The 71733-nt window shown below is 39.4% G+C and overlaps 3 protein-coding genes across 4 annotated transcripts; 1 reads left to right on the top strand and 2 right to left on the bottom strand.

Moving 5' to 3' along the window:
- The first annotated feature begins 6289 nt into the window (after positions 1-6289).
- Positions 6290-18973, top strand: LOC129902231 (WD40 repeat-containing protein HOS15). Of its 2 annotated transcripts, XM_055977347.1 has the most exons (14): positions 6290-6452; positions 9364-9509; positions 9604-9985; positions 10142-10236; positions 10351-10397; positions 11766-11916; positions 12003-12066; positions 14127-14285; positions 14384-14505; positions 15182-15256; positions 16103-16156; positions 16253-16326; positions 17246-17320; positions 18396-18973. In XM_055977347.1, exons 1-14 carry the CDS (start codon positions 6392-6394, stop codon positions 18613-18615), a joined length of 1725 nt encoding a protein of 574 aa, XP_055833322.1. In that variant the 5' UTR covers positions 6290-6391; the 3' UTR covers positions 18616-18973. The 2 variants fall into 2 exon arrangements, with proteins under 2 accessions (XP_055833322.1, XP_055833323.1); XM_055977348.1 differs by lacking the exon at positions 6290-6452 and having other exon boundaries at positions 9390-9509; positions 9596-9985.
- A 1961-nt stretch (positions 18974-20934) lies between these two features.
- On the bottom strand, positions 20935-23420 carry LOC129902858 (G2/mitotic-specific cyclin C13-1-like). Its single transcript, XM_055978290.1, has 4 exons — positions 22751-23420; positions 22022-22254; positions 21452-21923; positions 20935-21358 (listed from the first exon to the last, which is right to left on the bottom strand). Exons 1-4 carry the CDS (start codon positions 23096-23098, stop codon positions 21284-21286), a joined length of 1128 nt encoding a protein of 375 aa, XP_055834265.1. The 5' UTR covers positions 23099-23420; the 3' UTR covers positions 20935-21283.
- Positions 23421-33051: 9631 nt separating this feature from the next.
- LOC129902458 (suppressor protein SRP40-like) lies at positions 33052-33924 on the bottom strand. The gene has a single exon (XM_055977698.1). The coding sequence runs from the start codon at positions 33922-33924 to the stop codon at positions 33052-33054; it is 873 nt and encodes a 290-aa protein (XP_055833673.1).
- Positions 33925-71733: the final 37809 nt, after the last annotated feature.

A 71733-nucleotide genomic window follows, 5' to 3' on the forward strand; every position in this document is an offset into this window, starting at 1 on the left:
AAGAAAAATAAATAAATTAGTATTTGAAAATTTATTTATTTCTAAAAAAATCAGATATTTAAAATTGAGAATTAATTATTTAATTTTTCAGCTTTTCAAGTGTTCTTTCGTTAAAATTAAGGGCGAATTTGTACCAAAATATAATGAGAGGGGTATATTTGAACCGAAAGTATAACAGGAGGAGTATATTTAGCCCAAAAGTATAACGAGGAGTATATTTAAAGAAAAAGGCATAAATTCATCATTGAAATTGTATCGAAAAGTCAGTTATACATTTAAACTATCATGACGATCCATTACACACCTAAATTACCTAAAAGTGAAAATATTACACACCTGAACGCATAACACAACTCTCATAGTATGTGGTGTATTAGACTCGATATCATGTGGCGCCACGTCAGTGTCACGTCATCACCACGTCAGAAATTATAATTTTTTATATTTTTGTTTCTTTTCTTTTCTTTTTTAATTAGTTTTTTTTATTAACTATATTTTATACTAATTAACTCCTAATTAATTATTAACTATCCATCCATTTTTATTTTTTATTTTATTTTTTTCTTTATTAATTAAGTTTTTTTTTATTAACTATATTTTATACTAATTAAATCCTAATTAATTATTAACTATCCATTCGATTTTTTATATTTTTTTTTTCTTTTCTTTATTAATTAAATTTTTTTTATTAACTATATTTTATACTAATTAAATTTTAATTAATTATTAACCACTCATCCGACCCCTTCCTTTCCAAACCCCAATCGTCTTGTCCACCAAAATGGAAAGAAGAATTCTTCTTCTTCTTAATGGGTTTTGAAAGAAAAAAAATCAAGATTCAAAATGAAGAGTAAATAAAGGTGGGTGTAAAGAAAAAGATGATAGGTGGATGTGAAGAAGAAAAGACGTGGGTGGTGATTTTGTTTTTTTAATTTTCTTTTACTTTAATGGATTTTGAAAGAAAAAAAATCAAGATTCAAAATTTGAGTAAATGGAGGTGGGTGTGAAGAAGAAGAGGGTGGGTGTAAAGAAAAATAGGGTAGGTGGGTGTGAAGAAGAAAGGATGTCGGGTGGGGTCATTTTGTTTTTTTAATTTTTGTTTTACTTTACAGAATCTGACGCGCTACTTCTTTTTCTTTTGCCATGTCAGTTGTAGGGAGGTAATAGTTTCACTTTTAGGTAGTTTAGGTATGTAATAGGTCATCGTGATAATTTAATTGTGTAACTGACTTTTCGGTACAATTTTATAAGGGAATTTATGTCTTTTCCCTATATTAAAACTATTTTTAATAGTACAGGGGTATATTTGACCCTTCTCCGAATGTTAAATGTGTTGTATATAATATACTACCACCATTTGTGTTTTTAAAAAATTATATTTTCGGTATGTTGATTCCACTTTATATTATATATGTAGCTTTTTGATATGTTAATTTTATTTTTTTAAAATGAAAACCATATATAATAATCACATAAAGATAGAATTAGATAGTGTAATTCTCATACTCAAAAGCGTCTCGCATAAAATGGAATGGAGAGAGTAGCATAAGTTAAGGGCTCACTTGGTTGGAAAATAAAGTTATTCTGAGATGATTTATCTCACCCTTATTATGGGATAAAACTAATACTATAATCTCGAGATAAGTTATCTTGTAATTTTATTTCATGAATAAATTTATCCTAAAATTAACTGTTATCACTCGTACAGAAGAATAACCCTGCACAAGGGAGACAACACACGATGGGAAGGCTTTCCTTGTGTTTTCTTTACTTTATGGGTAAAGGCCAAATGGGTAATACAATATTCTCTGTGTTTCACGAGAACTTTTTTACTAAAGAAATTTTTTGCTTCTCTCGCTTTCAGTCCCTTAAAATAAGGCCAAAATTGCGTATGATAACAAAGCATATGGCTTCTAGTGCTTTATTTTTGTCTGCTTTTGAAAGTAGTCTACTTATACTTTTTATAGCTACTTCTGCCATGCCCAGATGTTGTACTAATGGTAAACTCTTCAAAGCATGACAAAAGTTCCTGAATCTTTGATGATGAGAACGCTGAATTCTGAAATTTAGGGGAAAAAGGATTTAATTGGCTGAATAATCTGAAGATATATGTAATGCTGTATTCGAGTAGTCAATTCACTGCCAGGAGGAACAGCAATGTGCCAATTAAACTCGAGAGTACAACTAATTTTAACTTGAAATTGTTTGTGTTAAAAGAAATGAACCTCGAGCCTGATACGGGAAGGATTGTTAAAAAACATATAAAGAGATCAAATTTTCCAATCCCTTATCCCATGCCTAGGAGTTAGGATTGGATATTTGGAGCACTATAAGACGGTGGCCCAATATCAAAAACACTCAATTTGATTGGGCCCAGCTCTAATACTATATTAAGAAATAGATATTAGACTTAACTTATTCATCAAAGTTAACTCATGAGGTAATGATTATTCAAGATTATATAAGGAGATCAAACTTTTTAATGCCCTCCGATGTGACACTCAACAATCCTTGCACGCTCAGGATTGAACATATTGAGTGAGGACGGGGGGAGGGGGAGGGAGCAAAATTGAAAATAATGGATCTGACTCTAATATCATGTTCAAGTGATGGATTTTGAATCTAACTTAAGCACAAAAATTCCCCTAATGTCTACAGTTGTGAGACTAAACTATTTGTGAGGAAAAGAAAATCTCTTAAAGTGAACGGACAAAATTATAATTTCCCAATCTCTGAGAGTGAATTCACATACTATATATTCTTCGATTTTGTTATTATCTACAATTTTCTTTATTTCGATTATCATATCATATGTTGTTGCTATTTATTGAGTGTGAATACTTGAATACTGTATTTTTATTTTCTTACTTAATTTTATAGTTATATTTTAATTGAGAGTCTATCATAATAGTCTTTTTACGCTGAATAATATTGCGTATACACTATTTTTCTCATAACCACTTATAATTGCACTTGAGATGTTGTTGTTGTTGTAAGTTGAGGTGCAGATTCTTTTGGGTAAGCATATTAATAGGTCTAGTGGGACCAAGTATGTAGAGCTATATATATCCACACTATATTAAAAGAATGAATATCATTAAAATATTAATTAAATTTTTTATCCTTCATTAAAGGATTTTACTTTAAATAAAATTATTTTTTCACCATTTTTCTTTAATTATTATATCATTATTTTAATGATATTAAATATTCACTATTATATAAATCCTAAAATAATTGACCTATACAAATCCTAAAATAATTGGCCAACTCCTAAATATTTAATAAATCCGTAAGGTAAAATATTTTGTTTATTAAGGTATTTAGCTATTATATCTTTATTTATTTGTAATAGGTAACAGCTCCATATATTTAGTACTTAAAAATGACTAAAATTTTGCTTATTAAATCTTTTTCTATTTAAACTATATTAAAAGTTCAAAGTAAAGTATACGAAATATTGGCATAAAAAGTAGGAAATTTTATTTGCTGTTAGGATTTTTTTAAAACTTATAAGTGCTATTAGTATTAGTATTCTTGATGTAAAATTTCTTACTTTTTATGCCAATATTTCGTGTACTATTTTTTCCTTTCTTTGAATTCTTATGAGCAATATAATTTATTGCAGAAGTTCATAGTTTTAACAAATGAAAAATCTCACTATTCTTTGATACATTAACTTGTATATTTTATAGCTAAAGAAAAATGAATTACCGACGACAAGTTAACAGAAAATTAAAATTTATCGCTTATTCTATTTAGTGATGAATTAGTATCGAATTATTAGGAAAAAAAATTAAGTACGAGTAATTTGGCAATTGATTAATAAGGGGGTTTGTATTTAAGTCTATTTTTTTCCTGTAATATTTATTGCCAAATAAGGTACACATGCTTTGATCACGCACAAAGCGCGTACACTAAACTAGTATAAGTAGAAATACAGAAAGTTCTTTTTCTTCCAGAAAAAGTCGTGTGCCTAAATATGTCGTCCTTCGGCTGGTATTGGGCTGATGAAGAAATATTAGACAAGGTTTTCTTTTGATTTATGGTTAATTACGCGAATTGATAAATATTATTAGTATATTATTTAATATAGCTATAGTTTTAAAAAAATCCACAAATTGACTATAGTTTAATGAAATTTGTTATTAGCCAAAGTTGGGAGCTCATATACAAATCTGGAAGCGAATATACAAATCTCTAAAGCAAATTTATATTTTCTTTGGTAATTGTATATTTCGGAGCTCATATACAAATTTGTGGAGGCATAGATACTAATTTCTAAATGTTTGCATTTGTATACAAAGGGAATTTAGGGGTTCATATACAAATTTCTAAAGCAAATTTGTATTTGTATATACAATCTCTCTGAAAATCTAATTTGTATAATGCAGCAAGATATACAAACGGGAAAGTCCAGTTTGTATAATACAACGAGATATACAAACAAAGATTGACATAACAACTGAAACTATAGCTATGGAATGTAATTTGACAAACTGTAACCGAAGAATCTAATTATTTTTTAAATCTTTGCTATTTTTGAAAGTTACTCTAATTTACTATTGCCAAGTATACTAGTCCAAGTAAATTCATTGTTCAAGAAAATAAAAGTCACATAGCAATTTCAAAATACTGGTTTGTGTTTGTTATCCTTCAAGAAAATAAAAGTCTCATATGTATGATCAAAAGTTTAAATCTCTAATTTGTTGTATTAAATCTCCCCTTTCATTTATTTAAATGGTGGTTATAAAAGTTTGATTTGATGGACTTAATGCTTTTTCTCTTTCTAAAGGGTAAGTGCATGCATACTCAATTTTGGTTAAGTTATGATTTAAACGTGTTCTTTATACCTTATAACTTTAGATATTGCATATCTAAAGTTAATCTTGACAAAATTCAATTTAAATAAAATTCAGTTATTTTTATTTGAACTCTAAACATGTTATTTTATATGAACTTTGTGCACGTATGACTGACAATTTTTGTTTGAACTTCAGTTATATGAAATGTTGTATTTGACAAATTCTAACTTCAAAAAATACAAGTTAAATAATAATGTGTAAAGCCATAAAACCTCTTTTAATTTGTTTCTCTCCTTATTGTTCAAAGAAGAATTAATTTTGTTAAGTGTATACGCACTTTGTATGAGAAAGAAATAATATAAATATTATGATTGTATAATGAGATATTATTAAGAATATGGAAGGGGAGCCTTGGAGTAACTGGTAAAGTTGCTGCCATGTGACCAGGAGGTCACGGATTCAAGCCTTGGAAACAGCCTCTGGCAGAAATGCAAGGTAAGGCTGCGTACAATAGACCCTTGTGGTCGGGTCCTTCCCCGGACCCTGCGCATAGCGGGAGCTTTAGTGCACCGGGCTACCCTTTTCAATGTGAGATTTCACTGGGTTATTGTTCATATTATTAAGAATATGCCATATTTTTACCTTTGAGAGTTTTTCCATTTAATCGCATAATTTTCCCTTCAAATGAGCTGATATTTAATTATTTTTTTCCTTCAAATGAATTAATCTTTACTTTTTGCTCTTAGAAAATTGAGCTTATGCTTAGCGGTATATTTAGCTCTTTAATGAAGTGGGGCATAACTTGTCGGACATCTTAATGCAAAAAATATAAATTTATAACCATGAAAAAGTTATCTGCATTGAAGTACAAAAATTAGAAAGGAAAAATTATTTGATTGAGTGCTTTTTAAAAATTAATTATTGATTTTAGCGATATTTTTTATTTATTACCATTTATAGCAATATATAACAATACTATGATAAATCTATATTTGTATTAAAAGTGAATTATGCATACAATATAAATGTATTATAAGTGTTTTAAAATATATATTATGTTTGTGTAGTAAAAAACTAATATAATGTATTATAAGTCTATTAAAATATGTGATAAATGTATTATCCATCTATAAAACTTGTATTATATATGTTTTATAAATAATTCTCTGCAATATGTATTAAAACTGTATTATAAGTGTTCAGTGAAATTATTTTTTTATTGCTATAAATAGTAAATATTTTCTTAATATTGTATATTTATGTAAGTTTCCAATTAGAAACCAACACAGAAACAGGGCCGAAGTGCAAATGACCCATGTTTTCAGCTTGAATTCAGATTTAGCAGGCCCAACATTTTGTTCAAAAATTGTAAATGGGCTGGACAGCCCAAATTCTAATAGCACACGAAAGGCCCAAATCCAAAATTGCAAATCACCCAGCACATCGATGAAGATGACGTTTGCTACGGAAAAACACATCTATTTGTAACGTCTCCTTCATAGATATCTCTGTCCGTTTCTCCCTCTCTAAAATCTCGGAGAGAGAAAGCACATGGTGTTTGTTTTCTCCAGCGTCAATTCGGGAAGATGATCTCTCTTACTTCGTCGGAGCTCAACTACCTGGTTTTCCGGTACCTTCAAGAATCAGGTTTTCTTCTTCTCTCTCTGTTCGGCTGTTAACATGTGTTTTCCTAGGGTTCAATTAGTAATTGCTTCTCACAATTTATATCGCTTGTTTTGTATCCGTGTGTTTCTCTGAGAAATTGATATTTTGTTTCGATTTTGATTTCCCCGTTTGACTTAGGGTTATAGCTTTGGTTATGATATACTCCGTTTGCTTTGTTTTATTTTATTCTCGAACGCTTATGTAACACTCCCTTCCGTAACAGCTCGTTTGGTGTTTTTCACTTACTGAAAGTTAATTTGAACAATTTTTAAAAATCTGACTGGAGCAATTTATGTTTTGAGTGTTAAAGTTTGGATATTTTGGAGATATAGGAGGAGTACTGTTAGTTGCAACAATACTTTGTAACACTCCCTCTTGTACCATCTCTTTTGGCGTTTTTTGCTCATTCAAAGTTAATTTGAACAATTTTTCAGGTAAATCCAACCAGAGCACTTTATGTTGTTTTTGTGTTAAATTTTGGATATTTTGAAGATATAGGAGGAGTACTGTTAGCTGCAATTGTTCATGCTTGGCAAACAAATACATCTTAAAAATGTTTTAGTTAAACTTTACTTAGTTTGAATCTCAAGAAGAAAAAAAGTGTGGAACGTTTTAAGACGGAGGGAGTAATTTCTGCTTTTGAAACAATGCCATGAAAGATAGACTAACTTCGAGCAATCTGTAGTTTTCAAGTTGTAATACCTGAAAACTGCTAAAAGTTGTATTTTCATGCTTGTGACTGGCTATGGAATTTTCCTATTGTCTTCCATTTATGTTTGGTCTTTTGTTATCATCTTGTTTCTAAGATTGTAAGTTTGTGGTTATTTGTCCACAATAATGGAGAGTTTTGTATTCAGGTAGAGATTAGAACACCAATTGTTGCTAAGCATTAGGTCAACAAAGAAAATACTTTGGAAAGGAGGTGGATGTTATTCTTTATAAATAATAATCTTTCGGGTCTTATGGTCATCCCCAAGAGAGGAAGCTTCAAGTATCTTGGGTGATGATGATGTCACACATCGCATTAGAGTAGAGTAAAAGAAATGGAGGCCCACGTTCAGTGTCCTATTTGATAAGAATGTGCCACAGAGACTTAAAGGTAAGTTTTATAGAGTGATTGTTAGACCAACTATGCTGTGTGGTGCAAAGTGTTGTTCGGTTAAGAATTCACACGCTCAAAAAATGAATGTAGCATAGATGAGGATACCCATATAGATATAGATGTGTGAGTATACTAGGAAAGATAAGATCACGAACGAAAATATACGGGGCAAAGTGGGAGTAACCTTAGTGGTGGACAAGATGTGGAAAGGGAGTCCGAGATGGTTTGGGCATGTAAAGATGAGGAGTACAGATGCCCCAATGAGGAGGTGCAAAAGGTTAGTAGTGATAGGTCTAAGGAGAGATAGAGGTAGACCAATGAAGAATTGGAGAGAGAGGTGATTAGACATGACATAACACATCTTCAACTCACCGAGGACTTGACCCTAGATAGTGAAAGCATGGAGGTTGAAGATTAGGGTAGAGGGTTAGTAGGTAGTTGAGCGATTTAACTCTTTCCTATGGGTAGGAGAGCATGGCTCTAGCTTAGAGCACCATGCTCCCTTGTCTATTCATCAGTACCATATTATTATTCTATTATTATCTTATTCTTCAAAGTCGAGGATCTTTCGGAAACAATCTTTCTACCACCACGAGGTAGGATTAAGGTCCACGTACACTCTACCCTCCCAAGGCCCCACCTATGGGATTTCAGTGGGTCATGTTGTTGTTGGTTTATTATCTTATTCTTCAATTGTATTACTACTGATGTTGTTGTTATTTGGGTTATTTTTTGGTTGTCAGTGCTTTCCTTTTCTACCATGTTTTCACCATAACTTTTATTCTTGTATTTGTCTAACCCGTTTTTGAAAATACTTTTCTTGAGTCGAAGGTCTATCAGAAACAATCTTTCTACCTCACACAAGGTTCACACAAGGTAGGGGTAAAGTTTGCGTACACGCACCCTTCCCAGACCCCACTTATGGGATCACGCTAGGTGTGTTGTTGTTGTTGTTGTAGGGTCTTATGTTCTTCCAATACTGAGGACTGAGGACCCACATTCACACTTGTTTTTGGAGTGTTCTCACTCCAAACGTATCTGGATTACATTACTCTAATGGATGGCTGTTGGACAGATTGGCGATGTCTAACACAAAAATCTATTCAACTGCTCTACTACTGTCCTCCATTTGCACTGCCTCTGTCGCACAATATGCACATGCAAGACAATCTCTCTGAGTCTGTTCCCCACTCCTTATATTAATGAATTCTTCTTCTGGGGTGTAGTAGTCTGGAATTTTCACTGGAAAATGTGTTTAGAAAGGACATGTCTGTCCTACCGCAAAGTTTCTGCTTTATCCAATTTGGATTACTGTGGAACCCCAAAATGTCGGTTAGTTAGGGATGGTTATCTTAACTGCTTAAAGACACACCTTTCTCAGTTGATCTCGTGATGTTCCTTTCAGCACAAAGGTGTTCTGTCTAAATTTGTCAGGCCATCAGAGTACGCTTAAATGTGCAGGTTGTGATTTTCATTTAGAAGAAAGTAGTTGTCTTGGGCCTCTTCTCTTGTTTCTCCTCCATGACTTTCTTTGTTCTTCAATTTTTTTCTGATTTGATTAAATTAATTTGACACATCCATTTCTTGCAACTTTGTTGCTACAATGGATATATTAGGTAAAATGAACCCTTAAAATGCTTGGTCTCTTAGGTTATCATTCTTATATCTTCTGTTTATGTATTCATTTGAATTGAAGTTCTCTTAATATTTCTGGTTTCATAGTCTTAGTAACCACTCTTTGTTGTTTAGGGTTGTCATCTTGATACTCCTGGTTTTCTGACTTCTTTGCAGGGTTCACACATTCAGCATTTGCGTTAGGATATGAGGCAGGGATCAATAAGAGCACAATAGATGGAAATTTAGTTCCTCCTGGTGGTCTTGTTACCTTTGTACAAAAGGGAATTCAATATCTTGAATTGGAAGCAAATTTGAGCACTGTAAGTGTGGATTTTATCATACTTTGATGTTTGAGTCCTGAGTTTAAGGTATTTTGAGAACTTCCAACTGACTGATAATAAATAAGTCATGCAGGATGACACAGATATGGACGAAGACTTCCAATTTTTACAACCCATTGATCTTATCACCAAGGATGTATATGAGCTACATAAAATAATAAAAGAAAAAAAGGAAAAGCTTCGGAAAGATAAACCTAGGGGAAAGGATAAGGATATCAATGACCGTGAGCCGGAGCATGAACGGGAACCTGCTAGAGAAAGAGAGAAGGAAAAACAACAGAAGGAAAAAGAGAAAGAGCGAGAGCGAGAGCGAGAGAGAGAAAGAGAAAGAATTGAGAAGGATAAGGAGAGAGAGAAAAATAAGGACAAAGAAAAACCACGTGAGGATCTCATGGACGCGAAACCCAATGGAGATAAAGAGATTGTTAGACATGAGGAGAATGGAAAGGCTGGAGGTATTATATATCTTTATCTTCTTACTTGCAAATTTTTACAAACTTTACTGCAAAACATCTGGAACATACGTGCATCTGATACATTTGGTCTCAACTTATTAATTGTGTTAAAGCATAAAGTTCCTACTCACCTGACTTTTTGGAGTTTCAAAATAGATCCAGAGCCCATGGAGATTTGCACAAGCTCAACCTCCTTGCCATGTGAAATACTGAGTTCTGATCTACTGATTTTGGAGGGCCATACATCTGAGGTGCGATTAGACAATATCTACAGCTCCTCAAATCAGTATCACTCTCATTTAATGATTTGATAAATTTTGTTGATATCATCATGACTATTTTTTGTTGTTCTTAAACTTATGCAGGTTTTCGCATGTGCCTGGAGTCCAGATGGTTCACTTCTTGCATCTGGGTTAGCACATTAGTATTTCTTTGATGCTGCTCTTAAATAGGAACCAAGTTATATTCTATTTTTATTCTCCTCTCTCCATTTTGTGGATTTTAGCACTTTGGAGATGATCATTGTTCTTTTCCAACGCCTAGTTGTTAGTATCTAATTCATTTCGTAAATCCATTTTAAACCTCTTACCCTCTGGACTACTTTAGACTTTATCGAGTATTCACATTTGTGCGCTAGATGCATTTACCTGGTTCATACATCAAACATTTACTAGTGGGGAATATGATTTAGTCTTGTTAGAGCACTTCTAATATTATTATTAGTATTATTTTATTATTTTGTATATATTTAACTTAGTCTTCACTTTTAGCTTTATTTGTTATGATGACATCAATTGAGCTTAAATGGAGAAGTGAGGATTCATATAGACAACTCCAACTTGTTTGGTATTGAGGCATAGACACATAGTAGTTGTTGTATACATCAAATATATACTATAGAGGAGGATGCCTTATGGGGAAGTGAGTAAACCATCTATGTTTATATAGTATAATCATCCCTTTTGTGAATGAAATATCCTTCATCAAAAAATATATAGTATAACTAGTAAACACCACACCTTGGTAAAAAGGCATACAGTAGAGTCAATCCAAAAGGATTTTGTCCAAAAGTAGAAATTTAAGTCTCAGAAGTAATCAGGTCTATATACGAGACAGGGAAAGGAAATGTTGGTCTTAGAAAATCAGCAAGTCTTACTATTTAAAAGGGGGAAACAAATAATAAATTGCCATCCCCTATATACCGATAGAGTAATGTGTCGTACCTAGATCGTTGTAGATATTTCTGAGGACATCCATTTGTCTTCTCAAAGCATGCCTGCTTATTAGCATGTGACTTTTCAACATCTTAAGGCTTTGTTTTACGTTGTACCCTGAATTAGTTCATTGAAGGAAATGTCCTTGCATTGAGAATTTTGTTTATGATGTCTCTTCGTGAGATTATAACCCTCCTTCATATTTCTTGACCACAATAGATCTCTTCTTTTGGTTCAAGTTCTCTGCTTTGTCACTGTAATGCTACCATTGACTTGTATGTCAGCAGTCAATAGTATCGACATCTAAACAAATGATTCATTTTGAAATGAGACTATACTGCACCAAAGTCTTGAACCATATTGACTTACAAATAACCAAAGTTTTGAATGTCATTACTATGTGGTATGTTTCTCGTCGTACATTTCTTGAGTTCAGTGTTCTAAATTGCAAAATCTTTTGAACAGGGTATGCTCACATCTAAAGCTCAAGACCAGCCTTAGATTTTTATTAGGATTTTTACCTGTTCTCACAAGTTACAGCTAATTATATGAAATCCTGAATTCAGGTCTGGAGATTCTACTGCTAGAATTTGGACAATTGGAGATGGTCCTTGTAATTCCCATATGCAAAATGGGCCTGTAAATGTCATGGTATTAAAGCATTTTAAAGGTCGAACATATGAGAAAAGCAAGGATGTCACTACACTTGAGTGGAATGTAAGTTTTTTTTAAGAGATTGTTACTGGCTGTCCTTTTTATTTGTCTTTCCTAGTTTCTGTATCTATGGCTTCTTTCTTGTGTAGGGCGAGGGAAACCTACTTGCAACAGGTTCTTATGATGGCCAAGCAAGAATTTGGAACCGAGATGGTAAGCAATCTTCTTTTAACATTTTCTTGCTCTTGAACAATGGAGTATGGGAAAATGCAAAATTTAAGTTGGTACCGACGATATTGGGTGTATGAGATACCATTGAGTGGTAGGAGATGTAATCTCTATGTTTTAATGGCCTTTAAAAATATTTTTGGGGGAGGATGTAGATTATTTTATTATCATAGCACCGAGAGGGTGCTGATTTACAGCATGTGCAAACAACAACTACATCAGTCAAACAAGTTGGGGTCAGCTATATGAATCCCCACTTTTGAGTTGTTCTACAGTATACATGATAACTTCCATAACTGAAACTGAGAAGCTCTAACCTTTCTGGAATTGCTAGCATTTGCCTGTGAAGGATTGGTCCTCTTGAAATCACTTTGCTACTGTAGTCAACATCGGTGCAATTCATCCCTCATTTCTCCTTTGCTTATTTAACTTCCCTTTTTAGAGGGATGATCAGAATCCTCATGTCCAGCTATCAAGACCTGCAATTACCCCCCTGAAGAACTATGATGGATCACAGATTTGATTCTAAAAGGCATGTGAGAGACCCAATTTATTATCCACCAATCTCCATAGAATTTTAAACATCTACCACCTTGAAAGGATTGTTGTAAATATACATTAGCTGCAGAAGCTCCCTAACTTTTGCTACGTAGTAAAAGGTAGCCTCCTGCCCATTAGTTTTCAGCCTCGAGAGGTGTGAACCCCTTACAAGACCAAAACGATGATCTGTATCAGGAGATTTCTGCAAGCTAACGAAAGTATTGTTGTACAAATATACTAGCTATAGTATCTCCCTAACTTAGCCCCTGGATTTGCTTCAATGGCAAAGATAGTATAGCGAGATGTATGGTAGGCGCACTTCACGAGATCGAATTCTATTGGTTGTGAAGTCTGATAAACGAGAGGAAAAACTAGATGGTGAACCTATTATCCACCAAATTTCAAAACTGATATCAGCAGCTTTCATGGTTATAACAAAAAAGAATCTACCTAACTTATGCTACTTATTATTAGATGGTAGCCTCCTTCACATTAGTTTTTAACTGTGAGAGATGTGAATTTATAGACTAAAAAGAAGACTCTATCAGGAGGTTTCCAGAGGCCAGTTTATTGAAGGGTATGGTTTAATGGTCAATGATGTGGGATGAAAACCATGGGAGATCAAGGGTTAAATCTCACTGGAGGCAAAAGACGGTAGGTGGGTTTTTCTGTTTGTCTAAGCCTGGTGAGTAATTGTGCTGGTGGGAGGTAGCAATTGTCCAACGGAATTATCGAGGTGCACATAAGCTGACCTGGACAACACCTTTATTTTTACTAGGCCAATATATCACTGGCAAATAGCAATACTCAGAGAGATTGTCTTGCATGTGCATATTGTGGGTCATCTATTGTCAAAGATTGTTAACAATAGATCTCCCTGTCTCAACATCTTTGAGCACCATGCATGCCCCTCTCCACCCCCAGAACAATTGAAGAAATTGAAGAACAAACAAGCTCCTGGCAGAACAATAACTGAACAGAATATTAAATTATGGTTGTGATATGTTTATAAGTATATTTTATGCAGTGGTACTGGGAACCAAAGGCCATCTTTTGCATCAAGTATAGCAGATTGCTCAAGATAAATAAATTTTATGATTCATGCTGGTTTGCACAAAATGAGCTAATCCTCTCTTAAAGGGTCCTGCAGGCTGCAACGAATGCATCATCTAAGTTTTTGCCGGCCTGATCAAAAACACATATGTAGAAATGGCATCTTCTTAAGCAACCCGAAATTTCATTACATCAATTTAGTTTCCCAATTAACTCACTTACTTCCCTTTTCACAAATGGAAAGAGTTTTCTTTTTTTCGACTATTCTTAGTCATGGTTTGGTCAATTTCAGAATATGTTAACAGTTATCCAACTGGTTTCTTTTGTCCAAAAGTTTTAACTTCTGTTGAGGTCATTCCTTGCTTATTGTGTGGAGCACCTGTCTTATCTTATGGCACTAAATGTCTAATGTTGATATTCATGATTGATCTTACGAGTCACTTCATAACCAGGGGAACTGGTAAATACTCTAATCAAACATAAAGGGCCAATCTTCTCTTTGAAGTGGAATAAGAAAGGTGATTATCTCCTTAGTGGTAGTGTAGACAAAACTGCAATTGTATGGGATGTAAAGTCAGGCGAATGGAAGCAGCAATTTGAATTTCATTCAGGTGCTTTACCTTGTTCTGTTTTAGTGCTGAACTGTTCCACTATGACACAGTTTGGTTTCTCTTTCTTGTCTAACCATTTATATATAATTGTATTCCAGCTCCAACTCTTGATGTTGATTGGCGAAACAACAATTCTTTTGCGACCTGCTCCACTGATAACATGATTTATGTTTGTAAAGTTGGAGAGAGTCGGCCTGTCAAAACGTTCTCCGGGCATCAGGTGATGTTCCAGTACTCTTTTTTGATGGGAAAAGGTGTTCCATATTTGGTTACTGTTGCCTGTAAATATTTTATTGGAGCTGGTGTACTGTGCACCTTTGTGAGGAGAGACAGGAGGACAAGAAGGGCTAAAAAGATCAACTCCCTTGAGCCATGTACTCATCACATCATACAATGCTCTCAAAAATGTTTTAAGACAAAAGCCTAACTGTGAACATTATCCTAAAATATGTTTACCATTATTGCCTTGGTTGACTTAACTGATTATTAAGACGCAGCCTGTATTTATTCCATCTCAATATGCCTTTTTTGCTCATGATGTTTTTACTTGTAGTTACACATTTGGTGTACCAAGGGTGATAGGCTAAAGAATCTTATGAGTTATGACCCCTTCCTCTAGCCATGGAAAAAAATGGTTAGGCTGCCAGAAGATTTCTCAAACAAAGCATAATCATGCAACTGTCACAAGAATTTTTTAAACAATCATTTCCTTACCTTCTATCTGGAATTTCATCTTACAAGTTGTAGTTTTAATGTTGTGTGTTCCAGAATACATACTATTTTGCGAGTTTAAGTCCTATTCAAATGCAAGCTTTTAACATGCTAGATTGTAAGAATGCAATTTTCTAGCGCTCTCTTTGTGAGCGTTGTTAAAAGTTTTTATCTTGTTATTGCAGAGTGAAGTCAATGCAATCAAGTGGGACCCCTCAGGATCTTTGTTGGCTTCATGCTCTGATGACACCACAGCTAAGGTAATTGCTAACGGACGCTCTCATTAAATTAATAGCTGGAGAAGTTTCTTCCACACCTTTCAGAAAATCGCTGACTAGGGTATTCCTATTACCTAGTCTGCACTAATTGCACTCGTATAGTTATCTAAATTCTGAATTTAGTCATTACTGATTAGCTGATACAAATGTTTGTACTTTTATTTTTCTTCTGATAATTCTGCTTATCATCTTTTGTTTCTCTTGGGAGTCCTGATTGATGTCTTTTATTCATTTAACATAATCAAATAGTTGAATGTAATGTCTTGCATCTGTAACCAGTACCTACTATCCAGGTAGTGCAAAGAATGTGGTAATTTGTTTTCTGGTAATCAATAAGCTCTCCCTTAACCTCATAGAAAAACTGTCTCAATCCCATGCTTGTGGGGTTCACTATATCCATTCTGCTCTATCTTGGGCTTGTTTCATTTCACTGTGAAGTTAATTGTCCTTTTAGGACAAATTTGTTCTCTCAAGTTAGGGATTCTCTACATCTCACACCAGCCCCTGGCCCCTGGCTGTCGTATACCTTTAGCATTTCATGAAAAAAAGAAGTTATCTTGCTTGGCCTCTTCAATCACAAAACATAAATAAATAAAATTTGCATTTCGACATAGATTCCTGAATACTAAATCAATAATCCCAAGCTAGTTCAAACACGTTCTAGAACTTCAGTTGCTTTATATAAATTATTTTTTAGTATAAGAAGATATTGCATGGATGTTGATTCACATTTTCACTTTAAGATAGGATTTCATATTTATTGATCCTATGAATCACTGTTGATTATTGTTGCGTAAAATTGGTGGATGACCCTTATTTTCTGTGCAGATATGGAGCGTGAAACAAGATACCTGCTTGCATGATTTCAGAGAACATGCCAAGGTGCAGCATAGAAGTTTATATACATATACACACTTCTCTTTTGTTTGATTCGGTTAATTGGATTACACATCAATTAATTATGTTCAATTTTTTTAGGAGATCTATACCATCAGATGGAGTCCATCTGGCCCTGGTACGAGCAACCCAAATCAACAGTTGTTGCTGGCAAGGTATATGTTACAAAGATCAACCCCTCAGGGATTTCTCAGTTATCAAAAACCTATTGCCATAGATCATACTTTGCATGATCTACTGTTTCTATCATAATTGTCTGTTACTTCGAAACTTCAAGGCTCTCTTTCCTATCAGATCGTCCTATGATTGTATCATGATTAATGGGTTAAGGGATGACCGTTCTCTATGTTACATAGTTTTTGGTGATCTATAGAGAATTAACAAATTACTGTTCTGGATATAATACAAAGTTACTGCTCATCAAAAAATATTATCGTTTTAAACTTGTTTTCCTCCTTGTATTGAGTTGTTCTTGCTGATCCATGGATTTTCTACTTTTACCACTTGAAGCTTGTTTTCTTCTCAGCGATTCATGGTGAAGATGGCAAGTTAACGATCGAAACTATTAAACCAATTATAACCCCCTCTTATCTTCGACATAGCCTTCAAATTGAGTTCAATCCCAATCTTATTTTTCTACACCTTAAAAGGTAGCTATTTAGTATTGGAATGAAATGGGCTAGAACTCATTTGGATGAATATAGAGGATTTAGATGGCCAAACTCTACTAATTGGTTGGGACTGAAGCATACATCGTTGATTTACGCTTCTTATATTTCATAGAGTGAATATCTCCAAAAATATATGATGATGCACATTAGGAGCTCTATTATTGGCCCCCACTCTTGCCTTCCTAATCTTTTAATTTCCTTTAATATTTCCTTATTTTGCTACCTGCATGTAACATTTGTCTATGAAATAGCTTAGGTTTGTCTGATTTGCTATATGTTCTACAGCCTTTCATACTCTGAGGAACAACCCGAGTGTTAGAAAATGAGTATCTTATTTTGTGGTACTTCACTCTTATATTTCTTGTGCCTATTCTTTCCACCTAACTTTTAATTTCTTGTGCAGCGCTTCTTTTGACTCCACAGTGAAGCTATGGGATGTTGAAGTTGGCCGTCTCGTCCACAGCTTGAATGGTCATAGGTAATGGATGTAATTTTCTTGTTGCTTATTATGTTTTCCAGGAAAAATGCTGTGAGGTGATCACACAATCTCATAGAAGAAATCATTGCTGCTTAACAAAAATAGTTGCATCAAGTAAATTACTCGTGGGACAAAAATAAACTCCTACACTGGTGATTTTTTCGTTTTGCTTGGTTGAACTAATGATTTCTTTTGGTTATTTTTATTACTATAACTATTAGGGGTCGTTTGGTTTGAATACAAGTTATGATGGAATTAGTTATGATAGGATAAATTATGTTGGGATTAATTATGCTGAGATAAGTTATGGTGAGATTGTTTCTTATTGAGCGTGTAGTTTGTTGTATTCAAAATAATATGCATTGCATAAATTTTAAGAATAGGTTATTTGTTTACAAAAATAACCTTCACTTTAAATATTTTTATTTATGCATTTCTATGATGTCTGTATGTATTTAAAAATAAAACTTTCTTCTTATTTAATTTAAAAATAGAATTTTCATTTTAAGTTTGTTAAAGTAAAAAGAGATTTATGAAAAAATCAAAATATAAATAAACATAAGAATTAGTCAAATAAATTTATAAATAAAAATTATATTATATAGTGTAATTTTTTAATAGAAAAAATATGAAGAATTATCATAAAAATAAGGAGCGAATGTTGTTATATATGGTATTAAAAATAATGTAAATATATATGAATGTGAAAAGTGAGGTATAAAAAATATTTAAAGGGATATATTTGTCATTTATCTATTTTATTTCAGGATTAGTATACCACCCAAGAGGAGGTATAACTTATCCCGGTACTATTTATTAATCCCGAGATAAGTTATCCCGAGCTTGCCAACCAAACACCTACTTAAGTGCCGCTATCATTTAATCCCGGGATTATTTGGTGTTATCCTTCGCACCAAACGACCCCTTGCGTTTACTTTTAGGAGAGTGCCTCCAGGATAGCGTGGAAAAGCTAGACAGTTTCTCTTGTGTCCATCTTTTAAATATTTCTATTATTCTTGTTATGTGACTGAATTTCTGTTGGTACTCATTGGGGTGTCTTCCATTTTAAACCCAGGGATCCTGTTTACTCTGTTGCATTTAGCCCAAACAGTGAGTACTTGGCAACCGGGTCATTGGATAGGTGCTTGAATATATGGTCTGTGAAAGACGCCAAGATCATAAAAACGTACAGTGGAAATGGTGGAATCTTTGAAGTGTGCTGGAACAAGGAAGGCAACAAGGTTGCAGCTTGTTTTGCAGACAATGTGGTGTGTGTCTTTGATGTTCGGATGTAGGGTTGCAGCACAAACATGAAAAAGATCGTGTTGAAGATGGATGAAATCCTTCCATGCACTTGTAACAAGCAACGCTTGAATTGGTGGCAAAAGTGTGTTTGGTTGACGCATGTAGAATTGTAGAACAATTGATATTCAACAAATCAATATTTGTAGCGTGTTGTAGATATGCAGATAGGATCATGGCACTGACCTAGGTTTAGGTTTTGGTATAGCTGAAGCTGTAATTACAGCCATTGTACTGTGTTGAAGTGAGGAAGCTGCAGCGGCAGCGACTGTTCTGTCGCAACTATATTTGTTGCCCAAAATGTTGATATCAACTTACATTAATTGTATTTTCTCGCCAGTTTCAGGTTGACGTTCCACTGTAAACACAGTGGGAGTGGATTCGCCACTCTCTACTTCCAACCCAATATGACAGATTGAGATTGGGTTAGAACAGTATACAGGCAACATAGTTAGCAAAGCAGTTATACAAGCAACATTGTGTCCCATTTTTAGCCAAGTCTGTCCAAGCAATTGCAGGTTTTTTGAGACCATGTCCTTCCATGTAATTTTAGGTGTACCCTGTCCCCTTTTAGAACCTTCACTTACTATAGTTTTACAAATACAGACTGGTCCATTTACAGGTCAACGTAGAAAATATTCAGATCATCTTAAGCGGCCTTGCATTGTATCCAATGCGAGTTACCCTTTCTGACGAATGTGACTATTTCTAGTTCCTAAACTCGAAAATACTCATTTTGAAAAAACTGTACTTTATACTTGTTTAGAAAAATATCTACAAAATACCTAATAGGTATGTAGGTTGGAGGTATACAATTCACATGGTATATACTTTAGCGACATATCTGTGTACTATTTGTATTTGATATACAATTTACATGTTATATACAATAGCATGATTCAACTATTTATATAGTTTTCTCCATTGATGTCAATCAACTCTGCTCATGATTTTATACAGCATGCTACTAATATACAATTTACTGCAACAGAATATAACAACATATGTGATAACAAACCTTTCTAATTATTTCATTCTAGTAACTTTGGTTCAAACTCAGAGTTTGTAGTAAGAAATTCATTAAATATGTACAAATTGTTAATTTAGAACCTATTAACTTAAAAAGAATAAGAATTTCAAACTCATAATAACTAGATATTGGTGAATAAATAATTTTTTACCCACATAGATATATGTGTAAAAATCCTTTATGAAAAAGTCAAGGTACGTATCTCTTCTTTAAATGTGGGATGAAATGACCAGCTTCACAAGTCACAACATCCAAAATGAAGGATCAACACCATGCAATTTCAAAATAAAGGATAAAAAAAAGTAGGAAATAAAGACTAAAATGTCACATGGTATCGACAATATCAAATTTCAAATTCAAAGGGTATAAAATTTGAAACACAAAGATACTCCCAAAAAAATTTAATAGTTTTTGCGTTGGACCTTTCATGAAGATCACGAGAATTTTGAAATCTCACTTATTACTTTCTCCGTACCAAAATAAGAAGTAAAAAAAAATAGGTACTCCCTCTGTTTCATATTACTTAACCTTTATTTATGGATGTTTCTCGAGAATTGAATATTATTAAGAAGTATTTCCTCCATTACTTGGCCAATATTGACCTATCACAACCCTTACGAAATTTTTAATTAGAAATATATTTTACTAAATTAATTTTATTAATGATGTTTTGAAACTTTAAATTTGATTATTACTACTATTTTATATCGTTATTTCATACTTCTTCTAGTCCATCTTAAGTGAATTGTTGGCTATGATATACCCATTAGGAAAATAATTTAGGACATAACTCAAAGAGTACTTTTCAATGTTATTCTTTTGATTATTTTCAAATTATTTTGCTAGAAAATGTAAAGTCGTTAAAAACCTCATTAAATGAAAGAAAAAAAGTCACAACAATTCTCTTAAACTTTGAATAATTTACTTATTTTGAATTATGAAAAATCTCAACAATTTACTCAATATGAACTAGAGAGAATACCGAAGTTAGTATGGAAAAAAAAACTCTCTTGATTTGTTAAAGTAAACTAGTAAAATGAAACAAAGGGAGCAGCTCTTTAATATAAGAATATAGTATGAAACAAATATTATATTTTATCTTAAATTCTTAAAGCAACACTTTAATTTGAGACAGTTTTCTTTTATAAAAGAAACACTTATTTTAGAACGAAAAGAGTACTTATTATCATCATTGGATACTTTCACAAATTTCCACTCTTTTAAGCAAACCAGAAAAGAGACTATAAGCTGCAAAACGTAAACATCTAAGTACTTCTGTAAATGAAACCCAATGAATTCAACAATCTATTCGTGATGCTATTTGGGCTTTTTACATGAATGATTTGAATCTCTATCAAATACTACCAAACATCATCCCTATAAAACTAGACTAGTAAATGGAACCAATAACTTCACAATCCATTCAATGGTTCTAAGCCAAAACATCTACAAATTTCTGATTGTGCTACAAAAATCTGTCAAACTTCATCTTACTACCAATTAGTAAATCCTGAGTGTCCTTAAAGCACTGTTGGCCATCCATCCAGATTTAAGCAAAACCAAGAACACACTTCATTCATTCCAGAAATCACTGGCACTTTCTAATCTATATGTCCAAGCAAAAGCCTAATTTATAACTGTCTTGTATCTTCAAAGAATGAAGCTGGTATTTCCACAGGGGAAATCAAAGTTGACACGCATTTGAACTGTAACAAAAAAATGAAAGAAAGGTCAAGTTAAATAACTAAATTAATCAAGAAACTACAACAAAATCACTAATGATCAACTTAGGTTAATACCTTATGCTGCTTATATTTGTCCCTCACAGCCACTAAAGAGCCTCCTCTTCTACTTGATTGCAAGTCATGTAGGATAAGAACACATTCCTTCAAGTCTGCTGCTTTATATCCTGAGTATTGTTGAAGAGCTGCACTCCAAGGATGTGCATTTGGTTGTAGTGTAAACCTCGAAAGGAATATAACAGAAGCAGCCACCAAAGAAGGTAAGAATTTGACACAGCTATAATCCAATATGCTTAACTCTGATAGGTAATAGCCCAAGAACTCCAACTGCAAATTGGGGCTTTTATAATCTTCTTGAGCAACCCCAGTAAGCCTTCTGAGAAATGTTTTCACTGTGGGATTACCCATCTCAAATTGGAGCGATTTCAGCACATCAGTTTCCATCTTCACCACCTCTTCCTTTGTATATGTATTGTCCGTAATGTAACAAAAATCTTCAACATGTGGTGGACTAATCTCCTCATACTTCCTGTAAATAAACAGATCAGAATACACTCATTAGCAAAACCAAATATGTAACCAAATTTCCCATGGGGATTCAATTCAATGTCAAGCTAAGACACTTACGCAGCAATGAGCATCGAGGAAACGCCTAAAAGCTGAAGTTTTTGCCTAGTGATGACATTCGTGGATAAGAACCTGTCAAGGTAGGAAACAGTAAGATATAGGGTGTCTGAAAGTAGCTTGTACTCCTCTGAAACTTCCACCAACCAATCAACCAATATCCCTCTCATGGTTGCACTCACATCCTTCTGAACTTTCTCTAAGTAATCAGGTAAAGGTCTCCTCTTTTCCTCAATCTGAATACAAAAATCACCAGATTTGTCAAACCCCAAATTCCACAACAATTACAGTACTAAGCACAAACACCTAACATCATTATTATAAAACTTAACCTCAGATTCATTCATTCATAACAGTAAGCACAATTGAATTTCCAGTATCCTATCTTTAATTTAAACAAATCATTGTAAAATAAGACAACAACAACATACCCAACATAATCCCACAAGCAAGGCATTGCAAAATAAGACATAAGAAACAAAAAATCAAGTTCAATATCATTGAACAAATAACCATAACAATAACTACATCTCAATCTCAAATATTATATGTTTGTTTTATTAACACATTTGGGCAGGGGAGTGGATTACAAGATGGGAATTAAAATGTCATCAACAAAGTAAAAATTCAAGTAGCCCACTAATTGAACTACGAAGATTCCCCAATTCATATAGTATACACGACGAAGCAAATTAAAGATTTTTTTTTTCAATACTAGAAGAATAAACGAACCTCCATTTTACGAAGGTAATCATATATATCAGAAACATAAGCGTTACACATCTGAGGGTCATCAACATCATCGACGACGACCTTCAATTCCTTCTCCTCAACAATCTTACTAATGACAGCCCTTTTCACCTTCTTCTTAGATTGCTGCTTAGATTTGGATTTCTGGGGTTCACTCTCCAAACCCTTAATCTGATTCACACCCACATTAGAAAAATTCTGAATCTCACCCAAAACAACCCTCTTCTTCTTACTCGGCCTATGTTGTTGTTGCTGTTGTGGAGCCATACCCTCTGCTGCCCTTTTCTTGGCTAAACGAGTAACTCTGCCACAATTTTCTGAATCCGCCATGAATGCCTCTCCCTCTTGCTCGCTCTTTCAGTTACAAGAAAGGAAGAGCAAAGCGTTTGTAGATTTAAGGGAAATAAAAGGTTTATGGGTTTTATATATATGCCGCCATATATTGAGTTGAATTTTTTCGAAAAAATTTCACTGAGCGGGCTGGTGCAGGCGTTTTTTTGAAGTTATTTTGGGAAAATGGGATTGGGAGGGTGATGATAAAACAAAGAGACAAAGTATTTTTTTTGGTAAGAATTAAGATACAGAGTTTGTTTCAGATTTTTGGGGCCAAACTGTTTTGAAATTCGAAGTTAGTAAATTTGGGTGATTTTCATTTTTCCCTCCCTCCCTCCCATCCTCCGCTCCCGACATATAAATTCACGGACCTATTCGTAACTCTAATTAATACTCCTTAGTCTTAATTTATGTGTCATTTTTTGAATTTTAAAATTTAAATAAATTTATTTTTTATCATAATTTTTTTATATATATTTTAAATTGATAATTGTTATGACTTATAATATTTTTTACGTAGTTCCCGAATATATAAATTTTGTTTCAAAAAATTTAAAGATTTTCATGACTAAATTCACGGTCAAAATAGATTATTTGACTCTCGGGAAGCAAAAAATGTCACATATTTGGGAACAAAGGAAGTAACAGTGTTTCCGATCGTTTATTTATGAGATTTCATTGGATATGTTATTGTTGTTGTATAATGTAGTATGATTTATCATATTTAATCTTGGGAGAAAGGCAAATATATTCCCATCTTTACAATTTAGTAGGGGTGTGCATCGGTCAGTTCGATTCGGTTCGATTTTAAGTATTATCGATTTCGGTTTTAAATACGCTTAATCGATAACCAAATCAATAAAATATTTGTTATCAGTTTTTGGTCTTTAACGGATCGGTTTTCGGTTTAACCAATAAGAAAATGCTTTCAAAACAAATATACGACTTCTCTAACAATTTTCAAAAATGTTGAACATTACTAAAAAGGAAAAAAAGTTTCTTAAGGAAAAAAAAATATTCAAATACTTATCAAATTTAACCCCAATTAGGATGAAATAATCTCTTAATTGTTTATCATTAAAGTCAATTTTTTTGAGAAAGTGGGTACGGAGAAGAGGAGAATTCAAAAAAGGGAGAAAAAGAAAAGTAAAAAGAGAAAGAAATCAAACTCATAATTCACAACCGTAGCCGTCGCCTAATCCATGCCGCCGTTCGTGCAACTTGCAAAATCGTAGCTGCCGCCATTCTTAGTTCTTTAGGTTTTGAGTTTTGATGTTGTGTACCTATAGCGGCAAAGCCTCAATGGTAAGTACAGTGTAAACTATGGAGTAGTGTGAAGTGTGACTTGCATAGGCAACTGATAATATAATATAGTGATTATATATTTATATTAATATTTTTTTGTTTGATATTTGTGTATGAGTAAACATTAAAATAGTAATTTATCATAGTCTTAATGTGTTATCGGTTTACCCAATATTAAAAAACCAATACCAAATCGATAACGCAATAATTTTTTTTATAAACCATTAAATAATCGTTAATCCGATAGCAATAAACCAATAACACTTTTTTTTGATTTGGTTTATCAATCGATTCGATTTTTGCAAACCCCTAAATTTAGAGAGTAAAAGAAGTGGTGCAATATATAAATTCATCATCTAACAAGCGGTGTGGATATACCCTCGTCATTTAATAAATAATGCATGTTACAATTTAGATGTTTTGATTACTGTTAGATCTCCTCGTAACTAGTAGCGAGCGAGATTTTTTATTAAGAAAATTGAAAAATAAAGAAGTAAGCACGAAAATTTCACATTTATTATATTTTTCATAAAAAATAACTTTGATCTTATATACACAAAGTAATTTTTCGACAAAAGAGCATTTGGACTACCTCCTTTGGTAATCTAGCTTTGCTAATGTTTGTAACAATATTTCACCGTAACGCCAAAAAAATATATAAAAAAAAAGTAAAATTGACTTTTCATGTTACGTTATATTATATATTTTTTATAACAATATTTTGTTAGAGCAGTCAAAAAAATATTTAGATAAATAACACCGTTATAAAAGAATTTGACAGCATATTAAAAATATGTAATATTTGGACTCTTTTTAAAATTATATCACATCTAATAATTTTGATAAATTTATAAATATACACAAGCATTTTTTTTAAAGTAGATATTTTTAATCAATTAAAAAATAAAATTACTACTCAATTAGATATCACAAGGACTAAAGTAGAATTCGCCGGTACCCAAGGGACCAATGCTATAAACTATAAGCTATCTAAAACAAAATCTCGCGCGCGCTCCTGAAGGCCACAACGGCGCTAAATTTCCTTTTTAAGATTTCAAAAGAAAAATATCAAATAGAATAGTAGAGTTCTTTTAGTCCTGTCTTTTTTTTAACGCTCCTTTTAAGCATATATTCAAAGATAGTTATTACTTACGAGTTTTTTTGATATGACGGATAAAAGGATAATTAATTTTGAGATTAATTTTAGGATAAGCTTAAGAGCTTATCCATTTCAGGTTTGGTTGGGATAAATTGCGAGACTTATCTCGAATTATATATGATGCTATTTGTATCTCACGTTGAGGGTGGATAACAATTTCGGGATAACTAATCTCAGATAATTAACCCCAAATAATTTATTTTTGAAAAAATAAAAATAAAAATACTCATTATAGAGAGTTAGGATGTGATTAAGTTTTAGAAAAAAGATAGTGATGGTCCAAGTCTGTTGTCAAAATATACTTATTAAGGAAAGTGTTTTGTTGTAAAATTGAGATTCAAAAAGTAATTTCAGATAATGACATTTTGTGTATGGCAGAATTATCTGAGAAGTACTTTTGATTTTTGTTTGGCTTATCTTCCTAAAAGATAACGTAGACTGCAAATTACAGAATATATATGTAAATATTTACTTTACCTTTAATATTATTTTAAATAAATTTTAGATAAGTGAGTTTTTATATAATCAATAAATTATATTAAATAGGTATTATTTAATGAAGAATAAGTTTAGTCAAAACACTTTTTTCTTTCTTTAAAACCTTTTATAGAATTTAATATTTTCTCGGGCTCATCACATGTTTACTAAGGGCTTCGACATCAATACACATGTCTATTTCATCGCAATTATCATGATCATAATTGTCCTCGCTAAAATCAAAATCTTTAGTTGGATCGCTACTGAGGAGGGGTTGATTAAATACAAAACACCCGTAACAATTGTCATAGAGCTCATCTTTTTGTTTACCATAGGATTTTTTTCTAAAGGACCCATAATGAATCCCGACGAGAGTGCACAATAGCCTGAAATCCTTTAGTCATCAATAAATTACAACAAACGGGAGTTCTTTTTTACTAGATTGCAGAGAGTAATAAACAGAGATCTATCCTAAAGCTCAGAGCAAAAATTTAATAAATTCTTGAAAAAAGTAGTAAGTCAAGATCATGGAATTAAAATTAGAGTATGATGAGTTTAACCCCTTTGTTTCAAATAATGCCATACTCTTAGCCTTGTAGTAGTGATGCGCAGGCTGAAGGATGATGTTGTTAAAGAGAGCATCTTCCAATTTCTAGCAAATGCAAGGCAAGCTTATAATCACTTCTACCCCTTGTAAAACCAATAAACTTCATCTCTTTTAGATGTTTGTGAACAAAACGAGTAGCCAATTGAACTGCACGTTCACAATAACGCTGACCAGCAATACTTTGCAAATTAAAACACCTCCAATTAGGACCAAATATGAGGACTTAAACCTCTGTATACAAGTAGCAGTAACAGGTTACATTACCTTATTTGCGACATACAAGTATCCTATCTGCCTCAATAGAAAGAAAGAAAAAAAATGAGTCTGAAAAGAGAATGCAGAAAACAACCATCTCAAAATGGGGAAGGCAGCAACATTTAACTGAGTGAGAAACCATAAAGTTCAACAATGCATAGTGCTGGAAAAGGCATAATCCATAAACAAACACTCAAACTCGGCATCACCTAATAAGTAAACACTTCAACTTTGAGAGTACACACATCTAGACACCTCAAATTTGTCTCAACTGGCAACTAATCACTCCAACTTATCTCCATTGTGTCTCTGGACAGCTGACGCTGACTTGGCAAATGAATTTTGAAGGTATTTAGATGATCATTTTGTAAGTTGGAGTGTTCGATAGAAACGAGTTAAGTTGTTTAGATGAGCATACTCAAAATTGAAGTGTCTATTCATATATTATGTTGCTGGAAAAGGTCTCAAAATGATATAGCAGAATATGACATAAGGTGTCTAAAGCCTAGTTGAAGTGTCTAATTGAAAGTTGATGCCAACTTTAGGAGCCACCGATGGGTTCAGGCTTAATAAAATTATAAAACAATTAGAAAATGTTAATATAGAATTATCATTGAAACTTTGACGGTTAATTGAGTTTAATATTGATTATTATATTACCAAAAAAAGTAGATGTTATTTAGTGGAAATTTTACAAAGAATATATTGTTGTAAAGATAATTGTTTTTGTTATAAATAAAAAGTTGTTGTCAAGAATTAAATTATAACATAAAATAATTGGTTTAAAAAAAGTTGAATTTTTTAGTGAAGTGTTGTTATATATAGGAGCAAGAGGGTCCATGCAAATCTCTTTCGACAGAAAATTAAGAATATATACAAGATTAAAATTGTATTTCAAGTATATATATAGTAGACGTAGAATTTTCTCGAGTTATTTATATTTATTTTTCATATTTTGTAACCCCTTAATGAAAAATTCTGCCTTTTCCCTATCATATAAGGATGTTGTATAGAGATCTAATTGTATTTGATCTCGTTAAAATTTGGTAATTAGTCCAAAAAATATTAAACCTCTTCAGTGTTAATTGGCAATGACTGGAACATGCATATAGTTACTTTCACGAAAAATCCGATATATATATATATATATATATATATATATATATATATATATATATATATTTTTAACCAGAAGCAACCTGTGCATAAAGAATGATGATGAATCTAGGTAATTTTGATGTATCTAAAACTTCTTTATAGATTTGGGGGAGGAGTGGAGACTATATGGTATGAGCGGTAAGGCCGTTTTAACATGCTTTATGGAATCATGATTTCAAATTAGATTGATTTAAAGTTAAAGTTTTATTTAGACATGTAATTTAGAATTTTTAAGTTGTATTTTTTCGAAAACATGAAAAATCCATAAATTGTAAAATTATCAAAATTTTCTCATTTTTTGTACAATCTTACCAAGAAAGCAAACATGATATCTAAATATCCTAAGGTGCCACATTGAAATCGCATCCCTCTATGCTCCTTTTATGAATAAATGTTTGCAATTACTATGGTGTTAGATGAGTCTCAAACTTTAATTTGGCATTATTGCAATTGTTCCCAATAGTACGTCTTCCTCTATGACATTACAATAATTGTTCTTTTTTTTTTTTTACGGGAAGGGACCCTACACGAGGCTCCCACCTCTCGTGCACAGTCAGGGGTTGAGCAACACCCCCAGCCTTATCATACATAAAATATAAAGATACAAGGAGGGGGACATAACCTTACCTCCGAATTAAGGTGGTTCATAAGTCTGCAAACCTACTAAGGTCGGCTAACTAATCCCCGATACTAGAAAGTGCTTCCTAAATACTAGAAAAGCAGTAAACCTATGAGAGGACTCCTCTCGATACAATGCGACTAGGAAAAACCATAAATGAGGGAGACTCTCCCCTTCCATGTGAATACAAGAAAGATACCTACACTAGTCCTATTCAAATAAGCTACATTTTATACATAGCTAAATGAAGAAGATCAAGTATACGAAGCTACATCTTTCTCTTCCCAATTTTGTCATACCGATTTTGTCCAAGTTAGGAACATTAGAGATAAAAAATGTTCAAGGAGGTTGTTTGATCCTTTTTAATCTTCTTCTCCTAAAGCTTGCCATTCCTATCTTGTCTAGCTTTATGTAGCCCTTGGTTTCTTGTGGAAGTTGTTGAAGGTTGTAGAAGTGTTGTGTATTATCAAGTGTATGGCTGTACTTAGATAATGTATCAGCTGGAAAATTTGCTTCCCGAAAAACATGTTTGCATTGGAAGAATTCTAGCAGTTGGACCAGTTGTTGGAGTTCATTAACGTAGTTTTGAATGTTCCAGGGTGGTTTGATGTCCAGATTCAGCCACTTGATCACAAGTTCAGAATCTACTTCCAATATTACTCTATTATAACCATGTTGAATGCACCAATTAATGCCAAAACTGGTTGCCTGCACTTCCGCTTGATTATTGGTTCCAACTCCCAAAGGAGAGGCAAAAGCATATATCAGATTACCCTTATGATCCCTTACTATGCCTCCTGCTCCTATTTTTCCTGGGTTGCCTATGACACTCCCATCAGTGTTAAGTTTAACTATGTTAGGGGGGGTTTGAGCCATTTAACCTGGATTACTTTTATGTCATGCTTACAGTTTTCTATCCAAATAATTAGATCCTTCCAAGCTGGTGGCCATGGGATATATGGAAAGGCTGTAATAATAAGTATGTATATTTCCTTGATTATATTGAACTTCACTCTAGTAGTACTAGATTTCTTTCCTCCATATTTACTTGCACACCTGTTCTTCCAGACATTCTAGCAAATAAATATAGGGAGGGCTTGCAACATGAGTTTATGTACAGCATTATTTGGTTTGTAGGTCCACCATCTCATCAAGATGCCTCTAATGGAGTTGTGGTCCTGCATGATTCCCCCCCAGTTGGAGAAATATGTCCAGATGTGTTTAGCAAAGCTTCCAGAGACAAAAATGTGATCTATGTTGTCCAAACCAGGCCTGTAGCAGCATGAGCACTCTGCAGTTTCTCTCCCAAAAGAAATCAGTTTATCATTGGTTGGCAGTTTGTGTCTCAATGCTCTCCAAAGTAAGAATGAAGCCTTGAAAGGGATGTTAGTATGCCATGTCATCCTATCTGTCAATGTCTTATTTTTTTTCTTTCTCACATTTTCCCAAGCTGATTTACAAGTGAAATTTCCATGTGATTACAGCTTCCATTGAGCTTGATCTAATGTGTTTTGTTGGTACATGATTTTAGTATTGAGAATTGTGTGTATCATGTGTTGAGGGGCCTGTTGCCTAATTTTCTCTTCATTCCATTTTCCATTTGTCAAGAACATGGAGACAGTGGAGTTGTTGAATCTTGGAATATATTCATAGTGATTGGCTATAGGGCCAATACCCAGCTAATCATCCCACCAGAAACTGCAGTTCCCTGAACATAAGGTCCACTTAATGTGAGGTTCTATGTCACCTTTGTTCTTCATCATGTTCTTCCATATGAGAGATTGGCCTGTGTGCCACTTTTTTGTGACAGGATGAGCTCTTTGGCAGTATTTAGCTCTCAAGAAATCCCCCCATAAAGATCTCTTAGTTCTGAACAACCACCAATGTTTGTATTGCATTGCCAGGCATATATCTTCCAAGTTTTTTACACCAATACCTCCTTCCTCATATGGTAAGCTAAGGGTTTCCCAAGAGGCCCAGTGGTACTTCCTTTTCTCCTTATCCCAACCCCAGAAGAAGCCAGCAATAAGGCATTTTATTTGTTTCAAAGTGGTTCTGGTAGGGGTTATGGCAGATAACAGATGTATAGGAAGTGATTGAAGCACTGATTTGATCAAAGTGGCTCTCTCCCCATAGCTTAGCATCTTTGTCTGCCACCCTTGAATTTTACCAATCACTTTTAAAACTATACTAGTGAAATATATGACCCTTTGTCTTCCTATATACAATGGACATCCCAAGTATGTCATAGGCCCATGAGTGCATTTATAACCAGTGATGGACACTACTCTATCCATTATATCATCAGGTGTATTGGTAGGGATTAAGATTTGGCTTTTGTCCTTATTAATAAGCTGCCCAGAAATGCCTTCATACATCTGAAGAGTCTTCATGATGAGTTGAAGGGAATACTTGGAAGTTGAGGTGAAAATAATAATGTCATCTACAAAACTCAAGTGGTTAATTTGAGGACCCCTTTTCTCCATTTGAAAACCAGTGTATAGATAGTGCTGATGAAGGTTGTTTAACATTCTGGTCAGCACCTCTGCACCAAGAATAAAGAGAGCAGGAGAGAATGGGTCTCCCTGTTTGAGACCTCTTGTTGAATGGAAAAAACCATGCCTGCTGCCATTTATGATGACAGAGTACCAATTGTTAGACATTATTCTCCATACCATATCTATGAAGGTTTCCCCAAATCCCATCTTTCTCATGACAAGACAGATAAAGGACCATGAGACCCTATCATAAGCCTTGGCCATGTCAAGTTTAATAACCACATTATCTCCAATTTTGGGTTTGTTTATGTTATGCATAATTTCTTGAGCCAACATAATGTTCTCAGATATACTCTTCCTTGAACAAATCCAGACTGATTATCAGAAATAAGATGTGGAAGGATGGGAGCCAGTCTGCTACTAAGGAGTTTGGAGATTATTTTGCTAATAAAATTGCTGAGAGATATAGGTCTGAATTCAGATAGTCTGTTAGGATGTTCAACTTTTGGGAGTAGAACCAGACATGCATGGGAGACGTATTTTGGGATGTCATGGCCATTAAAGAAAAACAGAATCAGCTCCAAAAGGTCCTCACTGATAATGTCCTAGCATACCTGGAAAAACTTGCCACTCATCCCATCAGGACCTGCAGCAGAAGTACCACTCATAGAGAAAATCACTTTCTGTAACTCCTCTTTAGTAGGTACCCTTTGCAACATGTGGTTTTGATTGTCACTGACCTTTCTAGGTATGTACTTAAGGAAATCTTCATTGATTTTCTTGTTGTCTGTAGTAAATATCTTTTCAAAGTAATGACATGCAGCCTTGGCAATTTCCTCATTTCCCTGAATACTATTACTCTGATCATCTTCAATTTTGTGAATATACAGTCTTCTCCTTCTCCCTCTAATGATAGCATGGAAGTAATTGGAGTTGGCATCCCCTTCCTTAAACCAGTGGAGTTGAGTTTTCTTTTGTACCTGCATTAGTTAAAGATATATTATTCTCAGGCATTTGTACAGTGGTTAAGGGACATACCTGGTTGTCATCTTCTTTCCTGGTTTTATTATTCCTTGCTTCTTCAGCTTCTTTCCTTTCTTCATCTCTCCTCTTGACATTACATCTTGTCATAGTATGTCCTTGATGCTTACAATAAGAACAGTATTCAGGTAAACCTTCATATTGTATAGCTTGCCATTTGCCTTTATTGTGATCCTCTTCATCAATTCCTAACCATACATGTTGAGGCCTTTCCTTGGTGATATCCATTTGTATCCTTACTTTTGCAATACTGCCTCTAGTTTTTTTAAGAGATGCTGCATCCAGGTACAGGGTTTTACCAATTGGGTCTAAAAGGGTGGTTATAAACTCTTTATTGTAACAATGCCACGGTAGTTCTGGTAGTATGACCCAAACTGGTACGATAGGAGTTTCCTCCTCTGGTCTGAAGGTTGGAGTCCACAATTGTAGTCGCATAAGTTGCCCATCAATATACATTTTCTATTTATTCCAAACTGAAATATGATCTTCCTCATTATCAAGATCAATGTAAATGTGTCTTGCATTGAAATGAGCAATTTTGACACCTCCGGTGAGTTGAGTCTGCTGAATAAAGCTTCTTCTGATAAGCTCTATCTTGGGCATTGTATTGGTGAATTTTCCTATTAAAGTATACTTACATCTAGACGCAAGTTTCACAAAAAAGTCTTCCTTTTTATAGATTATAGCTGGTAGGCCCTGTCTTGTGGTGTAGACAGGAGGTGAAATATTAATAGGCGCTTTAGTTCTATTTTGGTTAACTCTTAGTCTAGTCGCATAAGTTTGTATAACTGTGAATGGACTTGGTTCTGGGACAGAATCTGTTTTGGAGCTCTACAACTGAGGTAGCTGTTTTGGTTTTGTGGGAGGTTTGTCATTTGAATTCTGCATATTTGGTTTATACTGAGGGTTGTGTTTAACAAAGTTGGATGTTAGCTTGGTAAGATCATGAGGGAGTTGAGTCTTGTTAGATGCTGAATTGTTATGATTAATCTTGGTACTGTTATTACATGCATCAGTTTTTCCTATATTGTCCTGAGTATCAGTTTCTATAGCGATAGGATTCAACTCATTTTCACCCTCATTTTCCTTATTATTTTTAACCTCTTGTTGTACAGAATGGGTTACCTCTTTCGACTTATGTTCAATCGGAATAGATACACTCTTACTTGGATTGATTTGGATATTGCTCCTTGTCGTTTCTTTACTGTTGACATTCGACTGTTTCAAGATCCTTTCCTGTGAGGCATTTCCAGCACCAGTTGATACGCTCGCCGAGTCCTCCACATTTTGTGTACCTGTGTCGAATCTCTTCAAATTCAAGAAGTTCTCATCTGAGTTAGAGAACTCTTTATCAGAAGAACCACTCTCAGTATCCGAGTCACCTTGGGTATCCCCAGATTTTCCGATTGGAAGTGTGAAATCGTTTGAGATTTGTTGTGTATATAATTGTTTAGAATCAGACTCCGCGTCTTTACCCTGAGTTTCACCATTGCTTTTATTTTGTGACCAGGAGATGATTTTTTGTGCCCAAGCTAGCTGTTCCTTTGAAATCTCTACAGGGGTCGCAGTGTTGTAGTCGATATACGAAGAGCTACGAATGGAATTAGGTGTTGATTCCAGTTGGGTCTTGTTCCTGGGTGAGAGACGCTCCTCTTGGACTAAGTCCGGTGGTCTGCGGAGTGCCACCGGCGGCGTTAGGGCCATTCCGGCAGCTCTGTATGCTGTTGCCGTTTGAGTATTGTAGAGAGAAGGGAGAGTATTGTAGAGAGAGAGATTTAGCAATAATTGTTCTCGATATTAGATCTGAATCCATACAATAAATTTAATCGAGAATTTTAAAAGTCGAACCTATTAAATTAAAATTCTAGATTAGCTTGATTTGTTAGTAACATTTATTTATACTAGCAAGTATTTTTTCAAATTGACAAATTATTAACTATTTGTTTTAATACATTAATTACTTTGATTCTTGTCGTCAATTGACAAATATGAAGATTGCAATGATTTAATTCAAAGCTACAAAATATTAGACAAAATTATATCGTTGACTGATCAAATAAAAACTTATAAGACTTCAAAAGGAAATGTTGCACCTCATATTTTAGGTGCCGGGGGTCTGGGTCGAATTTTCTTGATTTTTTTCATAGTAGCTTCCGTAACGATCTGGGGAACGACTCCAGTAGCCACAACGGTGCAATAAAGGGGTTTAGGAGCATTTTATTGGCGGCGCAATTGGAATTAAGTAATTTTGCCAGTTTTTCGTGTGTGTTAGCCCACAGATTTTTTAGTTGCCAGGGGTCCGGCTCAAAGTTTCTTGGTTTTTTCCATAGTAGCGTCCGTAACGACCTGGGGAACGACTCCAGTAGCCCCGGCGGCGCTTTAGAGGGGTTTAGTAGCATTTTATTGGCGGCGCAATAGGAATTAAGCAATTTTGCCAGTTTTTTGTGTGTGTTAGCCCACAGATTTTTTAGGTGCCGGAGGTCCGAGTCGAATTTTCTTTGATTCTTCTATAGTAGCGTCCGTAACGACTTGGTGAACTACTCTAGTAGCCCCGACGGCGCTTTAGAGGGGTATATGAGCATTTTATTGGCGACGCAATAGGAATTAGGAGATTTTGCCAGTTTTTCGTGTGTGTTATCCCACGAATTTTTTAGGTGCCGGGGCTCCGGGTCGAATTTTCTTGGATTCTTCCATAGTAGCGTCCGTAACGACCTGAGGAACGACTCCAGTAGCCCCGGCGGCGCTATAGAGGGATTTAGGAGCATTTTATTGGCGACGCAGTAGGAATTAAGCAATTTTGCCAGTTTTTCGTGTGTGTTAACCCACAGATTTTTTAGGTGCCGGGGGTTCGGGTCAAATTTTCTTGGATTCTTCCATAGTAGCGTTCGTAACGACTTGGGGAACGACTCCAGTAGCCCCAGCGGTGCTTTAGAGGGGTTTAGGATCATTTTATTAGAGACGTAATAGGAATTAGGTAATATTTCCAGTTTTTCGTGTGTGTTAGCCAACAGAATTTTTACGTGCCAGGGGTCCGTGTCGAATTTTCTTGGATTCTTTCATATTAGCGTCCGTAACGACCTGGGGAAAGACTCCAGTAGCCCTGGCGGTGCTATAGAGGGGTTTAGGAGATTTTTATTAGCGACGCAATGGGAATTAGGCGATTTTGCCAGTTTTTCGTGTGTTTTAGCCCACTGAATTTTTAGGTGCCAGGGGTCTGGGTCGAATTTTCTTGATTTCTTTCATAGTAGCTTCCGTAACGATCTGGGGAATGACTCCAGTAGCTACAACGGTGCAATAGAGGGGTTTAGGAGCATTTTATTGGCGGCGCAATAGGAATTAAGCAATTTTGTCAGTTTTTCATGTGTGTTAGCCCACAGAATTTTTAGGTACCGGGGGTCCGGGTCGAATTTTCTTGATTTCTTCCATAGTAGCGTCCGTTACGACCTGAAGATTGACTCCAGTAGCTCCGGCGGTGCTTTAGAGGGGTTTAGAATTATTTTATTTGCGACGCAATAGGATTAGGCGATTTTACCACTTTTTCATGTGTGTTAGCCCATGGATTTTTTAGGTGCCGGGGGTCGGAGTCAAATTTTCTTTTATTCTTCCAAAGTAGCGTCTGTAAGGACCTGGAGAACGACTCCAGTAGCCTCGGCGGTGCTATAGAGGGGTTTAGGAGCATTTTATTGGCGACGCAATAGGAATTAGGCGATTTTGCCAATATTTCTTGTGTGTTAGCCCACAGATTTTTTAGGTGAAGGGGGTCCGTGTCAAATTTTCTTGAATTCTTCTATAGTAGCATCCGTAACGACCTGAGGAACGGCTCCAGTGGCCCCGGCGACGCTTTAGAGGGGTTTAGGAGCATTTTATTAGCGGCGTAATAGGAATTAAGCAATTTTGCTACTTTTAGGTGTGTATTAGCCCACAGATTTTTTAATTGCCGGGGGTCTGGGTTAAATTTTTTGGATTTTTTCTTAGTAGCGTCCGTAATGACCTGGTAACGACTACAGTAGCCCCGGTGGTGCTTTAGAGGGGCTTAGGAGCATTTTATTGGCGACGCAGTAGGAATTAAGCGATTTTGCCAGTTTTTCGTGTATGTTAGCCCACAGATTTTTTAGGTGCCGGGGGCTCGGGTCGAATTTTCTTGGATTCTTCCATAGTAGCATCCATAACGACCTGGGGAACGACTCCAGTAGCCCCGGCGGCGCTATAGAGGGATTTAGGAGCATTTTATTGGCGACGCAATAGAAATTAGGCGATTTTGCCAGTTTTTCGTGTATGTTAGCCCACAGATATTTTAGGTGCCGGGGGTACGGGTCAAAGTTTATTGGATTCTTCCATAGTAGCGTCCGTAACGACCTGGGTAACGACTCCAGTAGCCCTGGCGGCGCTTTAGAGGGGCTTAGGAGCATTTTTTTAGAGACGCAATAGTAATTAGGCGATTTTGACAATTTTTTGTATGTATTAGCCCACAGATTTTTTACGTGCCGGGGGTCCATGTCGAAATTTCTTGGATTCTTCCAAAGTAGCATCCGTAACGACCTGGGGAACGACTCTAGTGGCCCCGACGGCGCTATAAAGGGGTTTAGGAGCATTTTATTAAAGACACAATAGGAATTAGGTAATTTTGCCAGTTTTTTGTGTGTATTAGCGTAAGGATTTTTTAGGTGCCGAGGGTCCGGGTTGAATTTTCTTGGATTCTTCCATAGTAGCGTCCGTAACGACCTGGGGAACGACTCCAGTAGCCGCTGCGGTGCTATAGAGGGGTTTAAGAGCATTTTATTGGCGACGCAATAGGAATTAGGCAATTTTACTAGTTTTTCGTGTGTGTTAGCCCGCAGATTTTTTAGGTGCCGGTGGCTCGGGTCAAATTTTCTTGGATTCTTCTATAGTAGCGTCCGTAACGACCTAGGGAACGACTCCAGTAGCCCTGACGGTTCTTTAAAGGGTTTAGGAGCATTTTATTGGCGACGCAATAGGAATTAAGCAATTTGTCAAGTTTTTCGTGTGTGTTAGTTCACGGATTTTTTAGGTGTCGGGGGTGCGGGTCAAATTTTCTTGGTTTCTTCCATTGTAGCATACGTAACGACCTGGAGAACGACTCTAGTAGCCCCGGGGGCACTTTAGAGGGGTTTAGGAGCATTTTATTGGCGATTTTGCCACTTGTTCGTGTGTGTTAGCCCATGGATATTTTAGGTGCCGGGGGTCCGGGTCGAATGTTCTTGGATTCTTCCATAGTAGCGTCCGTAACGATCTGAGGAACGACTCTAGTAGCCCCGACGGTGTTTTAGAGGGGCTTAGGAGCATTTTATTAGAGACGCAATAGTAATTAGGCGATTTTGCTAGTTTTTCGTGTGTGTTAGACCACAGATTTTTTACGTGCCAGGGGTCCGTGTCGAAATTTCTTGGATTCTTCCATAGTAGCGTCCGTAACGACCTGGGGAACGACTCCAGTAGCCCCGGCGGTGCTATAGAGGGGTTTAGGAGCATTTTATTGGTGACGCAATAGGAATTAGGCAATTTTGCCAGTTTTTCAGGTGTATTAGCGTAAGGATTTTTTAGGTGCCGAGGGTCCGGGTCGAATTTTTTGGATTCTTCCATAGTAGCGTCCGTAACGACCTAGGGAACGACTCCAGTAGCCTCGGCGGTGCTATAGAGGGGTTTAGGAGCATTTTATTGGCGACGCAATAGAAATTAGGAGATTTTGCCAGTTTTTCGTGTGTGTTAACGCCCACGGATTTTTTAGGTGTCGGGGGTCCGGATCAAATTTTCTTGGATTCTTCAAAAGTAGCGTCTGTAACGACCTGGGGAACGACTCCAGTAGCCCCGGCGGCGCTTTAGAGGGGTTTAGGAGCATTTTATTGGAGACACAATAGGAATTTGGCGATTTTGCAAGTATTTCATGTGTGTTAGCCCACAGATTATTTAGGTGTCGGGGTTCGGGTCAAATTTTCTTGGATTCTTCCATAGTAGCGTCCATAACGACCTGGGGAACGACTCCAGTAGCCCCGGCGTCGTTATAGAGGGGTTTAGGAGCATTTTATTGGCGACGCAATAGAAATTAGGCGATTTTGCCAGTTTTTCGTGTGTGTTAGCCCATAATTATTTTAGGTGCCGGGGATCCGGGTCGAATTTTCTTCCATTCTTCCATAGTAGCGTCTCTAACGACCTAGGGAACGACTCTAGTAGCTCCGGCGGCGCTATAGAGGGGTTTAAGAGCATTTTATTGGTGACGCAATAGGAATTAGGCGATTTTGCCAGTTTTTCATGTGTGTTATCCCACATATTTTTTAGGTGCCGGGGGTTTGTGTCAAAGTTTCTTGGATTCTTCCATAGTAGCGTACGTAACGATCTAGGGAACGACTACAGTAGCCCGAGCGGCGCTTTAGAGAGGTTTAGGAGCATTTTATTAGATACGCAATAGGAATTAGGCGATTTTGCCAGTTTTTCGTGTGTGTTAGCTCGCGGATTTTTTAGGTGCCGAGAGTACGGATCGAATTTTCTTCCATTCTTCCATAGTAGCGTCTGTAACGACCTGGAGAACGACTCTAGTAGCCCCGGCGATGCTATAGAAAGGTTTAGGAGCATTTTATTAGATACGCAATAGAAATTAGGCGATTTTGCCAGTTTTTCGTGTGTGTTAGCCCGCAGATTTTTTAAGTGCCGGGCGTACGGGTCGAATTTTCTTCCATTCTTTCATAGTAGCGTGTGTAACGACCTGGAGAACAACTCTAGTAGCCCCGACGGTGCTATAGAAAGGTTTAGGAGCATTTTATTAGATACGCAATAGAAATTAGGCGATTTTGCCAGTTTTTCGTGTGTGTTAGCCCGCAGAATATTTAGGTGCCGGGCGTACGGGTCGAATTTTTTTCCATTCTTTCATAGTAGCGTCCGTAACGACCTGGGGAAAGACTCTAGTAGCCCTGGCGGCGCTATAGAAAGGTTTAGAAGTATTTTATTGGCGACACAATTGGAATTAGACGATTTTGCCAGTTTTTAATGTGTGTTAGCCACGGATTTTTTATGTGCTGGGGGTCCGCGTCAAAGTTTCTTGGATTCTTCAATAGTAGTGTCCGTAACGACCTGGGGAACGACTCCAGTAGCTCCGGCAGCACTGTAGAGGGGTTTAAAAGCATTTTATTAGAGACGCAATAGAAATTAGGCAATTTTGCCAGTTTTTCGTGTGTATTAGCGTAAGGATTTTTTAGGTGCCGGGGGTGCCGGTTGAATTTTCTTTGATTCTTCCATAGTAGCGTCCGTAATGACTTGGGGAATGACTCCAGTAGCCCCGGCGGCGCTATAGAGAGGTTTAAGAGCATTTTATTGGAAACGCAATAGGAATTAGGCAATTTTGCCAGTTTTTGGTGTGTATTAGCATAAGGATTTTTTAGGTGCCGAGGGTCCGGGTTGAATTTTCTTGGATTCTTCCATAATAGCTTTCGTAACGACATGGGGAACGACTCCAGTAGCCCCGGCGGTGCTTTAGAGGGGTTTAGGATCATTTTATTAGAGACGTAATAGGAATTAGGTAATATTTCCAGTTTTTCGTGTGTGTTACCCCATAGATTTTTTACGTGCCAGGGGTCCGTGTCGAATTTTCTTGGATTCTTTCATATTAGCGTCCGTAACGACCTGGGGAAAGACTCCAGTAGCCCCGGCGGTGCTATAGAGGGGTTTAGGAGATTTTTATTAGCGACGCAATGGGAATTAGGCGATTTTGCCAGTTTTTCGTGTGTTTTAGCCCACTGAATTTTTAGGTGCCAGGGGTCTGGGTCGAATTTTCTTGATTTCTTTCATTGTAGCGTCCGTAACGACCTGAGGAACGACTCCAGTAGCCCCGGCGGCGCTTTAGAGGTGTTTAGTAGCATTTTATTGGCGGCGCAATAGGAATTAAGCAATTTTGTCAGTTTTTCGTGTATGTTAGCCCACTGATTTTTTAGTTGCCAGGGGTCTGGCTTAAATTGTCTTGGTTTTTTCAATAGTAGCGTCCGTAACGACCTGGGGAACGACTCCAGTAGCCCCGGCGGCGCTTTAGAGGTGTTTAGTAGCATTTTATTGGCGGCGCAATAGGAATTAAGCAATTTTGCCAGTTTTTCGTGTGTGTTAGCCCACTGATTTTTTAGGTGTCGGAGGTCCGGGTCGAATGTTCTTGGATTCTTCCATATTAGCGTCCGTAACGATCTGAGGAACGACTCCAGTAGCCCCGACGGTGTTTTAGAGGGGCTTAGGAGCATTTTATTAGAGACGCAATAGTAATTAGGTGATTTTGCCAGTTTTTCGTGTGTGTTAGACCACAGATTTTTTACGTGCCAGGGGTCCGTGTCGAAATTTCTTGGATTCTTCCATAGTAGCGTCTGTAACGACCTGGGGAACGACTCTAGTAGCCCCGGCGGCTCTTTAGAGGGGTTTAGGAGCATTTTATTGGAGACACAATAGGAATTTGGCGATTTTGCAATTATTTCATGTGTGTTAGCCCACAGATTTTTTAGGTGCCGGGGGTTCGGGTCAAATAGTCTTGGATTCTTCCATAGTAGCGTCCGTAACGACCTGGGGAACGACTCCAGTAGCCCCGACGGCGCTTTAGAGGTGTATAGGAGCATTTTATTGGAGACACAATAGGAATTAGGCAATTTTGCCACCTTTTCGTATGTGTTAGCCCACGAATATTTTAGGTGCCGGGGGCCTGGGTTGAATTTTCTTGGATTCTTCTATAGTAGCATCCGTAACGACCTGGGGAAAGACTCTAGTAGCCCCGGCGGTGCTATAGAGGGGTTTAGGAGATTTGTATTAGCGACGCAATGGGAGTTAGGCGATTTTGCCAGTTTTTCGTGTGTGTTAGCCCACTGAATTTTTAGGTGCCAGGGGTCTGGGTCAAATTTTCTTGATTTCTTTTATAGTAGCGTCCGTAACGACCAGCGGAACGACTCCAGTAGCCACAACGGTGCAATAGAGGGGTTTAGGAGCATTTTATTGGCAACGCAATGGGAATTAGGAAATTTTGCCAGTTTTTTGTGTGTGTTAGCCCACAGAATTTTTAGGTACCGGGGGTCCGGGTCAAATTTTCTTGATTTCTTCCATAGTAGAGTCCGTTACGACCTGGAGAATGACCCAAGTAGCTCCGGCGGTGCTTTAGAGGGGTTTAGGATCATTTTATTTGCGACGCAATAGGATTAGGCGATTTTACCAGTTTTTCGTGTGTGTTAGCCCATGGATTTTTTAGGTGCCGGGGGTCGGAGTCGAATTTTCTTGTATTCTTCCAAAGTAGCGTCTGTAAGGACCTGGGCAACGACTCCAGTAGCCTCGGCGGTGCTATAGAGGGGTTTATGAGCATTTTATTGGCGACGCAATAGGAATTAGGCGATTTTGCCAATATTTCTTGTGTGTTAGCCCACAGATTTTTTAGGTGAAAGGGGTCCGGGTCAAAATTTCTTGAATTCTTCCACATTAGCATCCGTAACGACCTGAGGAACGGCTCCAGTAGCCCCGACGGCGCTTTAGAGGGGTTTAGGAGCATTTTATTAGGGGCGTAATACTAATTAAGCAATTTTGCCACTTTTATGTGTGTGTTAGCCCACACATTTTTTAGTTGTCGGGGGTCTAGGTCAAATTTTCTTGGATTTTTTCTTAGTAGCGTCCATAATGACCTGGTAACGACTACAGTAGCCCCGACGGTGCTTTAGAGGGGCTTAGGAGCATTTTATTGGCGACGCAGTAGGAATTAGGCGATTTTGCCAGTTTTTCGTGTATGTTAGCCCACAGATTTTTTATGTGCCAGGGGTTCGGGTCAAATTTTCTTGGATTCTTCCATATTAGAATCCGTAACGACCTGGGGAACGACTCCAGTAGCCCCGGCGGCGCTATAGAGGGATTTAGGAGCATTTTATTGGCGACGCAATAGGAATTAGGGGATTTTGCCAGTTTTTCGTGTGTGTTAGCCCACAGATTTTTTAGGCGCCTGGGGTCCGGGTCATATTTTCTTGGATTTTTCCATAGTAGCGTCCGTAATGACCTGGGAAAAGACTCCAGTAGCCCCGGCGGTGCTTTAGAGGGGTTTAGGAGCATTTTATTGGCGGCGTAATAGGAATTAAGCAATTATGCCACTTTTTCGTGTGTGTTGGCCCACAGATTTTTTAGGTTCCAAGGGTTCGAGTCAAAATTTCTTGGATTCTTCTATAGTAGCATCCGTAATGACCTGGGGAACGACTCTAGTAGCCCCGGCGGCACTTTAGAGGGGTTATAGAGAATTTTATTTGCGACGCAATAGGAATTGGGGATTTTGCAAGTTTTTCGTGTGTGTTAGCCCACGGATATTTTAGGTGCCGGGGGTACGGGTCAAAGTTTCTTGGATTCTTCCATAGTAGCGTCCGTAACGACCCGGGGTACGACTCCAGTAGTCCCGGCGGTGCTTTAGAGGGGCTTAGGAGCATTTTTTTAGAGACGCAATAGTAATTAGGCGATTTTGATAGTTTTTTGTGTGTGTTAGCCCACAAATTTTTTACGTGCCGGGGGTCCATGTTGAAATTTCTTGGATTCTACCAAAGTAGCATCCGTAACGATCTGGGTAATGACTCCAGTGGCCCCGGCGGTGCTATAGAGGGGTTTAGGAGCATTTTATTGGAGACGCAATAGGAATTAGGCAAATTTGCCAGTTTTTCGTGTGTGTTAGCGTACAGAATTTTTAGGTACCGAGGGTTCTAGTCGAATTTTCTTGATTTCTTCCATAGTAGCGTCCGTTACGACCTGGAGAACGACTCCAGTAGCTCTGGCGGCGCTTTAGAGGGGTTTTAGATCATTTTATTTGCGATGCAATAGGAATTAGGCAATTTTGGCAGTTGTTTTTGTGTGTTAGCCCACAGATTTTTTAGGTGCCGGGGGTACGGTTCGAATTTTTTTGGATTCTTCCATAGTAGCATCCGTAACGACCTGAGGAAAGACTCCAGTAGCCCCGGCGGCGCTATAGAGAGGTTTAGTAGCATTTTATTGGCGACGCAATACGAATTAGGCGATTTTGCCAGTATTTCTTGTGTGTCAGCCCACGGATATTTTAGGTGCTGGGGGTCCAGGTCAAAGTTTCTTGAATTCTTCCATAGTAGCGTCCGTAATGACCTGGGGAACGACTCCAGTAGCCCCGACGGCGCTTTAGAGGGGTTTAGGATCATTTTATTAGCGGCGTAATAGGAATTAAGTAATTTTGCCACTTTTTTGTGTGTGTTAGCCCACAAATATTTTATGTGCCGGGGTTCCAGGTCACATTTTGTTGGATTCTTCCATAGTAGCGTCCGTAACAACCTGGGGAATGACTCCAGTAGCTCCGGATGTGCTATAGAGAGGTTTAGGAGCATTTTATTGGCGATGCAATAGGAATTAGGGGATTTTGCCAGTTTTTCGTGTGTGTTAGCCCACAGATTTTTTAGGCGCCTGGGGTCCGGGTCATATTTTCTTGGATTTTTCCATAGTAGCGTCCGTAATGACTTGGGAAACGACTCCAGTAGCCCCGGCGGTGCTTTAGAGGGGTTTAGGAGCATTTTATTGGCGGCGTAATAGGAATTAAGCAATTATGCCACTTTTTCGTGTGTGTTGGCCCACAGATTTTTTAGGTTCCAAGGGTTCGAGTCAAAATTTCTTGGATTCTTCTATAGTAGCATCCGTAACGACCTGGGGAACGACTCTAGTAGCCCCGGCGGCGCTTTAGAGGGGTTATGGAGAATTTTATTTGCGACGCAATAGGAATTGGGGATTTTGCAAGTTTTTCGTGTGTGTTAGCCCACAGATTTTTTAGGTTCCGGAGGTGCAGGTCGAATTTTCTTGATTTTTTCCATAGTAGCGTCTGTAACGACCTTGGGAACGACTTCAGTAGCCCCGGCGACACTTTAGAGTGGTTTAGGAGCATTTTATTTGAGACGCAATAGGAATTAGGTAATTTTACCAGTTTTTCGTATGTGTTAGCGCACAGATTTTTTACATGCTGGGGGGCCGTGTTGAAATTTCTTGGATTCTTCCATTGTAGCGTCCGTACGACTTAGGAACGACTCTAGTTGCCCCGGCAGCGCTAAAGAGGGGTTTAGGAGTATTTTATTGGCGGCGCAATGGAAATTAGGCAATTTTGCCACTTTTTCGTGTATGTTAGCCCACGGATTTTTTAGGTGCCGAAAATTCGGGTCAAATTTTCTTATATTCTTCAATATTAGTGTCCGTAACGACCTGGGAAACGACTCCAGTAGCCTCGGCGGCGCTATAGAGGGGTTTAGGAGCATTTTATTAGCGACACAGTAGGAATTAGGCGATTTTGCTAGTATTTCTTGTGTGTTAGCCCACAGATTTTTAAGGTGAAGGGGGTCCAGGTCAATTTTTCTTGGAATTTTCCTTAGTAACGTCCGTAACGACCTGGGGAACGATAATAATAGCCCCGCCAGTGCTTTAGACGGGCTTAGGAGCATTTTATTGGCGACGCAGTTGGAATTAGGCGATTTTTCCAGTTTTTCGTGTGTGTTAGCCCACGGATGTTTTTGGTGCCGGGGGTCCGGGTCAAATTTTCTTGGATTCTTCCATAGTAGCGTCCGTAACGACCTGGGGAACGACTCCAGTAGCCCCGGCGGTTCTATAAAGGGGTTTGTGAGCATTTTATTGGCGACGCAATAGGAATTAGGCGATTTTGCGAGTATTTCTTGTGTGTTAGCCACAGATTTTTTAGGTGAAGGGGGTTCGGGTCAAAAGTAGCATCCGTAACAACCTAGGGAACGACTCCAGTAGCTTCGGCGGCACTTTAGAGGAGTTTAGGATCATTTTATTGGCGGCGCAATAGGAATTAAGCAATTTTGCAACCTTTTTGTGTGTGTTAGCCCACGGATATTTTAGGTGCCGGGGGTCCGGGTCAAAATTTCTTGGATTTTTCCATAGTAGCGTTCATAACGACTTGGGGAACGACTCCAGTAGCCCCGACGACGCTTTAGAGGGGTTTAGGAGCATTTTATTGGCGGCGCAATAGGAATTATGCAATTTTGCCACTTTTTCGTGTGTGTTAGCCCACGGATATTTTAGGTGCCGGGGGTCCGGGTCATATTTTCTTGGATTCTTTCATAGTAGCATCCGTAATGACCTGGGGAAGGACTCCAGTAGCTCCGGATGTGCTATAGAGGGGTTTAGGAGCATTTTATTGGCGATTCAATAGGAATTAGGGGATTTTGCCATATTTTCGTGTCTGTTAGCCCACAGATTTTTTAGGTGCCGGGGGTTCGGGTCAAATTTTCTTGGATTATTCAATAGTAGCGTCCGTAACGACCTGGGGAACGACTACAGTAGCCCCGGTGGCGCTTTAGAGGGGCTTAGGAGCATTTTATTGGCGACGCAGTAGGAATTAGGCGATTTTACCAGTTTTTCGTGTGTGTTAGCCCACGGATTTTTTAGGTGCCGGGAGTCCGGGTCGAATTTTCTTGGATTCTTACATAGTAGCATCCGTAACGACCTTGGGAATGACTCCAGTAGCCCCGGCGATGCTATATAGGGGTTTAGTAGCATTTTATTGGCGACGCAATAGGAATTAGGCAATTTTGCCAGTTTTTCGCGTGTGTTAACCCGGATATTTTAGGTGCCGGGGGTTCGGGTCAAAGTTTCTTGGATTTTTCAATAGTAGCGTCCGTAAAGACCTAGGGAATGACTCCAGTAGCCCCGGCGGCGCTTTAGAAGGGTACAGGAGCATTTTATTGGCGATGCAATAGGAATTAGGCAATTTTGCTAGTTTTTCGTGTGTGTTAGCCCACAGATTTTTTAGGTGCCTGGGATGCGGGTTGAATTTCCTTGATTTCTTCTATAGTAGCGTCCGTAACGACTTGGAGAACGATTCCAGTAGCCCCGACGGTGCTGCAGAGGGGTTTATGAGCATTTTATTGGCGACGCAATAGAAATTAGGAGATTTTGCTAGTTCTTCCGTGTGTGTTAGCCCACATATTTTTTAGGTGCCGGGGGTTCGGGTCAAATTTTCTTTGATTCTTCCATAGTAGAGTCCGTAACGACCTAGGAAACGACTCCAGTAGCCCCGGCGGCGCTTTAGAGGGGTATAGGAGCATTTTATTGGAGACGCAATAAGAATTAGGCGATTTTGCTAGTTTTTCGTGTGTGTTAGCCCACAGTTTTTTTAGAAGCCGAGGGTTCGGGTCAAATTTTCCTGGATTCTTCAATAGAAGCGTCCGTAACGACATGGGGAACGACTCCAGTAGCCCCGACTGAGCTTTAGAGGGGTATATGAGCATTTTATTGGAGACGCAATAGGAATTAAGAGATTTTGCCAGTTTTTCGTGTGTGTTAGCCTATTGATTTGTTAGGAGCCGGGGGTCCGAGTCGAATTTTCTTAGATTCTTCTATAGTAGTATCCGTAACGACTTGGGGAATGACTCCAGTAGCCCCGGCGGCGCTATAAAGGGATTTAGGAGCATTTAATTGGCAACGTAATAGGAATTAGGCGATTTTGCCAGTTTTTCGTGTGTGTTAACCCACGGATTTTTTAGGTACCGGGGGTTCAGGTCAAATTTTCTTGGATTCTTCCATAGTAGCATCTGTAACGACCTGTGGAAAGACTCCAGTAGCCCCGGCGGTGCTATAAAGGGGTTTATGAGCATTTTATTGGCGACGCAATGGGAATTAGGCAATTTTGCCAGTTTTTTTTAGTGTGTTAGCCCACTGAATTTTTAGGTGCCGGGGGTCCGGGTCAAAATTTCTTAGATTCTTCCATCATAATGTCCATAACGACCTGGGAAATGACTCCAGTAGCCCCGGCGGCACTTTAGAGGGGTTTAGGAGCATTTTATTGGCGACGCAATAGGATTAGGCAATTTTGCCAATTTTTCATGTGTGTTAGCACACAGAATTTTTAGGTACCGGTGGTCTGGGTCGAATTTTCTTGATTTATTCCTTAGTAGCGTCCATTATGACCTGGGAAACGACTCCAGTAGCCCCGGCGACGCTTTAGAGGGGTTTATGAGCATTTTATTTTAGACGCAATAGGAATTAGACGATTTTGCCAGTTTTTCGTGTGTGTTAGCCCACGGATTTTTTAGGTGCCAGGGGTGCGGGTCGAATTTTCTTGATATCTTCCATAGTAGCGTCCGTAACGACCTGGAGAACGACTCTAGTAGCCCCGACGGTGCTATAGAGGGGTTTAGAATCATTTTATTGGCGACCCAATAGGAATTAGGAGATTTTGCCAGTTTTTCGTGTGTGTTAGCCCACAGATTTTTTAGGTGCCGGAGGTCAGAGTCAAATTTTCTTGGATTCTTCCATAGTAGTGTCCGTAACGACCTGGGGAACGACTCCTGTAGCCTCAGCGATGCTTTAGAGGGTTATATGAGCATTTTATTGGAGATGCAATAGGAATTAGGCGATTTTGTTAAATTTTCGTGTATAACGCCCACATATTTTTTAGGTACCGGGGGTCCGGGTCGAATTTTTCTTAGATCTTCCATAGTAACGTACATAACGACCTGGGGAACGACTCCAGTAGCCCCGGCGGTGCTATAGAGGGATTTAGGAGCATTTTATTGGCGACGCAATAGGAATTAGGGGATTTTGCCAGTTTTTCGTGTGTGTTAACCCACGGATTTTTTAGGTGCCGAAGGTTCGGGTCAAATTTTCTTGGATTCTTCAATAGTAGCGTCCGTAACGACCTGGGGAACGACTCCAGTAGCCCCGGCGGTGCTTTAGTGGGGTTATGGAGAATTTTATTTGCGACGCAATAGGAATTAGGCGATTTTGCAAGTTTTTCGTGTGTGTTAGCCCATGGATTTTTTAGGTCCTAGGGGTGCAGGTCGAATTTTCTTGATTTTTTCCATTGTAGCATCCGTAACGACCTGGAGAACGACTCCAGTAGCCATGACGACACTTTAGAGGGTTTAGGAGCATTTTATTTGAGACGCAATAGGAATTAGGCAATTTTGCCAGTTTTTTCATGTGTTAGTCCACAGATTTTTTACATGCTGGGGGGCCGTGTCGAAATTTCTTGAATTCTTCCATTGTAGCATCCGTAACGACCTGGGGAATGACTCTAGTAGCCCCGGTGGCGCTAAAGAGGGGTTTAGGAGTATTTTATTGACGGCGCAATGGAAATCAGGCAATTTTGCCACTTTTTCGTGTATGTTAGCCCACAGATTTTTTAGGTTCCGAGGTCTGGGTTAACTTTTCTTAGATTCTTCAATATTAGTGTCTGTAACGACCTGGGGAATGATTCCAGTAGCCCCGACGGTGCTTTAGACGGGTTTAGGAACATTTTATTGGAGACGCAATAGAAATTAGAGAATTTTGTCAGTTTTTCGTGTGTATTAGTGTAATGATTTTTTAGGTGCCGGGGGTTCGGGTGAAATTTTCTTGGATTCTTCCATAGTAGCGTCCGTAACGACCTGGGGAATGACTACAGTAGCCCCGACGGCGCTATAGAGAGATTTAGGAGCATTTAATTGGCGACGTAATAGGAATTAGGCGATTTTGCTAGTTTTTCGTGTGTGTTATCCCATAGATTTTTTAGGTGCCGGGGTTCGGCTCAAATTTTCTTGGATTCTTCCATAGTAGCATCCGTAACGATCTGGGGAAAGACTCCAGTAGCCCTGGCGGTGCTATAGAGGGTAGGGCTGTTCACAATTTTGGTCAAAACCAAAATCAAACCGAAAATTTAACCAAACCGAATAAAAAACTGACATTCGGTTTGATTTGGTTTGGTTTGGTTTTAAATTTGAATAACCGATAATATTTGGTTTGGTTATGGTTATAGAAAAAAATAATCGAATAAACAACCGAATCAAACCAATAATTATATATATAAAATTTATAATTATTTATATGTATAATATTAGTTTTTCATAAATAATTAAAGATATTTTATACCTTTTAATTATTAATTTAATATTAATCTACTTATTTTTAAGGTCCAACATACAAACTCAACTCTCAAGCCCAATAATAAATTCTAATAAATACTAAACAGCGGTCCAAATCCAACAATCCAAGCCCATTAGCCCAACTCTCAAGCCCAATTCTAAATCCTAAATTCTAAATCCTAAATTTCTAATAAGCACTAAGCACTTGAGCAGCAAGCAGCAACATATAGTAAAAGTTAAAACTTTAAAATCCTAGTATCTGTTTTCCTTTTACATTTTTGTTTCTCTCACGTTGATTTCTCACAAAGTCACAGACTCACTGTCATAGACTAACAGTGAAGGCTCAAGAGCAACCTCAACTCCTCAACCCCAAGTATAAGATTGTCAAATTTTGAGAAGGTTTGTAAGGAGTTTTTCAAATTTTAAATTGATTTTAAGTTGTTTTCTTTTTTTTCCGAATGTTTAAGTTGTTTCCTTTTCTGTTTTGAACCTCTGTGGGTCGTGAGGAAAAAAAAGCTTCATAAGAATTTGAAAAATGTAGATAGAGAATATTTGAATTATCTCAGCTTGTCATAAACCGAATAACCAAATCAAACCGACAATAACAAAACCCGTAGTTATTATTTTACTTTTTTTTTTATGGGAACAGACCATACACGAGGCTCCCACCTCTCATGCGCGGCCAGGGGTTGAGCCGCTCACCCCAAGCTGTATTATACATAAAAATAGAAAGATACACGGAGGGGGGCATAAACCTAACCTCCAATCCTATGGTGGTTCATAAGCCGATATTCCTAATAAGGTCAATCAGCTCATCCCCGATACAAGCACACAAAAAAGGATCCTAGAAACTATGCACCTAAAGGAGAGGACTCCTCTCGATACAAAGAAACTAGAAAAACATAAATAAGGGAGACTCTCCCTTTACATAGTAAAGGAAAAATCTAAATATAAAAGGAGATAATCTTCATAAAAGCTATATATACAACAAAATTTTAGCGTAAACGAGAATCATCAAAGAACATGACTAAAATTATAACATGGGGAATCACAAACACTGCAATTGGGTGATCAATCCAAGGATGCAAAATAAAGTAGTAGATCATGGAGGCTTCTTAATCCGTTTGGTCTTCCTCCGCCTAAAGCTAGGTAGGCCGATTCTATCTAGCATGTAGTATCCTCGAATACCACGAGGTAGCTGCTGGAGGGTAGTGTAGTGGCCTGGAATGGTAAGAGTGTGACTGTGCTTGGAGAGAGCATCCGCAGTGAAGTTTGCCTCCCTGTATACATGTCTGCAAGAAAAGAAGGCAAATAATTTGGTAATATCAACAAGGTCATGAGTTACCTGGTGAAGGCTCCATGGAGGTTTCATCTGGTGATTGATCCATTTAGTGAGCAACTCCGAGTCAACTTCTAGGATAACATGATGGAAGCCCTGTTGAATGCACCATCTAAGCCCATAAGTAGCCGCCTCTAGTTCAGCTTGATTGTTGGTTCCCTCCCCTAGTGGTATGGCGTAAGCGAAGAGGAAATTACCCATGTGATCTCTTACAATGCCACCCCCCCAATAGCCCCCGGATTACCCAACGCGCTACCGTCAGTATTTAGCTTAACGAAACTGAGTTGTGGCTTAATCCATGAGACTTGGGTAATCTTCATCTCATGACTACACTTATCTATGTAGGAGATAGTGTGGATCCAGTTCGAAGGCCAATGGATATAGGGGTATGCGATTCTAAGAAGATTAGAGATGTCCTTGAAAACTGCAAATTTCACTCTCGCCAAGCTAGAACTCTTCCCCCCGTATTTGCTCGCGCATCTATTCTTCCACAAATTCCAACATTTAAATATTGGGGTGGAGTGAAGGATAAGTTTGTGAGCTTCTGTGCGGTACTTGCGAAGCCACCAGCTCATAATAAGGGGTTTGAGGGCCGTGACTTCATATTTGATGCCTAGGGAATCTGAGAAGTAGCGCCAAATATTCCTAGCAAATTGGCCCGTGCTGAAAATGTGTTCTATGGTGTCCGGACCTGGGATGTGGCAGCAACAACATGGAGTGGAAACATGGCCGAATGCAACGATCTTTTCCTCCGTGGGCAGCTTGCCTCTAAAAGCCCTCCACAGCAAAAAAGAGCATTTAAAGGGTATGTTTTTGTGCCAAGTGTAGTGGTCGGAGAGTGTCTTGGTCTTGTGCTTCCTCACAAGCTTCCATGCCGAAGAGCAGGTGAAGCTTCCATTGGTATTCAACTTCCAAATGGCCTGATCCGGTTTGTTTTCTTGCGTCTGTAGTGTGGTAGAAGTTATGAGAGTAATGAGCTGCACTGGAGCCAACTGATTTAGCATGTCGATGTTCCACTGCCCATCTATAAGAAAATCAGCCACCCTAGCATTGTTCGCTCTTCCCAGCTCGTGTCTATAGTTTGCTAATGGTCCGACACCTAGCCAGTCGTCCCACCAGAAACAACACGAACCCGAGTGTAGCCTCCATTGAATGTGAGGTTCGGCAGTGTGTTTGTTGTGCATCATATGTTTCCACACACGCGACTGCCCAGAATGGAATTTTTTGGTGATGGGGTTGGCTCTCTGACAGTATTTGGCTCTAAGGAAATCACCCCACAGCGTCTGTTTAGCTCTAAATATCCACCACTGCTTGAACTGGAGAGATTTGCAGACATCTGTAGTTCTCTTCAACCCAATACCTCCTTCATCATAAGGATAGCACAGATTTTTCCATGAAGACCAATGGTATTTTTTCTTATTATCCTTCCACCCCCAGAAAAAATCAGCGGTAACTCTCTCAATCTGCTTGAGAGTAGTACTAGGAGGAATAATGGCTGAAAGGAGGTGAATGGGGAGCGACTGAAGTACATATCTCACAAGTGTAGCTCTACCGCCTTAGCTGAGGATTTTGGAATGCCACCCTCTAATTCTGTTGACAACCTTAGAAACCATGTCCGTGTAGTACATGACTCTCTGCCTGCCAATGTAGAGAGGGCATCCTAAGTAGGTGATGGGACTATGCTTTTGAGTGAAATCTGTAACCTGTTTCACCATATCCATATTGTCTTGGAGCGCATTGGAATGCATCATGAAGTGGCTCTTATTCTTGTTTATAATTTGCCCCGATGTCTGCTCATATAGGGTCAAGGTCTTCATGATAATCTGAAGAGTTTCCCTCCTTCTGGAGGTAAAGATGATAACGTCATCCGCAAAACTCAAATGATTAATCTGTGGGCCTCTTTTCGCCATATGGAAACCCTGGTAGAAGTGGTAGCTATGAAGACTATTCAGCATTCGGGACAGCACCTCCGCTCCTAAAATGAATAAGGCGGGAGCAAGAGGGTCACCCTATTTGAGCCCTCTGGTGGAGTGGAAAAAACCATGTCTAGACCCATTAACGAGAACGGAGTACCAGTTATTAGACATAATTCGCCAAATCATATCAATAAAGGTCTCACCGAAGCCCATTCTTCTCAGTACCAGACAAGTATAGGACCAGGAGACTCTATCATATGCTTTGGCCATGTCTAACTTGATAACCACATTCTCGCCAATAACAGGCTTCCGGATATCGTGGATAATCTCTTGTGCTAGCATGATATTTTCTGAGATGCTTCTTCCTTTTACAAACCCGGACTGATTAGGAGAAATAAGACCGGGGAGAATGGGAGAAAGCCTGAGGCAAATGAGTTTTGATATTATCTTATTAGTAAAGTTACTGAGACTAATGGGTCTATAGTCAGAGAGCGTGTTGGGGTGATCTACCTTTGGGAGCAAGACTAAACATGCATGAGAAAAAAACTTAGGCATAGCATGGCCACAGAAGAAAGAGTTAACCACTGCAAGTAGGTCCTCCGAAATAATTTCCCAGCAAGCTTGGAAAAATTTTCCATTCATGCCATCCGGACCGGCTGCAGAGTTAGGGTTCATGGAGAAGACCACCTGTTTTAACTCCTCAATGGTAGGCGTGGCTTGAAGGCTTTCATTCTGAGTAGCTGTGATCATTCTAGGAACGCAATTCAAGATGTTCTCCGAAATCGGAGACTCATCACCTGTGAATAGTTTTTGAAAATGATCACAAGCTGCTCTAGCAATGTGTTCGTCGCCTTGAATCAAATCCCCCTCTTCGTTAGTAACCTTGTGAATGAACAGTCGCCTTCTCCTGCCACGAATTAAAGCATGGAAATACTTGGTGTTAGCGTCTCCATCCTTGAACCAATGTAGTTGAGTTTTTTGTTTCAGAATGTTCTCTTCAATTTTAAGAAATCTGGTGTATTCGGCGTTGAGAGCATGCAATTGCATCCTGTTCTCTTCATTATTGGATATTATCAGATTTTCTTCGGCACTTTTCACCAATTCTTCATATTCCTTAACCTTGGCAAAAATGTCGCCGAATTCCACTCTCGACCATTTGCTAAGGGTAGAGGATAGCCTTTTCATTTTTTGGTGGAATGACCACATTGGATTCCCCGTCATAGGTATGTCCCAACAGGACTTTATAGTTTCAAGAAAAGTAGGGTTATCCACCCAACAATTCAAGAATTTAAAATATTTAATAAGGGAATCCTGTCTAGCATTCATCTCTATTAGTAAAGGGTTATGGTCAGAGCTAGTCGAAGGGAGGTGAGTAACTGAAGTGTGTGGCATAACAGCTAACCAGTTATCGGACACCATAGCTCTATCGAGTCGCTTCCATATTCTTTTATGCATATCTCGTTGATTACACCAAGTGTAGTCTGAGCCATGATACCCCAAATCCGTTAGGCCACAAGCTTCGATAATGCTGATAAACTCAAAGCTTTTCTGCATGTTGTAAGGGATTCCACCTAGTTTCTAAGTAGTGGATGTGGTGACATTGAAGTCCCCAACTGTGCACCAAGGAAGGTTAGTGGAAGCGTGATGCAAAAGCCTATCCCAAAGTGGCCTTCTAAGAGTATCTTTGCATTTTCCATAAACAAATGTCATGAGAAATGCATTTGGATGCTCTACATGTTTCATCTCACAAGTGATCTGTTGATCGTCAATATCAATAACTTTACAATCAACATCTTGAGTCCAGAAAATCCAAATCTTACCATTAGGATTGCAAGCGGACCTATCCATACCAAGGTTGATTCTAAAGCTTTGTAGATGAGCGTTGTTGGAAAAAGGTTCTAGGATGGAAATTATGGACGTTTGATGGATTTGTTTGAGGAACTTTAGTCTATCTATGACACCTTTGGTATTGATACCTCTAGCATTCCATACAATTGTGTTAATCATTGATGGGTTCTGAGGTTATAGAGCCTAGTGTTTGGTCTACTAAACGAAGCATGCATAGTAGAAATTTTTGGATTATGGTGAATACCTCTAGGTGATAAGCCTTGTTCACTAGCTAGCTGGTTCATCTCATTATCTGTGACTTTGGTAGTGGTTTTGGATGGTGCAAGAGTTCTATTAGACTGTTCAGCAGTCTCTTTTTCATCCTCCAGTTCAACCTCACCTTGAAACTCTTGATCATATTCATCTTCTGAATGTATGACACCATACTCATCAAATTCATTTGCTAGGGTAGGAGTAGTATTTAGTGCGCAGAGAATGGTGGAGTCTTGTTGTGGATGCATAAAAGGAATAGACTCAATGTTTAGTGGAGTAATAGTGATGGGATCTTCACCTTTAAAATCGGGGCTTCTGATAGGTGTATTTTGGTTAACTAAAACCAACTGCGAGCATGTATTAGCAACTACATCATTGGTGGCTGCAGCAGCTTGATGTTGTTTTAGTTCTTTCCTCTTTCCAGCTTCCTTTCTTTTATGAGTCCTAGAGTTGGATGTCTGTTTGGAATTACTACAGTTGATTTGAGCAGTTGGAGAAACAGTAGCTTCTCCTTGTGTTTTAAATACAAGGTTCGCAGCAGGAAGTTGAGTTAAAGAGGGATAAAAGGCCTGCATTTGTGGGTTTGGGTGTTGCACTTGTTGGGAGATATTTTACTTGGTTTGGTTATGGTTTTAGACATTTAATAACTGATTAAATTGATTTGGTTATGGTTTTAATAAATAACCGACCCAAACCGAACCATGAACACCCATAATAGAGGGGTTTATGAGCATTTTATTAGCGTCGCAATAGGAATTAGACAATTTTTCCAGTTTTCGTGTGTGTTAGCCCACAGTATTTTTAGGTACCGAGGGTTCGGGTCAAATTTTCTTGGATTCTTCCATAGTAGCGTCCGTAACGACCTGGGGAACGACTCCAGTAGCCCCGGCAGTGCTATAGAGGGGTTTAAGAGCATTTTATTGGAGACGCAATAGGAATTAGGCGATTTTGCCAGTTTTTCGTGTGTGTTAGCCCACAGATTTTTTAGGTGCCGGGGGTCCGGATCGAATTTTTTTGGATTCTTCTATAGTAGCATCCGTAACGACCTGGGGAACGACTCCAGTAGCCCCGGCGATGCTATATAGGGGTTTAGGAGCATTTTATTGGCGACACAATAGGAATTAGGCGATTTTGCCAGTTTTTCATGTGTGTTAACCCTTGGATTTTTTAGGTGCCAGGGGTTCGGGTCAAATTTTCATGGATTCCTCCATAGTAGCGTCCGTAACGACCTAGGGATTGAATCCAATAGCCTCGTCGGCGCTTTAGAAGGGTTCAGGAGCATTTTATTGGCGATGCAATGGGAATTAGGCGATTTTGCCAGTTTTTCGTGTGTTAGCCCACAGATTTTTTAGGTGCCGGGGATGCGGGTTGAATTTTCTTGATTTCTTCCATAGTAGCATCTGTAACGACCTGGAAAACCACTCCAGTAGCCTCGACGGTGCTATAGAGGGATTTATGAGCATTTTATTTGCGACGCAATAGGAATTAGGCAATTTTGCTAGTTTTTCGTGTGTGTTAACCCACGGATTTTTTAGGTGCCAAGGGTTCGGGTCAAATTTTATTGGATTCTTCCATAGTAGCGTCCGTAACAACCTAGAGAACGACTACAATAGCCCCGGCGGCGCTTTAGAGGGGTTATGGAGAATTTTATTTGCGACGCAATAGGAATTAGGCGATTTTGCAAGTTTTTCATGTGTGTTAGCCCACAGATTTTTTAGGTCCCGGAGGTGCAGGTCGAAATTTCTTAATTTTTTCCATAGTAGCGTCCGTAACGACATGGGGAACGACTCCAGTAGCCTCGACGACACTTTAGAGGGGTTTAGGAGTATTTTATTTGAGACGCAATAGGAATTAGGCAATTTTGCCAGTTTTTCGTGTGTGTTAGTCCACATATTTTTTACATGCTGGGGGGCCGTGTAGAAATTTCTTAGATTCTTCCATTGTAGCGTTCGTAACGACCTAAGGAACTACTCTAGTAGCCCCGGCGGCGCTAAAAAGGGGTTTAGGAGTATTTTATTAGCGGCGCAATGGAAATTAGGTAATTTTGCCACTTTTTCGTGTATGTTAGCCCACAGATTTTTTAGGTGCCGGGGGTCCGGGTCAAATTTTCTTCGATTCTTCAATAGTAGTGTCCGTAACGACCTGGGGAATGACTCTAGTAGCCCCGACGGTGCTTTAGAGGGGTTTAGGAGCATTTTATTGGAGACGCAATAGAAATTAGGGAATTTTGTCAGTTTTTCGTGTGTATTTGCGTAAAGATTTTTTAGGTGCCAGGGGTTTGGATGAAATGTTCTTGGATTGTTCCATAGTAGCGTCCGTAACGACCTGGGGAACGACTCCAGTAGCCCCGGCGGCGCTATAGAGGGGTTTAGGAGCATTTTATTGGAGACGCAATAGGAATTAGGCGATTTTGCCAGTTTTTCATGTATGTTAGCCTACGGATTTTTTAGGTGCCGGCGGTCTAGGTCGAATTTTCTTGGATTCTTCCATAGTAACGACCTGGGGAATGACTCCAGTAGCCACGGCAATGCTATATAGGGTTTAGGAGCATTTTATTGGTGATGCAATAGGAATTAAGCGATTTTGCCAGTTTTTCGTGTGTGTTAACCCTCGAATTTTTTAGGTGCCGGGGTTCGGGTCAAATATTCTTAGATTCTTTCATAGTAGCGTCCGTAACGACCTAGGGAACGACTCTAGTAGCCTCGTCGGTGCTTTAGAAGGGTTTAAGAGCATTTTATTGGCGATGCAATAGGAATTAGGCGATTTTGCCAGTTTTTCATGTGTGTTAGCCCACGGATTTTTTAGGTGCCGGGGGTGTGGGTTGAATTTTCTTGATTTCTTCCATAGTAGCGTCCGTAACGATCTGGAGAACGACTCCAGTAGCTCCGACGGTGCTATAGAGGGGTTTATGAGCATTTTATTAGCGACGCAATATGAATTAGGAGATTTTGCTAGTTTTTTCGTGTGTGTTAGCCCACGTATTTTTTAGGTGCCGGGGGTCCGAGTCAAAGTTTCTTGGATTCTTCCATAGTAGCGTTTGTAACGACATGGGGAACGACTCCAGTAGTCCCGGCGGCACTTTAGAGGGGTATAGGAGCAATTTATTGGAGACGCAATAGGAATTAGGCGATTTTGCTAGTTTTTCGTGTGTGTTAGCCCACAGAATTTTTAAGTGCCGGGAGTCCAGGTCGAATTTTCTTGATTTCTTCCATAGTAGCGCCCGTAACGACCTGGGGAACAACTCCAGTAGCCCCGGGGGAGCTTTAGAGGGGTGTAGGAGCATTATATTAGAGACGCAATAGGAATTAGGAGATTTTGCCAGTTTTACGTGTGTGTTAGACACAAGATTTTTTAGGTGCCAAGGGTCCGGGTCGAATTTTCTTAGATTCTTCCACAGTAGCGTCCGTAACGACCTGGGGAATGTCTCTAGTAGCCCAGGCGGCGCTATAGAGGGATTTAGGAGCATTTAATTGGCAACATAATAGGAATCAGGCGATTTTGCCAGTTTTTCGTGTTTGTTAACCACAGATTTTTTCGGTGCCGAGGGTCCGGGTCAAATTTTCTTGGATTTTTAGATAGTAGCGTCCGTAACGATCTGGGGAACGACTCCAATAGCCCTGACGGTGCTATTGAGGGGTTTAGGAGCATTTTATTGGCGACGAAATAGGAATTAGGAGATTTTGCTAGTTTTTCGTGTGTTAGCCCACAGATTTTTTAGGTGCCGGGGTTTTGGGTCAAATTTTCTTGGATTCTTCCATTGTAGCGTCCATAACGACCTGGGGAACGACTCCAGTAGCTCCGGCGGCACTTTAGAGGGGTATAGGAGCATTTTATTTTAGACACAATAGGAATTAGGCGATTTTGCCTGTTTTTCGTGTGTGTTAGCCCACAGATTTTTTACGTGCCGGGGGGCCGTGTCGAAAGTTCTTGGATTCTTCCATTGTGGCATCCGTAACGATCTGAGGAACGACTCCAGTAGCCCCGGCTGTGCTATAGAGGGGTTTAGGAGCATTTTATTAGAGACACAATAGGAATTAGGCAATTTTGCCCGTTTTTCGTGTGTGTTAGCCTATAGAATTTTTAGGTGCCGGGGGTTCGGGTCAAATTTTCTTAATTTCTTCCACAGTAGCATCCGTAACGACCTGGGGAACGACTCCAGTAGCCCCGGCGGTGCTATAGAGGGGTTTAGGAGCATTTTGTTGGCGACGCTATAGGAATTAGGCGATTTTGCCAATTTTTCGTGTGTGTTAGCCCACGAATTTTTTACTTGCCGGGGGGACGTGTCGAAAGTTCTTGGATTCTTCCATTGTGGCATCCGTAACGACCCGAGGAACGACTCCAGTAGCTCCGGCTGCGCTATAGAGGGGTTTAGGAGCATTTTATTGGCGGCGCAATAGGAATTAGACAATTTTGCCACTTTTTCGTGTGTGTTAGCCCACATATTTTTTACGTGCCAAGGGTTCGTGTCAAATTTTATTGGATTCTTCCATAGTAACGTCCGTAACGACCTAGGGAACGACTCCAGTAGCCCCGGCGGTGTAATTGAGGGGTTTAGGACTATTTTATTGGCGATGCAATAGGAATTAGGTGATTTTGCCAATTTTTCGTGTGTGTTAGCCCACAAAATTTTTAGGTGCCGGGGGTCTAGGTCGTATTTTCTTCCATTCTTCAATTCTAGCGTCCGTAAGGACCTGGGGAACGACTTCAGTAGCCCCGACGATTCTATAGAGAGGTTTAGGAGCATTTTATTGGCGACACAATAGGAATTAGGCGATTTGGCCAGTTTTTCGTATGTGTTAGCCCACCGATTTTTTAGGTGCTGGGGGTCCGAGTCAAATTTTCTTGGATTCTTCAATAGTAGTGTCCGTAACGACCGGGGGAATGACTCCAGTAGCCCCGGCGGTGCTTTAGAGGGGTTTAGGAGCATTTTATTAGAGACGCAGTAGAAATTAGGGAATTTTATCAGTTTTTCGTGTGTATTAGCGTAAGGATTTTTTAGGTGCCGGGGGTTTGGGTCAAATTTTCTTGGATTCTTCCATAGTAGCTTCCGTAACGACCTGGGGAACGACTCCAATAGCCCCAGCGGCGCTATAGAGGGGTTTAGGAGCATTTTATTGGAGACGCAATAGGCATTAGGCAATTTTGCCAGTTTTTCGTGTGTATTAGCGTAAGGATTTTTAAGGTGCCGAGGGTTTGAGTCGAATTTTCTTAGATTCTTCGATAATAGCGTCCGTAACGATCTGGGGAACGACTCCAGTAGCCCAAGCGGTGCTATAGAGGGGTTTAAGAGCGTTTTATTGGCAACGAAATAGGAATTATGAGATTTTGCCAGTTTTTCGTATGTATTAGCCCACGGATTTTTTAGGTACCGGGGTTCCGAGTTAATTTTTCTTGGATTATCCATAGTAGCATCCATAACGACCTGGAAAATGACTCTAGTAGCCCCGGCGGCGCTTTAGAGGGCTTTAGGAGCATTTTATTGGCGACACAATAGGAATTAGGCGATTTTGCTAATTTTTCGTGTGTGTTAGCCCACTGATCTTTTAGGTGCCGGGGGTGCGGGTCGAATTTTCTTGTATTCTTCTGTAGTAGCGTCTATAACGACCTTGGGAATGACTCCAGTGGCCCCGGCGGCGCTATAAAGGGGTTTAGGAGCATTTTATTGGCGACGCAATAGGAATTAGGCAATTTTGCCAGTTTTTCGTGTGTTTTAACCCACAGAATTTTTAGGTGCCGGTGGTTTGGGTCAAAATTTCTTGGATCCTTCCATAGTAGCGTCCGTAACGACCTTAGGAACGACTCCAGTAGCCCCGGTGGCACTTTAGAGGGGTTCAGGAGCATTTTATTGGCGATGTAATAGGATTAGGCAATTTTGCAAGTTTTTCGTGTGTGTTAGCCCATAGATTTTTTAGGTACCGAGGTTCCGGGTCGAAATTTCTTGGATTCGTCAATACAAGCATCCGTAACGACCTGGGGAACAACTCCAATAGACCCGGCATTGCTATAGAGGGGTTTAGGAGGATTTTATTTGCGACGAAATAGTAATTAGGCGATTTTACAAATTTTTCGTGCGTGTTAGCCCACGGATTTTTTAGGTGCTAGGGGTCCCGGTTAAATTTTCTTGGATTCTTCCATAGTGGCGTCCGTAACGACCTAGGGAACGACTCCAATAGCCCTGGCGGTGCTTTATAGGGGTTTAGGAGCATTTTATTTAAGACGCAATGGAATTAGGCGATTTTGCTAGTTTTTCGTGTGTGTTAGCCCACAAATTTTTTACGTGCCGGGGGGCCGTGTCTAAATTTCTTGGATTCTTCCATTGTAGACTCCATAACGACCTGGAGAACGACTCCAGTAACCCCGGCGGCGCTTTAGAGGGGTTTAGGAGCATTTTATTGGCAACGCAATAGGAATTAGGCGATTTTGCCATTTTTTCGTATGTTTTAGACCACAGATATTTTAGGTGCCGGGGGTCCGAGTCGCATTTTCTTAGATTCTTCTATAGTAGCTTACAGAATGACCTGGGGAACGACTCTAGTAGCCCCGACGACGCTTTAGAGGGGTTTAGGAGCATTTTATTGGCGACGCAATAGGAATTAGGCAATTTTGCCAGTTTTTCGTGTATGTTAGCCCACAGATTTTTTAGGTGCCGGGGGTCCAGGTCAAAATTTCTTAGATTCTTCTATAATAACGTCTATAACGACCTGGGGAATGACTCCAGTAGCCCCGACGGCACTTTAGAGGGATTTAGTAGCATTTTATTGGCGACGCAATAGGAATTAGGCTAGTTTGCTAGTTTTTCATGTATGTTAACCCACAGATTTTTTAGGTGCCGGGGGTCCGGGTTAAAATTTCTTAGATTCTTCCGTAATGACGTCTATAATGACCTGGGGAATGACTCCAGTAGCCCCGATGGCACTTTAGAGGGGTTTAGGAGCATTTTATTGGCGACGCAATAGGAATTAAGCGAGTTTGCCAGTTTTTCGTGTGTGTTAGCCCACAGACTTTTAAGGTGCCGGGGGTCCGGGTCAAATTTTCTTGGATTCTTCTATAGTAGTGTCCGTAACGACCAGGAGAATGACTCCAGTAGCCTTGGCGACGCTTTAGAGGGGTTTAGGAGCATTTTATTGGCAACGCAATAGGAATTAGGCGATTTTGCCAGTTTTTCGTGTATGTTAGCCCATAGATTTTTTAGGTGCTGGGGGTCCGGGCCAAAAATTCTTGGATTCTTCCATAATAACGTCCGTAACAACCTGGGGAACGACTCCAGTAGCCTCGGCGGCGCTTTAGAGGGGTTCAAGAGCATTTTATTGGCGACGTTATAGGAATTAGGCAATTTTGCAAATTTTTCGTGTGTGCTAGCCAACAGATTTTTTAGGTGCCGGGGGTCCGGGTCGAAATTTCTTGGATTCTTCCATAGTAGCATCCGTAAGAACCTTGGGAACGACTCTAGTAGCTCCGACGGCGGTATAGAGAGGTTTAGGAGAATTTTATTGGCGACGCAATAGAATTAGGCGATTTTGCCAGCTTTTCGTGTGTGTTAGCCCACAGATTTTTTACGTGCTAGGGGTACGTGTCGAATTTTCTTGGAATCTTCCATAGTAGATTCCGTAACGACCTGGGGAACGACTCCAGTAGCTTCGGCGGCGCTTTAGAGGGGTTTAGGAGCATTTTATTGGCGATGCAATAGGAATTAGGCAATTTTGCTAGTGTTTTGTGTGTGTTAGCCCACAGATTTTTTAGGTGCCGGGGGTTTAGGTTGAATTTTCTTGGATTCTTCCATAGTAGCATCCGTAACGACCTGGGGAACGAATCCAATAGCTCCGACGGCACTACAGAGAGATTTAAGAGCATTTTATTGGCGACGCAATAGGAATTAGGCGATTTTGCTAGTTTTTCGTGTGTGTTAACCCCACGGATTATTTAGGTGTCGGGGGTTCAGGTCAAAATTTCTTAGATTCTTCCATAGTAGCGTCCGTAACGACCTGGGTAATGACTCCAGTAGATCTGGTGGCGCTTTAGAGATGTTCAGGAGCATTTTATTGGCGACGTAATAGGAATTAAGCGATTTTGCAAGTTTTTCGTGTTTGCTAGCCGATGGAATTTTTAGGTGCCAGGGGTGCGAGTCGAATTTTCTTGATTTCTTCCATAGTAGCGTATGTAACGACCTGGGGAACGACTCCAGTAGCCCCGGCGGTGCTATAGAGGGTTTAGGAGCATTTTATTGGAAGCGCAATAGAAATTAGGCAATTTTGCCAGTTTTTCGTTTGTATTAGCGTATCGATTTTTTAGGTGGCGAGGGTCCGGGTCGAATTTTCTTGGATTCTTCAATAATAGCATCCGTAACGACCTGGGGAACGACTCCAGTAGCCCCGACGACGCTATAGAGGGGCTTAGGAGTATTTTATTGGCAGCGCAATAGGAATTAAGCAATTTTTCCACTTTTTCGTGTGTGTTAGCCCACGGATATTTTAGGTGCTGGGGTCCGGGTTTAATTTTCTTGGATTCTTCCATAGTAGCGTGTATAATGACCTGGGGAACGAATCCAGTTGCCCCGGCGGTGCTTTAGAGGGGTTTAGGATCATTTTATTAGAGACGCAATAGGTATTAGGCAATTTTGCCAGTTTTTCGTGCAGTTAGCCCACAGATTTTTACGTGTCAGGGGTCCATGTCAAATTTTCTTGGATTCTTCCATAGTAGCATCCGTAACGACTTGGGAAAGACTCCAGTAGCCCCGGTGGCACTATAGAGGGGTTTAAAAGCATTTTATTGGCGACGCAATAGGAATTAGGCGATTTTGCCAGATTTTTTGTGTGTTAACCCACGGATTTTTTAGGTGCCGGGGATTCGGGTCAAATTTTCTTGGATTCTTCCATAGTAGCTTCCGTAAAGACCTAGGAAACGACTCATGTAGCCCCGACGGTGCTTTAGAGGGGTTCAGGAGCATTTTATTGGCGACGCAATAGGTATTAAGTAATTTGCTAGTTTTTCGTGTGTGTTAGCCCAAGGATATTTTAGGTGCTGGGGGTCCGAGTCAAATTTTCTTGGATTCTTCCATAGTAGTGTCCGTAATGACCTGGTGAAGGACTCCAGTAGCCCCGGCGGTGCTATAGAGAGGTTTAGGAGCATTTTATTGGCGACGCAATAGGAATTAGGCGATTTTGCCAGTTTTTCGTGTGTGTTAGCCCATAGAATTTTTAGGTGCCAGGGGTGCGGGACGAATTTTCTTGATTTCTTCCATATTAGCGTCCGTAACGACATGGGGAACGACCCCAGTAGCCCCAGCAGTGAAATAGAGGGGTTTAGGAGCATTTTATTGGCGATGCAATAGGAATTATGCAATTTTGCCAGTTTTTCGTGTGTTTTAGCCAACAGAATTTTTCGGTACCAGGGTTCCGGGACAAATTTTCTTGATTTATTCCATAGTAGCGTCCGTAACGACCTGGGGAACGACTCCAATAGCCCCGGCAGTGCTTTAGAGGGGTTTAGGAGCATTTTATTTGTGACGCAATAGGAATTAGGTGATTTTGCCAGTTTTTCGTGTGTGTTAACCCACAGATTTTTTAGGTGCCGGGGTTCTGGTCAAATTTTCTTGGATTCTTCCATAGTAGCGTCCGTAACGACCTAGGGAACAACTCCAGTAGCCCCGGCGGTGCTTTAGAGGGGTTCAGGAGCATTTTATTGGCGACGCAATAGGTATTTGGCAATTTTGCAGTTTTTTTTGTGTGTAAGCCCATAGATTTTTTACGTGCCGGAGGTCCGTGTCGAATTTTCTTTGATTCTTCCATAGTAGCATCTGTAACGACCTGCGAAAGACTCCGGTAGCCTCGGCGGTACTATAGAGGGGTTTAGGAGCATTTTATTGGCGACTCAATAGGAATTAGGCGATTTTGCCAGTTTTTCATGTGTGTTAGCCCATAGAATTTTTAGGTGCCGTGGGTCTGGGTCGAATTTTCTTGATTTCTTCCATAGTAGCGTCCGTAACGACCTGGGAAACGACTCCAGTAGCCCCGGCGGCTCTTTAGAGGGGTTCAGGAGCATTTTATTGGCTACGCAATAGGTATTTGGCAATTTTGCCAGTTTTTTTTGTGTGTAAGCCCACAGATTTTTTACGTGCCGGGGGTCCGTGTCGAATTTTCTTGGATTCTTCAATAGTAGCATCCGTAACGACCTGCGAAAGACTCCGGTAGCCCCGGCGGTACTATAGAGGGGTTTAGGTGCATTTTATTGGCGACTCAATAGGAATTAGGTGATTTTGCCAGTTTTTCATGTGTGTTAGCCCATAGAATTTTTAGGTGCCGGGGGTCCGATCGAATTTTCTTGATTTCTTCCATAGTAGCGTCCGTAATGACCTGGGGAATGACTCCAGTAGCCTCGGCGGTGCAATAGAGGGGTTTAGGAGCACTTTATTGGTGACGCAATAGGAATTAGGCAATTTTGCCAATTTTTCGTGTGTGTTAGCCAACAGAATTTTTAGGTACCGGGGTTCCGGGTCAAATTTTCCCTATTTGTTCTATAGTAGCGTCCGTAACGACCTGAAGAACGACTCCAGTAGCCCCAGCGATGCTTTAGAGGGGTTTAGGAGCATTTTATTTGCGATGCAATAGGAATTAGGCGATTTTGCTAGTTTTTCGTGTGTGTTAGCCCACAGATTTTTAAGGCGCCGGGGGTCCGGTTCAAATTTTCTTGGATTCTTCCATAGTAGCGTCCGTAACGACCTGGGGAACATCTCCAGTAGCCCCGGCGGCACTATAGAGGGGTTTAGGAGCATTTCATTAGAGACGAAATAGGAACTAGGTGATTTTTCAAGTTTTTCGTTTGTGTTAGCCCACAGATTTTTTAGGTGAAGGGGGTCCGGGTCAAATTTTATTGAATTCTTCCATAGTAGCATCCGTAACGACCTGGGGAACGACTCTAATAGCCCCGCCGGTCTTTTAGAGGGGTTTAGGATCATTTTATTGGCGGTGCAATAGGGATTAAGCAATTTTGCCACTTTTTCGTGTGTGTTTGCCCATTGATATTTTAGGTGCCTGGGGTTCGGGTCAAAATTTCTTGGAATCTTCCATATTAGCGTCCGTAACGACCTGGGGAATGACTCTAGTAGCCCCGGAGGTGCTATAGAGGGGTTTAGGAGCATTTTATTGGCGACGCAATAGGAATTAGGCGATTTTACCAGTTGTTCGTGTGTGTTAGCCCACGGATTTTTTAGGTTCCGGGGGTCCGGGTCAAAATTTCTTGGATTCTTACATAGTTGTGTCCGTAACGACCTGGGGAACGACTCCAGTAACCCTGGCGACGCTTTAGAGGGGTTTAGGAGCATTTTATTTGAGATGCAATAGGAATTAGGCGATTTTGCCAATTTTTCGTGTGTGTTAGCCCATGGATTTTTTACGTGCCAAGGGGCCTTGTCTAAATTTCTTCGATTCTTCTATTGTAGCATCCGTAACAACCTAGGGAATGACTTTAGTAGCCCCGGCGGCGCTATTGAGGGGTTTAGGAGCATTTCATTAGCGGCACAATAGGAATTAGACAATTTTGCCACTTTTTCGTGTGTGTTAGCCCGCATATTTTTTAGGTGCCGGGGGTACGGGTCGAATTTTCTTCCATTCTTCTACAATAGCGTCCGTAACGACCTGGGGAACGACTCCAGTAGCCCCGGCGGTGCTATAGAGAGGTTTAGAAGCATTTTATTGGCGACACAATAGGAATTAATCGAATTTGCCAGTTTTTCGTGTGTGTTAGCCCATGGATTTTTTAGGTGCTAGGGGTTCGGGTCAAAATTTCTTGGATTCTTCAATAGTAGTGTCCGTAATGACCTGGAGAATGACTCCATTAGCCCCGGTGGTGCTTTAGAGTGTTTTAGGAGCATTTTATTGGAGACGCAATAGGAATTAGGCGATTTTGCTAGTTTTTTTTGTGTGTTAGCCCACGTATTTTTTAGGTGTCGGGGTCTGGGTCAACTTTTCTTGTATTCTTCCATAATAGCATCCGTAACGACCTAGAGAACACATCCAGTAGCCCCGGCGGTGCTATAGAGGGGTTTAGGAGTATTTTATTAGAGACGCAATAGAAATTAGATGATTTTGCCAGTTTTTCGTGTGTGTTAGCCCAAGGATTTTTTTACGTGCCAGGGGTCCGTGTCGAATTTTCTTGGATTATTCCATAGTAGCGTCCGTAATGACCTAGGGAACGACTCCAGTAGCCCCAAAGGCAATATAGAGGGGTTTAGGAGCATTTTATTGGCAACTCAATAGAAATTAGGCGATTTCTCCAGTTTTTCGTGTGTGTTAACCCACAGAATTTTTAGGTCAAGGGGGTCCGGGTGGAATTTTATTGGATTCATCCATTGTAGCGTCCGTAACGACTTGGGGAATGACTCTAGTAGCTCCGGCGGTGCTATAGAGGGGTTTAGGAGCATTTTATTGGTAACGCAATAGAAATTAGGCAATTTTGCCAGTTTTTCATGTTTGTTAGCCCACAGATTTTTTAGGTGCTGGGGGTCCGGGTCCAAATTTCTTGGATTTTCCATAGTATCATCCCTAATGACCTGGGGAACGACTCCAGTAGCCCCGGTGGCAGTTTAGAGGGGTTTAGAAGTGTTTTATTGACGACGCAATAGGAATTAGGCAATTTTGCCACTTGTTCGTGTGTGTTAGCCCACAGATATTTTAGGTGGCGGGGGTCCGGGTCAAATTTTCTTGCATTCTTCCATAGTAGCGTCCGTAATGACCTGGGAAATGACTCGAGTAGCCCCGGTGGAACTTTAGAGGGGTTTAAGAGTATTTTATTGGCGGCGCAATAGGAATTAAGCAATTTTTTAGGTGTCGGTGGTCCGGGTCAAATGTTTTTTGATTCTTCTATAGTAGCGTCCGTAACGACCTGGGGAACGACTCCAGTAGCCCCAGAAGTGATATAGAGAGGTTTAGAAGGATTTTATTGGCGACGCAATAGGCATTAGGCGATTTTGCCAGTTTTTCGTGTGCGATAGCCCACGGATTTTTTAGATAACGGGGGTCCGGGTTAAATTTTCTTGGATTCTTACATAGTAGCGTCCGTAACGACCTGGGAAACGACTCCAGTAGCTCCGACGGCGCTTTAGAGGGGTTTAGGAGCATTTTATTGGCGACGCAATAGGAATTAGGCGATTTTGCCAGTGTTTTGTGTGTGTTAGCCCACAGATTTTTTAGGTGCCAGGGGTTTGGGTTGAATTTTCTTAGATTATTCCATAGTAGCGTCCGTAACGACCAGGAGAACGACTCTAGTAGATTCGACGGCTCTATAGAGAGGTTTAGGAGCATTTTATAGGCGACGCAGTAGGAATTATGCAATTTTGCCAGTTTTTCGTGTGTGTTAGCCAACAGAATTTTTAGGTACCGGGGTTCCGGGTCAAATTTTCTTGATTTGTTCCATACTAGCGTCCGTAACGACCTGAAGAACGACTCCAGTAGCCCCAGCAGCGCTTTAGAGGGGTTTAGGAGCATTTTATTGGCGACGTAATAGGAATTAGGCAATTTTGTCAGTTTTTTGTGTGTGTTAGCCCACAGATTTTTTAGGTGCCGGGGGTCCAGGTCAAATTTTCTTGGATTCTTCCATAGTAGCATCCTTAACGACCTGGGGAACGACTCCAGTAACCCCGACGATGCTTTAGAGGGGTTTAGGAGCATTTTATTTGAGACGCAATAGGAATTAGGAGATTTTGCCAATTTTCGTGTGTGTTAGCCCACAGATTTTTTAGGTGCCGGGGGTTCGGGTCGAATGTTCTTGGATTCTTCCATAGTAGCGTCCGTAACGACTTGGGAAATGACTCCAGTAGCTCCGACGGCGCTTTAGAGGGGTATAGGAGCATTTTATTTGAGACACAATAGGAATTAGGCAATTTTGCCACTTTTTCGTGTGTGTTAGACAACGGATATTTTAGTTGCCGGGGGTCTGGGTCAGATTTTCTTGGATTCTTCCATAGTAACGTCCGTAACGATCTGGGGAACGACTCCAGTAGCCCCGGCAGCGCTTTAGAGGGGTTTAGGAGCATTTTATTGGCGACGTAATAGGAATTAGGCAATTTTGGCAGTTTTTTGTGTGTGTTATCCCACAGATTTTTTAGGTGTCGGGGGTCCGGGTCAAATTTTCTTGGATTCTTCCATACTAGCGTCCGTAATGATCTGGGGAACGACTTCAGTAGCCCCGGCGGCGCTTTAGAGGGGTTTAGTAGTATTTTATAAGCGACGCAATAGGAATTAGGCGATTTTGCAAGTTTTTCGTGTGTGTTAGCCCAAGGATTTTTTAGGTGCCGGAGGTCCGGGTCAAATTTTCTTGGATTCTTCCATAGTAGCGTCTGTAACGACCTGGGGAACGATTCCAGTAGTCCTGGCGGCTCTTTAGAGGGGTTTAGGAGCATTTTATTGGCGACGCAATTGGAATTAGGCGATTTTCCAGTTTTTCGTGTGTGTTAGACCACGGATTGTTTAGGTGTTGGGGGTGCAGGTCGAATTTTCTTAGATTCTTCCATAGTAGCATCCGTAATGACCTGGTGAACGACTCCAGTAGCCCGGGCGGCTCTTTAGAGGGATTCTGGAGAATTTTATTGGCGACGCAATAGGAAGTAGGCGATTTTGCCAGTTTTTTGTGTGTGTTAGCCCACGGATTTTTTAGGTGTCAGGGGTCCGGGTCGAATTTTCTTGGATTCTTCTATTGTAGCGTCCGTAACGACCTGGGGAACGACTCCAGTAGCCCCGGAGGTGCTATAGAGGGGTTTAGGAGCATTTTATTGGCGACGCAATAGGAAGTAGGCGATTTTGCATGTTTTTTGTGTGTGTTAGCCAACGGATTTTTTATGTGCCGGGGGTGCGGGTTGAATTTTCTTTATTTATTCTATCGTAGAATTTGTAACGACCAGGGGAATGACTCCAGTAGCCCCGGCAGCGCTTTAGAGGGATTTAGGAGCATTTTATTTTAGACGCAATACGAATTAGGCGATTTTGCCAGTTTTTCGTGTGTGTTAGCCCAGGGATTTTTTACGTGCCGGGGGACCATTTCTAAATTTCTTGGATTCTTCAATTTGTAGTATCCGTAACGACCTGGGGAACGACTCTAGTAGCCCGGACGGCTCTTTAGAGGAATTTAGGAGCATTTTATTTTAGACGCAATAGAAATTAGGCGATTTTGCCAGTTTTTTGTGTGTGTTAGCCCAGGGATTTTTTACGTGCCGGGGGGCCGTTTCTAAATTTCTTGGATTCTTCCATTTGTAGCGTCCGTAACGACCTGGTGAATGACTTTAGTAGCCCTGACGGTGCTATAGAGGGGTTTAGGAGCATTTTATTGGCGGCGCAATAGTAATTAGGCGATTTTGCCAGTTTTTCGTGTGTGTTAACCCACGAATTTTTTAGGTACCGAGGGTTCGGGTCAAATTTTCTGGATTCTTCCATAGTAGCGTCCGTAACGACCTGGGGAACGACTCCAGTAGCTTCGGCGGCGCTTTAGAGGGGTATAGGAGCATTTTATTGGAGACGCAATAGGAATTAGGCGATTTTGCTAGTTTTTCGTGTGTGTTAGCCCACAGATTTTTTAGGTGCCGGGGGTGCGGGTTGAATTTTCTTGATTTCTTCCAATGTAGCGTTTCTGACGACCTGGGAACGACTCCAGTAGCCCCGGCGGTGTTATAGAGGGATTTAGGAGTATTCTATTGGCGATGCAATAGGAATTAGGTGATTTTGCCAGTTTTTCGTGTGTGTTAACCTACAGAATTTTTAGGTGCCGGGGGTTCGGGTCAAATTTTCTTGGATTCTTCCATAGTAGCATACGTAAAAACCTGAGGAACGACTCCTGTAGCCCTGGCAACTCTTTAGAGGGGTTTAGGAGCATTTTATTGGCGACGGAATAGGAATTCGGCGATTTTTTCGGTGTTGGGGGTGCGGGTTGAATTTTCCTTGATTCTTCTATAGTAGCGTCCGTAACGACCTGGGGAACGACTCCAGTAGCCCTGGCGGCTCTTTAGAGGGATTTTGGAGAATTTTATTGGCGACGCAATAGAAATTAGGCGATTTTGCCAGTTTTTTGTGTATGTTAGCCCACGGATTTTTTAGGTGCCGGGGGTCCGGGTCGAATTTTCTTGGATTCTTCTATTGTAGCATCCATAACGACCTGGGGAACGACTCCAGTAGCCCCGGCGGTGCTATAGAGGGATTTAGGAGCATTTTATTTGCAACGCAATAGGAATTAGGCGATTTTGCCAGTTTTTCGTGTGTGTTAACCCACGAATTTTTTAGGTGCCGGGGGTTCGGGTCAAATTTTCTGGATTCTTCCATAGTAGCGTCCGTAACGACCTGGGGAATGACTACAGTAGCCTTGGCGGTGCTTTAGAGGGGTTCAGGAGCATTTTATTGGAGACACGATAGGAATTAGGCGATTTTGCCAGTTTTTCGTGTGTGTTAGCATATGGATTTTTTAGGTACCGGGGGTCCGTGTCAAATTTTCTTGGATTCTTCCATAGTAGCATCCGTAACAACCTGGGGAACGACTCCAGTAGCCCTGGCAGCTCTTTATAGGGGTTTAGGAGCATTTTATAGGCTACGCAATAGGATTTAGGCGATTTTGCCACTTTTTCATGTATGTTAGTCCACAGATTTTTTTAGGTGTTGGGGGTGCGGGTCAAATTATCTTGGATTCTTCCATAGTAGCATCTGTAACGACCTGGGGAACGACTCCAGTAGCCCTGGCGTCTCTTTAGAGGGGTTCTGGAGCATTTTATTAGCGACGCAATAGGAATTAGGCGATTTTGCTAGTTATTCGTGTTTGTTAGCCCACGGATTTTTTAGGTGCAGGGGGTCTGGGTCGAATTTTCTTAGATTTTTCCATAGTAGCGTCCGTAACGACCTGGGAATGCCTCCAGTAGCCCCGGCGGCGCTATAGAGCAGTTTAGGAGCATTTTATTGGCGACGCAATAGGAATTAGGCTATTTTGCCAGTTTTTCGTGTGTGCTAGCCGATGGATATTTTAGGTGCTGGGGTCCGGGTCGAATTTTCCTGGATTCTTCCATAGTAGCGTCCGTAATGACCTGGGGAACGAATCCAGTTGCCCCGACGGTGCTTTAGAGGGGTTTAGGATTATTTTATTAGAGACGCAATAGGAATTAGGCAATTTTGCCAGTTTTTTGTCTGTGTAAGTCCACGGATTTTTTAGGTGCTGGGGGTCCGGTTCGAATTTTCTTGGATTCTTCAATAGTAGCGTCTGTAACGACCTGGGGAACGACTCCAGTAGCCCTGGCGGCGCTATAGATAGGTTTAGGAACATTTTATTGGAGACGCAATAG

The sequence above is a fragment of the Solanum dulcamara genome, chromosome 9, assembly GCF_947179165.1.
Source record: "Solanum dulcamara chromosome 9, daSolDulc1.2, whole genome shotgun sequence".
Classification (NCBI taxonomy): domain Eukaryota; kingdom Viridiplantae; phylum Streptophyta; class Magnoliopsida; order Solanales; family Solanaceae; genus Solanum; species Solanum dulcamara.

What these genes read in the sequence shown, in the direction of transcription:
- LOC129902858 (XM_055978290.1), bottom strand. Translation starts at nt 23,098, where the DNA reads ATGGCGGATTCAGAAAATTGTGGCAGAGTTACTCGTTTAGCCAAGAAA. An exon ending in TCCTCGATGCTCATTGCTGC is followed by an intron (nt 21,924 to 22,021) that starts GTAAGTGTCTTA and finishes GTTTATTTACAG; the next exon opens with GAAGTATGAGGAGATTAGTC. An exon ending in ACAAATATAAGCAGCATAAG is followed by an intron (nt 21,359 to 21,451) that starts GTATTAACCTAA and finishes TTTTTGTTACAG; the next exon opens with TTCAAATGCGTGTCAACTTT.
- LOC129902458 (XM_055977698.1), bottom strand. Translation starts at nt 33,924, where the DNA reads ATGGCCCTAACGCCGCCGGTGGCACTCCGCAGACCACCGGACTTAGTC.
- LOC129902231 (XM_055977347.1), top strand. Translation starts at nt 6,392, where the DNA reads ATGATCTCTCTTACTTCGTCGGAGCTCAACTACCTGGTTTTCCGGTAC. An exon ending in GGTTCACTTCTTGCATCTGG is followed by an intron (nt 10,398 to 11,765) that starts GTTAGCACATTA and finishes TCCTGAATTCAG; the next exon opens with GTCTGGAGATTCTACTGCTA. An exon ending in AAACGTTCTCCGGGCATCAG is followed by an intron (nt 14,506 to 15,181) that starts GTGATGTTCCAG and finishes TTGTTATTGCAG; the next exon opens with AGTGAAGTCAATGCAATCAA.